General features: G+C 36.6%; 5 protein-coding genes across 5 annotated transcripts; 2 read left to right on the top strand and 3 right to left on the bottom strand.

Annotated features, from left to right (window-relative positions):
- Positions 7,944-8,471, top strand: LOC109222627 (splicing factor, arginine/serine-rich 15-like). The gene has a single exon (XM_019386958.1). It carries the CDS (start codon positions 8,006-8,008, stop codon positions 8,333-8,335), a length of 330 nt encoding a protein of 109 aa, XP_019242503.1. The 5' UTR covers positions 7,944-8,005; the 3' UTR covers positions 8,336-8,471.
- LOC109243672 (cell division cycle and apoptosis regulator protein 1) lies at positions 11,774-26,651 on the bottom strand. Its single transcript, XM_019410645.1, has 21 exons — positions 26,340-26,651; positions 24,763-24,963; positions 23,630-23,935; positions 22,938-23,038; positions 21,992-22,690; positions 21,850-21,889; positions 21,176-21,268; positions 21,048-21,103; positions 20,624-20,741; positions 19,530-19,741; positions 19,393-19,456; positions 17,123-17,296; positions 15,473-15,500; positions 14,272-15,365; positions 14,096-14,170; positions 13,855-13,929; positions 13,416-13,763; positions 12,537-12,716; positions 12,415-12,456; positions 12,208-12,270; positions 11,774-12,129 (listed from the first exon to the last, which is right to left on the bottom strand). Exons 1-21 carry the CDS (start codon positions 26,409-26,411, stop codon positions 12,043-12,045), a joined length of 4,128 nt encoding a protein of 1,375 aa, XP_019266190.1. The 5' UTR covers positions 26,412-26,651; the 3' UTR covers positions 11,774-12,042.
- Positions 49,183-49,978, bottom strand: LOC109216109. Its single transcript, XM_019380243.1, has 2 exons — positions 49,642-49,978; positions 49,183-49,310 (listed from the first exon to the last, which is right to left on the bottom strand). Exons 1-2 carry the CDS (start codon positions 49,976-49,978, stop codon positions 49,183-49,185), a joined length of 465 nt encoding a protein of 154 aa, XP_019235788.1.
- LOC109243683 lies at positions 56,829-60,279 on the top strand. Its single transcript, XM_019410655.1, has 4 exons — positions 56,829-56,979; positions 58,341-59,218; positions 59,339-59,398; positions 59,664-60,279. The coding sequence occupies exons 2-4, from the start codon at positions 58,553-58,555 to the stop codon at positions 60,066-60,068; spliced, it is 1,131 nt and encodes a 376-aa protein (XP_019266200.1). The 5' UTR covers positions 56,829-56,979; positions 58,341-58,552; the 3' UTR covers positions 60,069-60,279.
- LOC109222635 (gibberellin 2-beta-dioxygenase 8-like) lies at positions 63,244-66,930 on the bottom strand. Its single transcript, XM_019386967.1, has 3 exons — positions 66,409-66,930; positions 65,042-65,363; positions 63,244-63,585 (listed from the first exon to the last, which is right to left on the bottom strand). Exons 1-3 carry the CDS (start codon positions 66,861-66,863, stop codon positions 63,355-63,357), a joined length of 1,008 nt encoding a protein of 335 aa, XP_019242512.1. The 5' UTR covers positions 66,864-66,930; the 3' UTR covers positions 63,244-63,354.

Below are 72,089 nucleotides of genomic sequence, written 5' to 3' on the forward strand. Positions count from 1 at the left end.
AGAACTTCCAATTTCCATTTTTGATCAAAAACCCAACCAAACCACGTCCGAATGACATGAAATTTTGCAGACAAGTCCAAAATGACATAACGAAGCTACAGCAACTCTCGGAATTCCATTCCGACCCTCGGATCAAAATCTCACTTATCAACCGGAATTCGCCAAAATACTAACTTCGCCAATTCAAGCCTAATTCTACACCGGACCTCCAAAATCAATTTCGATCACACTCCTAAGTCAAAAATCACCTCCCGAATCACCGGAAATCACCTCCGAGCCCTCTAACTCATAAGTCAACGTCCGGTTGACTTTTTCCAACTTAAGCCTTCCTTAAAGAGACTAAGTGTCTCATTTCTTATCAAAACCAATCCAAATCAACTCTAACACACCAAATACGATAACGAAACATGAAGAAGCATAAAATGGGGGAAACGGAGCGGTAACTCATGAGACGACGGGTCGGGTTGTCACAATGTATCTACTTGAGAGAGAGTGCATATTTAGGTGATTGTATGAACAACATCACTCCCGGAGTATAGACTAGAGTCATAACCGAGGGTTTAGAGGTTGGATTAGAGATAACGATACCTCGGGTGCGATCTAAGTGAACTGTAATGTGAATCTAGCTAGCGTAGCTTGAGAGAGTGCGTCTAGTAAATTATCATAATTGCTTGAGAGAGATTTATGGTAGATGGAGAGTTCATGATTGATAGAGGCAGCTAAGTCACAGCTATAAGAAATATACAACCAAGGAAATCAACAACGGGGGAAACCATTACCTTAGACCTATTCCAGTTGTTTACAAATCAAGCATAGTTAGTTTCAGCTGTTTATTTATTTTCAATCTTGTCTTCTTGGTGATATGAAACAGATACAGTTAAGCCTTAGTTCTCTGTGGGATTCGACTCCGGCTTTTAGACCGGATTATATTTACAGCGACCGCTTATCCTTTTTAGGACTAGAGTTGGGCGTGATCAAATTTTGGCGCCGTTGCTGGGGAATAACAGTGTAGTTGTAGCTGTATATATTACTAGGGTTCAAGTTTGAACTTATTTTTTTTTGTATTTTTTTTGTAACTGTTGATTTGAGAAACATGGCATCTTGGAATTATGGGAATTTAGGTGTAGATAATTCTAGTATTGATCTCCATACATATTGTGAAGGAAACCACCCGTGGCAAAATTTTCAAAACGTTCCTAAGAGCGAGTTATGTGCACCAAATCAATCTTATTTGTGGAATGTGTGTGATGTGTGTGGTGGTAAAAATGGTCACCTTCATGGTTGTGCTTATATTTCTTATTTTCCCCCAACCCCTTACGATGATGGTTCTACCTTTTCTTGTGAAGTTAATAGGAACAAAGAACCTGGGAATGCGGACCTAAAGGAGATCAAGGATATGCTAAAGTGCCTTCTGGAACAAAACAATGAGAAACAATTGCACATAGAAAGGCAAGAGGCAACTATTGGCAAGTTGGAAGCTCAATTGAGTCAAGTGGTTGGAGCTTTTAATGCTCAACAAGCCAATATTGAGGATAGTAGCCAAGAAGAGCATGAGTTTGAGGTGTTAATTGGGGAGGTCAGAGTAAAACATCAACAACCTAGCCAACTAGAATTTGAGGATGTCAATGTTGAAGAAGTAATACTAGAGTCAACCAAGGACTTTGAGGATATAAATTTTGTTGACTCTAGTATCATTGATGTTGAGGATGTTGAAAATCCTGAAGTTCATGTGTTTGAGCGCATTGGTCCACACTCCAAGCATTTTTCCACATTATGTTTGGATGATTATATGGAAATAGAGTCATCTGAACCAATCGAAGAGTCAAGGAATGAGGAACGAGGTGCATATATTCTGGAATTCTTTAGAAAGTCAGGATTACATACCTCATACAAAGGCCAAGGACTGCAGAATACTACATTATTTCCTTGGGCCAGTTAGATTCGTTCCACCGCTCCATGACCATAATCATAAGCTTGAATCAAAACTTGGGGTTCAATTCATTAGCTCGAGGTGGAGGCAAAAAAGTGATTCGCGTCGTGCCGCGATGTTAAATCAAGCGCTTGTTGGGAGGCAACCCAGCTTTATTGCTTTCTTTTATTTATTTTTTATTGTTTTTTAATTGTATTATTTTTGTGGTGTCAATTTTTTTATTTTTTTAGGAGCATGGAAAGCAAAGGTATTGGAAGCATGCAACAACAAATCAAATGGTTGGAACTAAGTGTGAGGTACCCGCACGAAGGACCAAGCCTGGGAGAAGTCTGAGTACCCCATGAACTGCTAGTGCTTCGGCCTTTGGCCTATCAGGGAGTCTCTTTTACCCTTTTATTAGTTATGGTGTGCATTGGGGACAATGCACAATTTTAAGTGTGGGGTGATGAGATTGTCTGGGTGACTTTTCATGCTACTTTAGCTGTATTAGTTTAATTAAATAGTTTTTTAAAAGATTAGACTTTTCCCGACGATGAATCTATTAGACAATTTTCTTGAGGGAAGTAAGTCTAAAGAAAATACTAAAAAGTTTTTTTGTTTTGTTTTAGGTAGTGTAGTAATTCCCCCTTAGTTTTTTTTTTACCACGGTTGTTTTCCAAGGGCTTTTCTTGAACCGGGTTAGGTAGATTTTTCTTTGATATTTTTAGGACCCTGAGGACTCTCTTGGACTAAGATGGGTAAGGGCAGGAATGCAACCTGTAATGTACACACCTGCTAATAACTAAACGAACTTGAGGGTGCGACGTCTAGGCTCGTTTGTAGACTCGTAAATTATGCCTTAATTGTGCACACCTTGTATTGCTTGAACGCTCATGTGAGTGTGTTGACAAACTAATTCGGAATGAGTTACATGCCAAGTGTGTGTGAGGTAATACCTGTATTCTGTGCTTGCATGCGATACCTAGAACTTGCCTGGTGTGTTTGCAGAGCGAAATAGAAGTTGTTTGGTCTTAGAGATGATTGAGGCATTTCTTTGTGTAGCCGGTCTAATTATGAATCCACCTGTATGTATCACCATAGTTAACCCCTTTGAGCCTAAAGCCTGTTTCTTTGATAACCTTGCAATAACCTACATCCATGTGTTGAATAGCTTGACTGCTTGACCCTTTGCCTCTTAGAAGCACTAGAATTGTTAAAGATCATGTAAAAGTCAAAGTGTGGGGTGATAAGGGAGTAGAAAAAGGAAATCAAGAAAATACTTGAATGGTGCAATGGTAGTTGAAAAAAAAATTGAAATATAGAAGAAGGACCTTGCAAATAGGTGGTCCTAAAATAGTGAATGGCAAGAAAAGCCAGTTGCACCTACGGAAGTGGGGGTAGCTCATGAAACAAGTGTGGAAGAATGACTGGGCTGAACATGGAAATCGGAATAAAGGAAGAATGTATTAAAAGTGCTTAGGGAGGTTAGTCACTGTATCCAAATATATCCTACCTGTCCCTTAGCCTACATTACAACCAAATAAAGACCTCTTGATCTTAAACTAAAACAACTCGATTAGTAGAGTATTACACTAAGGGCAAGCTTATGGTGTATCTGTGTGGCATGTGAATGTTCTTGCTGAGAGTGAGTGAATTCTTTCTATCTATAGTTCCTTGTGCTTGATTTTATATGTGTGGAACTTCTCTCAAGAATGGGATGTGAGGGCATGTGACTCAGGAAGAAAAAGCAAGTTTTCACCTCTGTTAGAGTAACTAGAGTAAGCACGAGTGTGGCATGGCGTGAGCGTCTTCATCTGAGGTGTGGTTGTTGCACTGCTTAGGTTGTTCTTCATAATGGCGGGTGTGACATAAAACTGGGTAATGCATCGAACGATTAGGCCTAGAAGTGTGGTTCAACTTGCTCGAGGACGAGCAAAGATTTAAGTGTGGGGTGTTGATAATAGGTGAATTGAACAATAATTAAGCCCTAAAGAACCACTTTCTTGTATAGTTTTTATGGTAAAAGTGATAACAAAATGCTCTGATTAGTGCTTTTCATGCTTTGCAGGTTACATACAATAAAAGAAGGCTATAGAGTACTTTTGGGATCAATTATGGAGGAAAAGAGGCCAATCGCACAATATCCGCCAAGTGCACCATGCGAAATGCACAAAACCAGAACTGGAGATGGACTACCGCGGTCCCGACGTAACCGCGGTCGGACCGCGGCAGGAAGGTGTTGCGGATTCTGAGAGGTGATTTGGCCGCGGTCCTGGCGTAACCGCGGTGGGACCGCAGCAGGACGCGTAAATTTCAGGGACTCAAGTGCAAAATACGGGATTTTAAGCCCTAAACCCTATATTAAACGAGGGAGGCCGGCCAAGAGCGAGAGAGAATGATTTTTGGAAGTGAAAAACATCATAAGGAAGGGCAAGAAGCAAGGAGGATCATTAGGCATCAATCTTTAATCTTCTTCTTTGTTCTTTTACCTTTGAATATGAATTCTTTTGTGATTTTTGTTATTTTCATGAGTAGCTAACTTTTCTAATCTAAGGTTTTGGTGAAACCCGTTGGGGATGGATTGGTTGATATAAGTAATATAGATTTGAATTAGTTTAATCTCTATTTATTCAACTATGTTTTGATTGTGGTTAATTGAAAGGATCCTCAATTAGCCGTTCCTATTTATTATGTATCTGCTTGAGAGAGAGTGCATATTTAGGTAGTTGTTTGAAAGTATAGGCGAGAGTCATAACCGAGGGTTTAGAGGTTGGATTAGAGATAACGATACCTCGGGTGCGATCTAAGTGAACTGTAATGCGAATCTAGCTAGCGTAGCTTGAGAGAGTGCGTCTAGTAAATTATCATAATTGCTTGAGAGAGATTTATGATAGCTGGAGAGTTCATGATTGATAGAGGCAACTAAGTCAACGCTGTAAGAAACATACAACCAAGGAAATCAACAACGGGGAAAACCATTACCTTAGACCTTTATTCTAATTGTTTACAATTCAAGCATAGTTAGTTTTCAGCTGTTTATTTATTTTCAATCTTGTCTTCTTGGTGATATTAAACAGATACAGCTAAGTCTTAGTTCTCTGTGGGATTCGACTCCGGACTTTTAGACCGGATTATATTTGCAGCGACCGCTTATCCTTTTTAGGACTAGAGTTGGGCGTGATCAAGCTTTGACCTCGATCATTTCTCTGATCATTCCGAGGAGCATTACGACCCGACCCGTTATTTCTCTGATCGACATACGGCTGATATCGTTCCTTGTTTGGCCTCGATTCCCTGTCTGTATCCTTCGGGGTCTTGGTTGCCAATCTATTTGGATGAACCGAACCCGAGGGGCTCCCAACTGGTCGTCCTCGACCCTGATCTTTGACTGATAACGATTATGCATGTCCGACCACGTCACAGCTGGATACTCGATCAGATTCTGCTTTAGTTGTCGAGACGCAATCGGACTCCTCTCATTCAAACCCTGCATAAAAGCTTGTTCTGCCCAGTCATCCGAGACCGGTGGTAACTCCATTCGCTCCATCTGAAACCTAGACACGAACTCCCTCAACATCTCGTCATTCCTCTGTTTTATCTTAAAGACATCTGATTTCCTCGTTGCCACCTTTATGGCCCCGGCATGTGCTTTTACGAAGGCGTCTGCTAACATGGCAAACGAATCAATAGAGTTAGGAGGCAAGTTGTGATACCAAATCATGGCTCCTTTTGACAAAGTTTCCCCAATTTTTTCAACAACAGTGACTCGATCTCATCATCATTCAGGTCATTTCCTTTAACCCCGCAAGTATATGAGGTAATATGCTCATTAGGATCGGTTGTCCCGTTATATTTGGGTATATCGGGCATGCGGAACTTTTTAGGTATGGGCATCGGAGCCGCGCTCTGAAGGAATGGTTTTTGTATGAACTTTTTGGCATCTAAACCTTTCAAAACCGGAGGTGCCCCCGGTATTTGGTCAACACGGGAGTTATAAGTCTCCATCTTTTTATCATTGTCCTCAATCTTCTTTTCCCCAGACTCGATCCTCTTGGTGAGCTCTTCGAGCATTCTCATAATGGTGGGGTCGAGCCATTTTCGTTCAACCTCTCTGGCGCCGGTTCAGCACGCCGAGTGTTTTCTTGTTCGGCTATACTCGGAGTTTTATTCTGACTCTGAAGTTGAGCGATGGCGATCTGCTGAGCTTGCAGCATCTCGAATATCACTTGGAGGCTGACTCCCCCATCTTTTATGCCTGGTGTTCCTTGGCCCCCAGATCAGGCTTCCCTGCGTATACTCCTTCCAGGGTCTGCGCCTAAATCTGCATTCAAAGCATTGAGTGAACTAACATCAACTGGTACCACATTTGTCACTTCTCCTGGGTTTATCGGTGGTACACCGACCCCTACATTATTGTTTTCCCCATGAAATCCAAGACCTTCGTTGCCATGAATAGGTGCATTTTGCGAATTTGACATGTTTAATCCTGGGAATCAAAAATTCTTGACAAGAAAAAGTGTAAAAATAATGTGTGTTATGAGAATCAGTAATGAAACAATCACTATTATCTTTAGCCCCACGGTGAGCGCCAAACTGTTTACCTAGAAAAGACGAGTAACAATTAAATTTGATTTGAGATTTTAAAGATATGTGATTTAGTTCAATACCAATTAATAATCAAGAAGTATTAAGTATGAATGAAAGAAATAAGTGAATCAAACCAGTGTTACTTAAGCAGTATCGACCACGAGCTCAGTGACCTCGAGATGAATTAAGAACAATAAAGCAAGAACAATAAAATTGAAGGACGGTTCTGATGAACAATGAGCGAAAAGTAGAGAGTATATTCTTTGTCAATGATTAGATTATGTCTACAAATGATTGGGGTCCCCTTTATATAATAGGGGTGCCCTAAATAAGGTACTTTTCCATTTATAGTAAGGAATCTTAGTGGGACAACTGTCTAACCGCCTAGTACGGAATCGTACAATTCTATTCCGGGATTTGCGCCATGATTTCAGGGACGTGGCAGGAATCTCGCTCATTCTTCTGCAAATCTATAACGGCATTATTTCGGGGTCGAGCATACTCGACTTCGATATCCATCGCACTTCAATCTTCGGGCATTGCACTCTGTCTTCGAGCTCGAGTCTGGTCCATCAAGCTCGAACTCGACCCTACCTGAACTCGGGCCTAAGCCGATCCCTCGAGCCTGGGAGATTGAGCATACCTGATCTCGACCGTATACAAATAGATAGCAAAGTTGTGTTCAGAAATTCCTCAACTTGTACGACAAACTGCCTTTCGTTTTTTGTACAAATTATCCTCTGGTTTCTGTCTTTTTTGTTGGGTTTGTCTTTGTCTGTTAAATTGTGAGCTGTGTTTATCCTTTTCCCTTGCCCCTTCAATTATACAGGTCATGAGCTGTATATGGATGAAAAACAAAGACCATAAAAATATTCTTGATAATAATTCTATTTCATACTCCCTCTGTCCCAATTTGTATAGCACTATTTCTTTTCTAATCAGTCCAAAAAGAATGCCATGTTTTATTTGGAAGCAATTTATCATTGGAATTCCCATTTATCCTTAATGAATTGATTTATTGCCACCTATATTGTGCAGACTGTCCAAAATACTGTCGCACCCATGTCGGATCCTCCAAAATATAGTACTATTTTTGGACGATCTGATACGTACCCGGTGATATTTTCGGAGAGTCAGAGCAACATAAATAGCCACAGAAATATCTATAGTTTGTCTTGGACCATAAGTTTTAAAAGTCTTTCTTTCTTTCTTAAACTCTATACTCAATCAATCACGGTTATATAAATTGGGTCGGAGAAAGTATACAGGTCATGAGATGTACATAGATGAAAAACAAAGACCATAAAATTTTTCTTCAAGATAATACTATTTCATAGTAAAATAAATACTTGTGGTGTAGAAGGTAAACAACCACAATTCTATTCCTCACCACACAAATCAATTGTAGTTACCATTCTCCAAAAACTGCTGTCTATATAAACTCTCATCAACTCTCAGTCTTCATTCACCAAAACACAATATCACTTGTGCAACTGTTCTAAATCAACAATGGCTAATCACTCCCTTTACCTTCTCTTCCTCGTCGCCATAGCATCAATCAGTAGCCTTGCAGTTCAAGCAGAGGCTCGTCGTCTTTTGGATGCACCTTTGCCTGATCTCCCCGTTGGCCTCCCGAAACCCGAGCTACCAACATTGCCACAGCCTGGATTGCCTGGATTGCCTGGATTGCCTGGATTGCCTACATTGCCTACATTACCTATGCCAAAGCTGCCACTGCCACAACTTCCAATGCCTCAGCTGCCAACTTTGCCAGTACCTGTGCCAAAGCTGCCACTCCCAGAGTTGCCAGTGCCATTGCCACCTCTGCCTAGCCCTTAAGTGCTTATCCAGAATGACTCATTTGTATTGATTGTTATTGCTTGTATTTGTTAACTACTTGTTATTTTAATGTCGTTTAAACTTTTGTTTGTAATTCTCCAGTTGGTCGATTATTTGTGGCACTTAACATTCTAAATTCCTTCCCTTAACGATTGCTCAACGACAACAACAACAACTATTCAGTAAAATCCCACCAGGTGGGGTCTGGGGAGGGTAACGATTGCTCAACACCATACTATTATTTCTTTCTGGCGGGCACCATGGCCGCTGATTGTTGGTGTTAATATATATAATTTATTACTAACTGATTGCCCCATCAGCTGCTAGCACGACGGTAAAGTTGCTTTTTCACTTTTGGGCCGTGCCAGAAACTATTTACATTCGGTAGCCGAAAGAGTACGTAAAATTTGTATAATTTTTGTATATAACATACATAATGTATGTACATACAAAAAAATTATACATTTTTTCGTCTATTATTTTGAGAGCGGCTATACAGTATCATTTTCCCTGAAGTTAGAAGTAAAAGAAGTTTTTTACCAACGACAAGGGAATTTCCCTGTGGCGTGACAAATTTATTGGAAACTCTATATATAAGTGATTTTTATATAGTTGCTCCTAACTTGTGTGAACTTGAAGCATGGTTGTTTTCTAACTCGATTCATAGGGAGAGAGATAAAACGGGGAGAAATTCAAAAATAGCCAGATTTACCACTGGTCGTTGAAAAATAGCCAAGTTTTAAAAGTCATTGAAATTTAGCCACTTTAAATCTGAGCGAAAACACTGTTCAAAATCCAGAAAAATACGCCTGCAAATTTTACGGGAGTTCCAGGATAACTATGCTGGAACTCCAAAATTTTACGGGAGTTCAAGCATAATTATGCTGGAACTCCCGCAAATTTTACGGGAGTTGCAGCAAGTATAATTGTCCAGTATATATACTGGAGTTTGGAGCACTGGTGCTCCAGTCTCCCGCAAATTTTACAGGAGTTAGCAAAGTATACCGGTCCAGCATAATATGCTGGAGTTCGTACACAAATGCACCAGAACTCCCGTATATTATACTGGACCGGTCCCTGTTGCAGCAAAATAGTGGCTATTTTTCATTGACTTGATAAACGCTGGCTATTTTTCATTGACCAGTGTGAAAACTGGCTATACCATGATATTTTAACGATAAAACGTCCTACGAATTTGTCGACAGAGAATAGCTAATGACCATAACTTTTTTTTTTGTTTTTTTTGTAGCCTCTAGAGACACCTGGATCTGGGTGTCAATATTTCGATTCGACCGGTTATTTTATAAATTTGTACTATAATAATTTTTTGGTTATTCCATTTTGTATAATCAAAATTAGACTTTTCAAAATCGTCTCAATCATCTCGGTTTCTCTTCGGTATCGGTATGGTTCAGTTAATTTTTCAGTAATTTTTTAAAATGTCATGCAAGAGTCTCTAGTCGAAGTTAGAATGCAATAAATGTGCATTTGCATATGACTTTGACAAAACTCTCTAGACATTTTTACTAATTTAAAATTGATGAGCAAAGAACATGAAAGATGTCCAGAATATAGATTCATCTCACTATTCTATGGTAGCATAAAACAAATTAAGCAATGACTAGAGAAATATAAATCATACGAGTGGAAAGAGACTAATCCAGTTGGGACTCAAAAACAGAGCTTATTTAAAGATTAGTATTCAATAAGAGAAATCAAAATCATATGAAAGGAAAGATATCTAATATATTGTGGCTTGCTACGGAAGACCATTGAAATACCTAGTGGCTTGCTACTCAAGATGTTAGAACTAATTTCATTTTTCTACGAGTAGTAGAATAGATTTGGAAGTTGAGACTTTAGGTATTAGTTATTTGGTCAGTTGTACCCGTTTCATAATCCAAGAGCCAAGAAAAAAAACTAATGCTTTGTTAGTTTTAACCTTAGTATATAAAATAATTCTTTAATATATAAATTTATTGGGTACGGTTCGGTATTTTTCAATTTATTTTTAAAATTAAAAACCTATCCTATTATTCGGTGCGGTTATAAGTTTATATAAAAACCCGTAATTTTGTTTTCAAAAAAAAAATAATAGTCGGTTCGGTACGATTCCGTTCGGTCGATTTAGTCAATTTTTAAAGATCCATCAGACAAGTGAGACTTGCTTAGTTGGTAAAGCACCTCCATCTACTACCGTTAGGTCCTGAGTTCGAATCACGCTGAAGAAAAACTGTGAAAACACTATAAATCCTTCGATTGCTTGAAGATAGGCGCACGATACGATTAACATGTGGTGTATGGGTATCGCTTCAAAGTTACTGCTACTATCAACAGTAGTGCTGCTATATCACATCACCTATCCCATCAACTTGCAGTGGCAAAATGAATAAAAAAATTAGTTATCCATTTCACTAAAAAAATAGATTGGACAATTTATTTTTTAAATATGAGTTAGATATAAATAAGATCCATATTATCCCCTAAAAAAAGGATAATCAATGAATGTCCAATGGTATTAACTTTTACATAATCAAAGGTTCAAATTGAGGGTTCCTTAAATTGAAAGGCTAAAAATTCTCTCTAATGTAATTAGTTATCCATTTCACTAAAAAAATGGATTGGACAATTTATTTTTTAAATATGAGTTAGATATAAATAAGATCCATATTATCCCCTAAAAAAAGGATAATCAATGAATGTCCAATGGTATTAACTTTTACATAAGCAAAGGTTCAAATTGAGGGTTCCTTAAATTGAAAGGCTAAAAATTCTCTCTAATGTAATCATATTCAAGAAGCAATGAATAATATTATTATTCATATTATTCACCGTCCATTTTTTATCCATATTAAATATAATTCGAGTTAAATAATTCATCCGTTTTTGCATTACCATTGTCAGCCGACCTGTTTACAACCCGTAGCATCAACCAAATGTATAATCTATCTCAACCTAGTAAGGATTAGGGCCAAACAAGCATAGTAAGCACCAGTTTTAGCTCTGTACGACTTAAAGGACATTGACTCCTTCATTGAGAAGCAACAACTTTGAAGTCATACTTGCACACACTGTTCCTGCGCTTAGGCTCCTCTACTGCATGATTGGAACCTGGAACTTTTTGGGATTTGAATGCCTCATTCACATTTTAGGTGTTCCCATTTGTCCTAAACTTCGATCATGAAAGGAAAGAGTTCAACGCTTTCACCAACTATGTGCCTGCGTAAACCCTCGTAGAACCAAAAAATCATTTCGAAGACCAAGAGAATGACCCCTCGGAATAGGGAAAGACGAGTGATGTCCTCGTGGAGGAATACTGTCGCATACAGATTCTACTGCTACTATCTGCCTTGTGCAGCAACTGATGGCTGCACCCCTTTTGGCAAGAACCGGTGACCTGTAAATACTTAAACCTTGAGAATAACATAGCACATTGTCTGGCGTACACTACCAGATACGTAGTTGTCATATCGAGAGTCAAATCGTCACACTAATTGAGGACCATAGGCCCCTAAGAAAAATAGTCCCACAAGTTTTAAATATCTCATAACTGGTCTGCTTCCAAAAAATTTAACTCAACATCCACTGCGCTTAATGCAAGTCTATATTAAGGCAGAGTTTGTTCACCATTAAAGAATTCATTTAAAAGGCAGACTAAATATCACAAATGAAGGATAATAACCCACTAGCTAATCCTGCTATAAACTTCACAAGTCCATGTTGATCAACTTGGGGTAGAGAATACGGTCATCTCTCCCAGTGTTGCTCTCCAAAAGTGCACTTTGCACGAGTTCCTGGGCAACATGTGTTATTGTCAGCAAATGTGCAAAGTAACCAGGTAAAGGTACTATGAATATACAAAATAAACCAACCTTGACATCCCTGTGAGAAAGGAATTTCCCCAAGTTGTGGATGATTAATCTCAGATCTTCAACCTGAGAAAGACATACTTGATTGAGTTTCCTACGCAAAGAGAGAGAGAGAGAGAGAGAGAGAGAGAGAGAGAGAGAGAGAGAGAGAGAGAGAGAGAGAGAGGCCGGGGGAGAGAGCAGGGGGCAAGGACAAGCTTGTTGGCTTACCCTAACATATCCTGCCCGGTTACGGTCAAAAAACCTGAAAGCCTGTTCCAGAGCATGAAAACATCATACATAGAACATAAAAACAGTGAAAAGAAATTACAAGAAAGTAACCAGCAACTTACTTGCAACAGTTCTTTGTTAACCTCACCCTGAGTAGTTTTAGTATTTTTCTCTTCTTTTGTTGTCTCTTCTTTGCTGCCTGATTTAAGATTTGGCTTTTTCTCAGAAGCTCCTTCATCCTTGCCACTTCCAGGCAGTTTATCTCCGGTATCAGCATCACTTCGCATTTCCTCAGCATTTTCCTACAATCAGAAACATCCAAGATTACAGTAATGTACATGACATTTAGTCTCTTCATCTGCACACGTGCTGCAAACCCAACTTCCCAATCCATCAGTTCAAAATTTCAAATTATTGTCATCCACCTCGAAACAATCCCCAAGTGAACAAACATATTGTTGCCTATTGACAAATTTGGCACTACAATTTCAAATAACATAATCGATGTTCACCAATAAGCTTACTACAAAAAGTTAATGTTCACCAAAGATCAACAGTATTCCATGTCCAAACAGTGACACTCTGTCCCAATAAGTGGATATTTAACACTTACGTGAGAATGATCAGCGTGAGAACTTGGAATCTATTTGCTTGTTCAAGCATTGATTTCAAATGTCACTCCAAATACATATCTTATGTTGGCAAAAAAACTCCTACATAAATTACACTACCCCAATCCTCTGTTAAGTCTTAGTCGTACCAGAAGATCCAAATTTAGTTGAAAATAGATGCAGGGCAGTGTTTCTTGGTATTTTCAATGTAGTCAATGATATGAGATTTTAATTGAAATATACAAGAAACTAAAATACCTACTGCAACTGTTATTTACTGAAAATGTTCCCACTAAATGAGATCAACAGACAGCAGATTCTATGCATATCAAGTACACAGAGAACAAAACATTAAAGAAATTGTGAAGTGGTAGCAAGTAAAGACAGAACCTTTGCCTCCTCAACCTGGCCATCCTGAGGGCTTGTGTCTGGCAATTCTGATTCTTCCTCTGGATCTTCCTCTGGATCTTCATCCATCTCAGAGCCATCATTCGCTTCTTCACCTGAAATCATCGTCTCTTCGGCATTGTTTAGGGAGGTCGCCTCTTCCTTGACAAGTGATTTCTCATCCTCTTGATCATGTTTGGCATGTGATTCACTTTTAGTAGACTTGGCATCCTCCATGGACTCATCTATCTTTGCACGCTTGGCTGATTTTTCCTCACTTTTCTTCTTGGATGATTCTTCTCTCCGTCTTTTCTGCTGGTTTCGCTTGATCAAAAACTTAGAGCGCAATTTCTATCATAAAAGTAACATAAAGGATAAGGGTTAGATAACAACCTAGCAATAGGTCTCAGGGCAATAACTGAATTATATGACTGGCACAAACCTGAAGAAAGGGTAAGAGACGAGAAGCCATTTCATAATAAAACATTTCATACAAGGATTCCGCGACGAGTGAAAGCTGCAAAAGGAATCAGCAAAGGTGAACGCGATGACATCCAATTGAACCAAAAGTACAGTAATCAATTCATGGATGATAATTTAGTATTCACCAAATCATATGACAAGTTTGTGATTTCCAGCAAAAAGTACAGACATGGTCGCTTTATACGCTAAGAAGGGTATACCTCAAATCTTGACTCTGCAATATCCTTATCACTATAATCCAACAAAGAATCCAACGAAAGAGACAGCGATCGCAACTGTAGCCAATGATACACAACAATATAGTTATTTCCATACAAACAATAGGATAAAGCGTTTCTTCTAACAGGAAGAGTTAAGTGATTCTGATTCAACCTACCTTCATATCCTTGCTCCCTTTTGTTTGAAGAAAAAATCCAGGGTGCCGAGGAGGATCTTCACTGCTCTTTTCTTTGATCTCTTTTGTCGATTTGCTCTTCGAAAGGTTTTTTCCATCCTGATCCTTCTTTTCTGTTCGTTCTTTGGAGTCTACCTTTCCTTTTAGCTTTGGATGGTCATCATTCTGAGCACTTTTATTCTTGTCTGCTTCCGATTCTTTCTTGGACCCAGCAAGATTTAACTCCTCAGTCCTTTTTTCTCCTTTTGTTTCTTGCTTCACCTCAGCTACTTTTGATTTTGTTTTAGGGCTAACCTTCTGTTCTTGTTTGACCACATTCACATTCTCTGTATTTTCTACATTATTATCGCCCACATTTTGCACCTCACTTTCAGCTTGAACTGACTTCTCCTCTTTCACATCATCTTTGATACTATCAACACCACTGACCCCATTGTCGGACTCTTTAGACGCTGCTTTTCGTTTGGGAACCCTCTTAATTATTTTCCTCTTAACTGTTTTCTTCACAACAGCATCCTGCTTGACAGCACTACTATTACCATCAGTTTTATTATTCCCCTTATCTTCGGAAGATTCTGCCTCCTTGACAGTTTTCACATCGGGAGGGTTCGATCCATCATCTTTTGGAGTTTTCCCCACGGGAACCTTCTTAATAATTCTCTTCCTTATAAAAGTTTTAACTGGAGGATTAGCAGATGCTCCAACCTGGGTAGAAGCAATCTCTACGCTCGAACTTCCATCCCCAGTTTCTTTACCATCCACCTTATCATTCACTTTCTCTGTGGTCTCCAAGACATCTTTCTTACTGGAGGTCTTCTGTTTAACAATTCTTTTTATAACTTTCTTCTTAACTGACTTTGCACTACCATCAGTCTGAGTAGCGGCGCTTACTGCTGTAAGTTCAGGAATATCATTCCCCTCCTTTTCAAGAGCTTGTTTACTCTCTCCACTTTTTTTCTTAGACCCATCTTTATCAGCTGTATTCTCTTTTAGTTTGCCATCATTCTCCTCCTTGATTGCTTCTGCAGACTGTCCGGATGCACAGTTTTTTCCCGACTTGGGACCCCGCTTAGCATCTGCAAAATGCCGAGACTCATCAGTTGTTGAGTTCCAAAAAGGATAAATGAACCAGAATAGATTCTCAGGTAAAAAAATTGATGCACCAAAAGTTCAGATATCTTACCTTTCTGGCTTTCCTTCTCTCCAGATTTCTAGATCAAACAAATAATTTAACCAGTCAGCAAGCAAAACTATCAATGTACCGCCTGTGTCTAAAGTAAATGAAAAGGAACAAAAAGATAAAAGTAAACTAGAAACTGAAATGCTACACTCTGTCGCAAAAGAATTGGTTATTGCTATATTAGGAATCAAACAATTTTTCTTTACATTATGATTGTATCAGCACATATATATGTGTGCGTGTTCTGTTTTCTAATTTTTTTTGCCCCCATGGGCTAGCTCAATTGGCAAAGGTAGAGGGACTTGTGTCTTAGGTCACAGGTTCGAGCCCAGGACCAAGCGAACTAACTCTGGTATTTAGGTGGACAAGGTATAGTGGTGGGCCCATCATCCCCAAGTTTTGAAGGCTATGTGGAGACACGTAACAAAAATCGACTGGCATTCAGGAATATAAACCTCCAGCATGCTCTTATAGTGTGGGAAACTGGAAGAAGCATATAAGAACCCCATGGAGCATGTACTCTAAATATATCAGCATCGGCACTTGGAGAGGCAGAACAACACTTTTTGGCAGGACACTTGACTGGGACATAAACCTCTGAGAGATACGTTCCCCAGATTACATATTTCTTCTGGCAATCAAAATCTAGTTGTGGCTGATAGCTGGAATCACTTTTTTATAAGGTAAACATTTTATTAACGTTGGGGGAAACATGTAGAGCAGTATACCAAAAAGTTAAGAGACCCTACACCAAAATATGGTTCTCTACAAAAGCAACCCAATCATCTATACAGTGATTGCTGGAATCACAAGGCTGCAATCCCCTATTAAGAAGCCACAATGACTGGTAGTTGGAAAATATTAGTAATGTCCTACAGCTGCTATATACATAACCAAAGGCTACAACCACAACAAGACACTATAATAGGGAAAGCTCAGAGCAAGTATGTGTTTACTGTGAGGTCTTATACGGCTTTAGCTGGGAGCAGCAGACTGAAGACCGTTGCATCGGAAGCGGACTTGAGAACATAAAGCATCTCAATAAGTGCAATGTTTGGTCAATGGCACAAAAAGTGTATCACTACGCACAGATGCCATAAATAGTCATCTCTCTCTAATTCTTTGTTTTTTCTAAATTTAAAAGGAATATGCTAGACATCTCTTCATCCTCTGCAAAGTCCCCCTCCAGTTATTGCGCGCGTACTTAAACCTATGGGTGATGGGCAGTGCATACCAGAAACTACAAAAAATTTACTCTTCCACTGGCACAGAGGACTCAACAAAGAGCCCTCTGGTATACCATTCTGCAGCAATTTGGTGGGTGGTTTCAAAGTAGAGAAACCAAAGGATCTTTGAAGGAAGGAAGGAGTGTAATGAGGATCAAGCTATTTAATGTCTAGTTTATGGTGTAAGTTATTGGATGCAAATGACAGAGATAACTGATAGATCTTCTCAATTCGTTACATGTGCAGTAAAAGAACTAACTTCTTCCTTTTTGTAAGGCAAACACGACTGCACCAGCTTGGTGTCAGTTTATAAAGCAATAACTTACCTTCTTAATAAGAGAAAAAAGATCGAAGAGATTTGTCAAACATAAAAAGGAGAGAAATTTTGTTGAAGATACAAGAGATGTACTAGTCTAAGAAAGCAGACCTCTTTCCTCAAAGCAAGTTCCTTCTCTCTCTCAGCAATAGCCTTTTTTTGAGTAAACCAGAGCTCACGCCATGATTCTAATGAAGGGAGGCATTCAGATAAGTCTGGAACGAAGTAAACAGTGACTTCTTTATGACTGAACAACCCATCCTTTCCAACTCTTTCATAGTGTATCTGCCAAACATCATAAAATAAATTATCTTCAAAATCATGTAAATATTATTCTGAACAGTTTCTAAGATTCTGTGATGGTCCAGATCATAAAACTATTTATTGGATTGAGTTCACTAACTATGATTTTTTGGCAAAGAAGCTAACGAGCCTTTTGAACATTTTTTATAATATGATCCATCTCAGTAGCATGGACTGCAGAAGGGGGAAAGGGATGCTGATTAACAAAAAATAAAACAAAACTTAAAGTTAACAAGTAGCTGAAAAAGACTTTCAGGCCTTGGACATCCTTGAAAAAATACCCAGAATTACTGTAGCTTTCATTAGAAAACAGCATTTCCTTGTCAGCAGGGATGGTGAGCAAATATCTTTAAGTAAATAGATACATGTTTGAGGACATGTGCTTCATTCAACTCCAAGGAAAATGACAACCCTCGCTCTCATTTTTATTCTGCAAATGAAACCACTTCAACTAGCTAAAAAGCTCCCGACAAGTTAACATGAATGCTGCCAATGGGAGCCATTCATTGTATTACCGTCGTCGAGGGATACATCTTTAACATGATGAATAATTTGAGGTCCCAAAAATGTAAATCTATTCAGGAACGTGGCCACATGCGCTAACAGACTTTCAAGGAGTTCAAGTAATGAGATCCAGATTAGATTCAGTCCCGCAGGCCAATTTTGTAAGTGTCATTGAAAGGATAGGGGGTGACTGTTATGGACAAACTGGACATGAAACAATTGGTTATTTTCAGTTGTCTTTTTTGACTATCTGGAAGCCAGGTATCCTAGAATCTCCTGGAGGTTATTGGCAAGGCATCTCTACAAGAATTTTGCTAGGAAGGAGTTCTTGAAGCCCCCTCATCCAAGAGGACCAAAACAATTTCCAAATAAAACGAAAGGGCTCAGCAAGTTGGTGATACATGAAGGAAAGGAGGAGCAATATGCCAACCATCTGTTCATAACACTTAAAGCATTAAGCGGATGATCTATTTACTCTTGCACTATTCAGAGTTCATGTGATAGACATTAATGAAGTTCATATTTAAGAGAAAACTGTGAGAATGCACGAGGGAAAAATCTATTTATTAACAATGATACAATGAGCCTTATATATATTACATATTCTACTCCTACTACATGTGGGACTAGGACCTATTCTACTCCTACTACATATAGGACTAGGACTATTTACACATGACTATCTAACACTCCCTACCTCAAGCCAGTGCATACAAATCATATGTACCGAGCTCGCTACATATGTAACTAATACGAGGACCAGTGAGAGACTTGGTGAAAATATCTGCAAGCTGATCATACAAGGCCACTAGACTCCCCCTGAGCAACAAAATAAGGTGGTTGCTGATAAACATAAGTTGGCCAAAAAGTCGCCAAAAATTTGAAAATAGTGAGACTAAGGCGAATCCACACTACAAAATAGGTTCTAAAACACCACTAGAAATCAAAAACATTCCTGGAAATCGCTGTTCACTCGAAAATCACTGTTCACACCGGAAAAATATAAAATAGAAGTTTGTCAGAATTTGATGTAATTTATATGGGTAGGCTCGGAATCACTGGACAAGTAAGTTGACCTGAAGAAGCATTGTCAAAAAGTGGCATGAATGACTCACGCGCCGGAAAAGTTACTGTAGCTCATCGAAAAATTTCAAAATTCTCGAAATCCGTAGGAAATTGTACTGGTGGACTCAGAATCACTACATGAACCAATTGTCCTAAAGAAACTTTTGAAAATTCTGGCTGGAAAGTGCTCCACGCACCGGCGCGTCAGAAAACGCACAGCGATAATTTTCACACTGAAGATATGATACCATGTGAGAATGTAAGAGAGAAAAATCTATTTATTAACAATGATACAATGAACCCTATATATAATACCTATTCTACTCCTACTACATATGGGACTAGAACAATTCAACTCCTACTACATATGGGACTAGGACATATTCAACTCCTACAACATAAGGGACTAGGATTATTTACACATAACTATCTAACAAAAACAAAAGGAGAATCTGCTTTAGACATAAAGTAGAATAAACAGAGGACAGAGAGACACAGGCGGATATTACCTCAAGGAAACGGTTCCACTGCTGGCAGTTCTTCAAATCAAGATGAGTTATGTCCTTTGCATGTCTAATAGCAAGAGCTATATCAGTAAGGTTCAAAATAAACTGTAAAACAATATTAGAGGAATGTAATTACAAACCTAAGAGCTGTCTGAATCAAAGAGGAGTCATCAAGTGATGGATCCCCACCATCAACACTATCCCACTGGCCCCCTATAGCCATTAAATTGTTTTCCAGTTTAAGAATGGCAAACCTAAGCATGTTGCAAATATGAGGTATCCGGTCATCATAGTTCCGATCGGATGACAACTCTTCCAGAGAATTTTTGCTGAGCCCACTCATCAAAATCATCTATATATCAGAAAACAAAAATGGCAATTATCAGAAATGTATTAGCACATCAACATAGTGTAGAGAGAGTGAATTGGGATAACAAGGTACATGTCATTAACAGGACAAATGACACCGTTGCATAAATACTTTGCTTCCTCAACAACAACAACAACCACCCAGTATAATCCCACAAGTGGGGCTGGGAGAGGGTAGTGCGTACGCAGCCTTACCCCAATCATGAAGGTAGAGATGCTGTTTCCGATAAATCCAAATACTGTGCTTCATCTATAACACTGAAAATTATATAACTAGCTAGCTTGTCATCTTTGAACATATAGCATATAGAACATAGAAGGCAGCAGTAGAGTAGAAAATCAGGGCAGAGGTTTCTGTTGGTGAGGTCTATTGCTTTTCAATCTAGTCAAGTTGAACAAAGCTGGTACAGATGCATCAATATTGGCAACAAAAAGGAGCAAGTATGTAACTAGTGCAATCATCACCCATATAAAAAGAAGTATAAGGACCTCAAGCAATTATCACATTTTCCCCCAATTAAAATCCATCATTAAGCCTCCAATTTACACTCAAAGATGCCACAAAACTAAGGAGTACAGACAGCTAATTGATATATAATCATCATGAACTAGAAATGATCACCACTTCATCATGATTCTCATCAGCAAAGTTCTAAAATGAATGCAAGAAAAAGAGAGCACATCTGCTTTGACGACAAACTTTTGAAACACCAAAAGAATTCCGCACCATTATTCTACTCGTTTTTATATCTGACTACCACTTAAAATATCATGATAACATCTCGAGCAAATGCTAACTTAAGAATTCTCAGAGCACAGTTAGACAGGTAAGGTTCTAAAACGATTTATATTCCTTCAAAGAAACCTTTGCATTCCATATAGTCCTCCCATGTTCTGATTTTTCAGGTTCACCAGCAAACGGTTTCGATGACAGCCGCTTCAGCGCAGTTGCAGCATCTCCTTCAACAAAATCATGCTCAAAACTGTTCCATCATGAAAAGGATGATAGTGTCATACCAGCCATCAACTTACAGATTTCAAAGAACAAAAACTACACATCAACCTAAAAATTAAGTACACTAGATTGAGCGTGTGGGGATTTGGGGGTAGAGAAAACATCTGTTAGAGCTGCGGCTAATAAGGAAAGATCATTTCAAAAACCATTGAGAGACTTCGTAAATGTTTGCAAACCGGGTATTCCACTGCCGAATGGAAGTCTATCGTGCAAAATAATAGAAATGAAATATAAAAAATGAACATCAAAAAGGAAGGGTATCATGACTAATCACCTGACAGGAGTATGCAGAGAAAGCTTAAGATTCCCTTTTGGCCAATTCACAACCACCTACAACAAAAGAAAATGCAATGTTACATAAGATATCTCACATAAATTAGCGGAATGAAAGAAAAGGCAAACCTTTGAGCATTCTGGAGATATGAAAAGCCTTGGATACCTCCTATCCAGTGACAGATAATCCCTCTCAATTTCAACCAAATTGGTTGAATAAACCTGCAAAAACAACAATAAATGCGTAAGAATTGACATCATTAGATACGCTTGCTGAATAATTGAAGCATTCTTTCAAGTCCACAAACATCAAGAATTCAAATGAAGGCAGCAAACTTATCAAAAGGCGAGACCACTATCCTCCCGAAAAAGATACCCATCAAAAGTTCTGATGATACAGAAAAGGAAGAGCAAACAAACGAAGGAACAGAAAGAGTGCCACATTCCTTGTAGAAACTACATGTCTTGAGCATCACGAACAGCAACATCCAGAGGGAAAGATGAAAGAGAGCATAGGGGACTGGCAAGAAGACAAAGGAAAAGGAGGGACAAATTTATCTGACACTGGCAATGGTTCAAAAGAAAAGCATATTGCAAGACAAGATAATTGAGAAAGCCAATAGTGTTAGGCAGGGAATAAGGATGAGTGTAGAAATGAGTAGCTTGATAAGTCTCTGTTCGTGAAATAAGGTGATCAAGAAGTTTAAAGTACTTAGAGGTCCTCATTACACTTCATTCCCAAATGCAAAGCAGAACCACTTAAGGAGGATAATAATGATTCAAGCGCTAAGCTCTTGTTTTACCTTGCAGAAATACTCTCTCCTTTTAATCGGTGAATGACGCCTTCAGCATGATAGAACACCAGGTTAGTTATGAATGCTGCAATATATAGCAGCTGCTAAACACACACAACCATAGAAGGACAAAACCAAATAAAAAATCCACCTATGCAAAGCTTCAGGACGGGGAGATTCTCGTCGTGAAGATCTACTTTCCTTGGCCAATGAGGGTCCTCGTCGATCCCTAGAAGTCCTGGGAGGAGTTCGGTCATGCTTTATTTCAGCTCCACGTTTGCGCTCATGATCTTTTTCCTTCTCCTTGCGTTCCAAAGCACGTTCACGATCACGCTCTCTTTGTCGTTGCCGTTCTCGTTCCCGCTCTCGATCTCGTTCCCTCTCTCGATCTCGTTCGCGTTCTCTTTCTCGATCTTTCGCCCTTTCTCTATCTTTCTCTCGCTCACGCGAAGAGTGTCGATCTTTCTGTCTTCGCTCAAGCTCCCGAGAGTAGACAATCCTGTCATCCTTATAATCATCTAACGTTGAGAGGCCAGAACGTGCCAACGTGCTGCCAGGATAGTCAGACTCGATGGAAGTTGCATGCAGCCCCTTCCCTATCCCATAGTCTCTACCTGGAGGCAAGCTCACCCCATAACCAGGATTTGTAGAACTCTGAACATACATGACATCCTCAGCAGCTCTTTGTGGTGCCGCCCCTAGGATTGAAGGAGCATGTTGCCCAGGAAGTAATGATCCAGGTAACGTTGAAAAAGTGTGAGGATCTGAGTCCATTCTGCCACTATAAGATATAGGATCTTGGGCTGCATGACGAACAGCAGCACTCCTTGCTGCAAGATATTCGACTTGTCTGCCAGAAAGTTGTTGCTACTCAGTTCAATAGAACATATAGCTCCATGAAAGAAGCTAACAGGATGTGCGCAGATATATGCCATCACTCACAAGATGTATCACACTCCTATATACATGTTAGAGCAACGTATAGACACTGATAACGTAAGGGAAAATGCAAGTGCAATTAAACAAAAGCATCAGATGGTTCAAAAGAGCAATTTGCAACTGTCACACAATTTTTGAGAAAGAACTAGTGTACATACCTAGATCCTCCATCAATTGAAGCAGATTGCAATGCCTGAGACTTCAGTATTTGCTCTTGTCTTATTATAGATGCTTGATCCATGTGCTCGTATCTTTCAGCCTAACAGTGGGGAGAAAAATAGAAGACATAAAAGAAAGTAAAGAAGATTACAAAAAGTAATAAATTATGTAACTGGGACACGGACAGGTGCATGTGCCTAAACAATGACAACAAGCAATAGTACTCGCAAGTTTTCCTTCTGACCTCCCCAAAAAATCAACCTCGTTTACAAAAAAGGGAAGTTTTACTGAAAGATTGAAACCAACCCAATTTTATTACATTCTACTACTACTCCTACATTTACCATCCTTAAAATAAACTACCCACTTTTATACGTTCCAATTACTACACATTTCTACCCTCAAACCCTTTTTTATTCTAGGCTAAAGAGGATTATCTTGTGCAGGATTGACTATAAACTTCTATCTGATCCAGCTCCTTCGTATTCTGTTTTAGTCAATCTCTAAGGAAATGCAGTAATAAGAGTTTGGGTAACTCAAAATTTCCAACTCCCATTCAAAAGTTTCACAATCATAATTACTACCATCATGAGCGTTGAGCTCTCATGTGCAGGTGCGCATGTGTCCAGTGTGGTGGTAATGGTCCAAAAAATTCCTAAAACATATACTAGGCATAGTCCAAATACAGCACCTGATGCTTATGAGCAAAAGAAATTGAATCAGGATATCGACCGGCTTGCTCGCTTGTCAGATCTCTCCCAGCATAAGAGCTATGTCGTTCAGCATATTGGTGTCTATCAAGGGCTGGATAATCAGAAACTCTATTGGAATATTGTTGTTCAGCTTTATGACCATATTGTTGTTCAGCCTTATGACCATATCCATGGCTGGATAATGAAACGTAGTCACCTGCCGTAAACTTAGGTGAATCCACAGTAAAGCCGCTGCGACTTTCCAAAGCTGATGATCCAGAAACTTTTCCACCAACTGTGGACATCTGCACATGAAAGATTTGGAGATAGTTAAGTTTTTATATCCATGTCAGAAAATTATACAACTGACAATACAAAAGGCTAATTGAAACACTCAAAAAAGACACACACAAAACATAGAACGCAAAGCCGTAACAAATGACAAATCAGACAACGGTGGAAGCATTATAAACCTACAATCCTTAAAATTGGTGGAAAAGGAAGAAAGCTAACTCTACAAAATCTTGTCAATATTATCCCACTTGTGAAATAAGTCCATGAGACAGTCAAGTCTATGAACTTTGCAGCTAAGGCTATGCCAAAAGCAATATGTGCATGCACCAAAGGTGACAGTATTTGCAACAGGGCAATAATGTAGAGCGAAAAATCTCATTTTTTGGCATGATAACCAACTGATATATCTATACAACAAAATCCAATTTTGTGAAAAGGACAGAAAATTAAGCTACTTTACCACTACTGCATGCTGTGCCAATATACCATCTATGCAATTACATTATCGGAAGTTAAAACAGCAGCAACCGACATATTATGCCTGCTCAAACAATTTAACAAGAAACTAGATAAAATTAACAATTGAAGGCAGGTTAGAGTTGTATAAATACAATACACAAGAACACGTCTTTCTTCTCTCGTGATGATACAAGAATTAGTCTCACACCAAGTCCACATCACAGGAAACAAAATGTTGCCAGCACTTAAATATAACACCTGGAGCGTTATTTAGTATTTGCACCGCTTATGGAAATATTTCATTCTTCAGACGTCTTAGGCAAAAAATAACATACAACTGACATGCAAAGAGAATATATACAATGAGAGATCTGCTGACCTGCTGAGCAGTGGAACCATACACAGAGCTATATTGCCCACCATAATTAGGCACTGTTGATGAATGATGACTGTGATCTCTGTAAGCACTCATTTCTGCATCTTGAGGGGTTCCTAACATTGAAGAATGTCGTGAACCTGTGGGTAGTTGAGAGGACCTCTCAGGCCCTCCAGCAGAACTCCCGGAGTAACCATGTCCCAACTAGGTGAACAGAGAAAATGAACAATTATATAAGCATGAATGTAGTACAGAAAAGTATAGAATTGAATAGTTTTGACAATCATAAATGTATCGTCGGAGCTACTTTACAATAAATTTATGCACCATTGGTTTATGGAAAAAGTTGCCCGTGAATATAAGCTGGTTCATGGCACAATATGCTACAGCTGACAATCTTTATAATTGCCTGCAACCTGTGTTTGCAAGTCGTTACATTGCCTAACTACAATGTGACTCACATTCGGTATTTGCATGCTTAATACTACTTCGTCTAACTCATTTTATAAGACACAATTATTATTTCAAGAGTCAAAGAGTTTTTACTGTTAGAATCTCATCTAAAACACAATCACTGAGCAGCCCTTTTTACTTCTTTTGCATTGGTGCCTCAGAGTTTGTCCAATGCGATGAACAGCTGCTCCATTACAGAATAGTCAAGAGCGAAAAGCGCATAAAAAGTGCCAAAATCAGTTGTAGATTTTGTGCAATTACAAATTAGGCTTAGCAAAGATAAGTGCCAATAAAGGGAAACAAATAAAAATGTAATGCAAGAAAATGTAACTATAACACAAAAAATAATTTTTTGGACACAAGAGCAATAAAAGTATAATTAAGCTATATGTATATTGTTGCGCCCTTGACATAACCTATTGGTGAAGGCGCACACGCCTTAGCACCTTGACGCCTACACTAGAGGTGAAGCACATGACTTGGACTTCACCGAGCTTCCGGGCCTAAGCAGTTTAGGCGAGCTTTTAACAACACCGCTCCAGCATTCGTGTTTCACAAGTACAATCTCAATGTTGATATAGCTAAGACATAGCACAACAAAATGAAAGGATCCATATTGGCGACAACAACTAGCTGGGATTAAGGTATAATTATTGTTGTTACACTCACATTAAGATTATGCGGCAAGTCCTTTTTTAGTCCTTTAGGGACTTGTATGGTATGGGGACAAGTGTGACATTTAGACAACATATACTATCTTTATTTTTTTTATTTTTTTTTTGATTGGTAATATATCAAGAATGGTTAATTCAGATAGCATAGTATATACTAGGAGTTTAACAAATATGTCAGGTCATCTTTACCTTTTGTAACAGGTAACTTGCCTCATTTAAAAGATTACATATCTCACTTTTTATGGAGGGTTAGCTGTAGATATCTTTAATTCGGTTTGGTGTAAACACCGCGCGTACCTACAAACTTATATTTAATTTAGAAAAACTCCAATTGGCCTTTTAATTTAAAGTACAGTTGGAATAAGCTGCATAACGGATTGATTGAATAACTTTCAATTACATTTTTAAAAAAAAGTACCAAATAACAAAACAAAGAGAAAGGCAGATACTCACACTTTGGCCGTAGCTTGATTGCGAAGAGTACGTTTGTTGGCCATAGGCATTAGCTCCTCGAGAAGGATACATCTTTGGACTAATACACACACCAAAACCCTAACAACAAAATGAAACGAACTAAAACAACTACTGAACGACTCCAAACATTATATAACTGGGCTATTTTTTAAAAGAGAACGCCGCGGCGTTGCGGCGGAGATACGGCGGAGATTGGTGGAATTTGAAGGTTTCTTTACTGTGAAAAGCTTGGGGAAGAGAGAATTATAGGAGCCACGGCAAGCAAAGCCCTAATGCTATTTATTTTTGGGAAGAAAATTTAGAAGATAATATTTTGCAATTTGCTGCTCGGCTGTGTCGGGAAAAATTTGTATCGGCATGATTTTGACCGTAGATGATATTGACCTCACATGCCCTTACATGATCCAACGGTTTTTTTAATCTTAGAATCTATCTATAAAAATTATTTTATTAATCTATCCATATTTATATCTATATCTATCTATATACTATACTAATATTAGTTCTAACGCCTTTTTTACCCTTCAAAATATATTTCACGTTGAATAAAATTATAATTTAATAATTTTTTTAATATTTAGAACATAGAAATCAACTACAATTATGATTATTAAGTCATTCCTTATTTGAAACATGTAAAATATTCTACTAACATTTAAGACTTCCAAGGAAGCAAAATAGGTGTTGATGAGTTAGGAAAATAATGGTATTGCGAGTATTGCTAAAGCCCTTAATTTGCTCATGCGAAGCATTTCTTAAGACTAATAATAGTATTGATTTAAAATTGAAGTCCTTATAAAGATTTTAAAGTATGTCCAACTATTTCTATTCGAAAACTAAATTTATTTATTTTCTATATATCTTGAATATTATGAAAACACAAGATTTTTATTTAGTTGGGCGACGTGTTTATAGTTTGTAACTTGTGTTTTTTAGTGCCGTTTGTTATTCAATTTAGCTGATTTATTTTAGTAATTGAAATTAGGTTAATTGATATATTTATTCAGAATGGATTGTATATTTGCAAGATTTAGTGCGACATGTACCAAATTAATAGATTCGTCTAATGAGTGAATGTATTACTAAATTTAGTTTGATTGCATACAGCTATCATATTTCATATTATAATTGAATTGAAATTTGTCGGACCAAAGCGAGTTGCACATACCATATCGTTAAGGAGATATTTAACAAGTTAAAAATGAAGTCCAGAACAACAACATGAATGTATGTATGTAGCTCCACTATTATTTTATGTGTTAAGTTGTTTATAGTTAAGTATATCATCTTTCTCTCACGTTACATCTAGTATTTATTTTTTCAAGCATAAAATTATTTTGACTCTATTGCATGTTGCAGTTATATAACTACGAAGGATTAAACTTAAAAAAGTAGTCTTTGTAAATTAGAAGTTTAATATTCAAGAGCATTTCTATTGTTAAGCTTGAAAGAAGTTATCACTTTGAGTACAAAGAATTGAGAATTGAATTCCCTAACACAATTGGGATTTTATGAGTGAAGAGCTTAGTAATTATCTTCCTTTTAGCTATAAAATGATGCTTTGTGTTAGTTAGAAATTCATTATTGTAGTGTTCAACCTTGCTCGGAAAAGGAACCTTCACAATAGCAACAAGGGTTATGAGTACCTAATATAGCCTATGTGAATACTCGAGTTAATTATTTTATCCTCACTAAATGTTAAATATTTGAATAAATATTATGTATTTCAATTGTTAAAAGTCTAAGTGTTTACACTTTTAACCAACATAAAATTATCTCTTGAAATTTGTTTATAATTCTACATCGAAATCTCATTGAATTTGTCACTACCATTCCTAATTATAAAGAAATAAAAGACTCTAATTTCATTAAAAAAATATGTCAATTCGTTCAAAATTAATATGTTTGTGATATGCAATGATGTAATCACAGTGTCTAATCTCAAAGTTGAACAATATTTTTTGCAATATGATTTTTTTACATGAACAATTATGTATTGCACTTTTAAGAAGAATATTAATATCGACAACAAAATATTTAATCATGACAAGCAGTCAAAGCGATAGAAGAAAACATACACCAATATATTTTTATTATTTATAAAAAGGTGTTAGGTGAGATACAACACAATATACTTGTATCTTATTTAATAAATATTAACTGACATATTGACGCAGTACACACGTGCAACACATGCACACTAAAGCTAATATCTATAATAGTATCTAAAATAAGACGGGACATTAATCAAAAGTCTAGGATAATGGAGAAATATCCTATAGGTAACACTTACTCATAGAATGCGAATTTAATTTAGTCGGAGTAGTGAGTTTCGAATATCAGTTGATTATTTCGAGAAAAATACTTAATAAATATATTATATGGAAAAAGGCCAAATATAACCCTATGCTCTCATAAAAGGTTTAAATGTACCTCTCGGTATGCTTTGAGTCCAAATATGCCCCTATCATTATACTCGTGGTTCAAATATGTCCAAAGTGGAAATCCAATCCTACGTAGCACTAACATTTGATGAGGTTGATGCCACATGGCTTGCCACTTTAGCGCCCCTAACCCATTTTACCCATCCCTTCTATTTTTTTTCAGCACTAAAATTTTCTTCCCCTCCACGACTATTGCCATCATTTCCATACCATGAAAAATATTATATTCCAAATTTTAATCTTTCATATATGGATTAAGGGCGCTGAGGTTGTATGCCATGTGACATCCACCTCATCAAATGTCAGTGCCAATAGTATTGCGGCATGGGTATATTTGGATAAAAAATATACTGAAAGGTGTATTTAAACCTTTTCTCTTAATACAGAGATATATTTGGCCCCTTGCCGTAGATTGTATCCCAATCAAGTAATCAAATACATATTATTTCTTTTCGAAAAGCCTTTTATGCGTCAAATGCTTATCCAAGCGTATCTAATAGTACACTACTTTCGTACTTGATCACTTCTTTCGAATATGGTATAAATGCACCAATGAAAGTATGACACATATTATCAACATTTTAAATTAACAGTTAAATGAATGGATAAAAAAGCTAATAGGCAAGAAAGTGCACTACCTTGACATTTCACCGAGATCCCAATTCAATTTTCCCTGCCATTGAAATCACGGGAGCGAACCTGCTCCGGTAAGGGAAGCTCCAGTATTTCTCAATAGTTTATTGGATTAAAATCATGTGGCATATAACAAGTTTTAGTGGTCAGATTTAGCACAAGCCTAAGAATGTCTTCACCTCTTTCTCCCCCAAGTCCCCCTCTCTACCAACAAAGCGCTCATTCTTTTTATTCTTCAAGACATCAACAAATTCACTAACATATACGTGTATGTGTATAACCATGTTTTTGTCAAGAATCTAATATACATAATATATTTGATTAATAGAAAGAAGATGTGTGAAACTAGTGTCTATTGTTGGGAGTGTATGAACAGAGTCCCATATGGAAAGCAGAAAAGAAAAATAAGCTACTTATAAGGAGTTGAATACTCTTAATGGTGTGAGGCATTTTGAAAAAATCGTGCGGGCTTGGCTCAAAGAGGACAATATCATACCATATTAAAGTATTTTTGGACAATTTTAGTCTAATAACTGGTATCAAAGCCAATAGTTTGGCAGGACGATGGATACGGCGGAATGTGGAGTAGGGGCTCGGCTTAGTGCGTTTGCCCGCCTACAAGGTTTACTACCTTTACCCATAGTTCAAAGACGCATACACAACCTCTCCTTGGGCTTCGGTGATTGTAAATACTTTGATCGTGTTGGTGACACACAATTAATCTCTAAATGAGCCCATAAACGATGATAGGGCATGTGGATCTTTGTTTGGGAGAGGGGGATTATTGGGACCGTGTGAACAAAGTCCCGAATGGAAAGTAGAAAAGAAAAAAAAAACTACTTATAAGAAGTTGGATACTCTTAATGATGTGGGGCCTTTTGGAAAAACCTTGCGGACTTGGACCAAAGCGGACAATATCATACCATGTTAAGAGTATCTTTGGGCCGTTTTAGTCCAACTGGTATCATAGCCAATGATTTTGCGGGACAATTATGAAGATGGAAAAGTGATTGTACGGAGTGGTGCACACACAAGGATAAGCTAGTTGCGGGCTTTGGTTGCTATAATACTCTAACAATGTGCGTGGCACACAGTAAATCTCGAAAATTGATCCGTGGATCGTGGCAGTGGGCCGCATAGAACTTAGTTCAAGGGGTAGACCCGCGAGTCGTGATAGTAAGTCACATGAAACTTAGCTCGAGGAGGAGATTATTGTGTGTGTGAACAAAGTCCCACATTGATAGCTGAAAAGTTTGGGAGCTAACTTATAAGGAGTTAGATACTCTTAATAGTGTAAAACCTTTTGGGAAAAATCGTACGGGCTTGACCCAAAGCGAACAATATCACATTATGTTAAGAGTATCTTTTGGTCGTTTTAGCCCAACAACTGGTATCAGAGCCAATAGTTTGGCAAGACGAGTATGAGGATGGTGAAGTGATGGCGTAAGACCCATCTTAGTGCCTTTTCCAATCTCTGGGCAGGTTCAATACCTTTACACACAGCTTCAAAGACGCATACATAGCCTCTCATTGGGCATCGGTGATCGAAAATACTCGAATCATGTGGGAGACACGCAGTTATTCTCCAAATTAACCCATAAATAGTAATGTGTCATGTGGAACATAGTTCAAGGGGGAGATTGTTGGGAGTGTGTGCACAAAGTCCCACATGGAAAGTAGAAAAGAAAAATAAGCTACTTATAACGAGTTGAATACTCTTAATAGTGCGAGGCCTTTTGGAAAAAATTGTACGGGCTTGGCCCAAAGCGGACAATATCACACTATGTTACGAGTCTATATGGAGAACTTCTGCTCGAAGTAATTAATTTTAAATTTCTAGCGAATGTAGAATATTTGAGGCAACGACATCCCTATTATTTAGTTTTAAATCTTATAGAATTCCTCAGCCCGTTGAGAAAACCACAATTTTAGAGTTTGTGTTTATTATTTAGAAAGGTTTCAACAGAAAAAAATACATATATGACTCATATATACCAATCTCTAAGATGAAGTCGAACGAAAAGTAATCAAACATTTACACAAACCGTAAATTAATAGACTTTCTTAAAACCCACTCCAACAAAAGAAAGGAGAACTGAGAGTTTCAATTCACAAAATGGCATCAAAGACAAATGGATCATGACCATTAAACTTGTTATATGCCACGTGGCTTTAATCCAATAAACTGTTGAAAAATACTGGAGCTTCCCTTACTAGAACAGATCCATTCCTTTGAAATCACTTTTGTTGTCCTTCAATGCATCGTCCCTTAGAATAGTGATCCAAATTCTACTATAAAATCATCATTCATTTTCAGTCGTTAAGTACCACTATTTACCTCAAAATAATCTGCATACTTATATACGTTTCAATCGAGGGGCCTTGCCTCCCAACAAGATTAGTATTCTTCCACCTATAACGGGCCGACCCCACAATCCATAAATTAAAATGGGTCTTGTGCAACATAATTCTTTTGTAACCCTAAATTTGCTGATCTTGATATAGTTAAAAAAATAAATTTTGTATTTTTTCTTAGAATTCGACAATTTTTTAAGATAATCACAATTGATTAATTAATTTGTTCAAAATGGTGGATAATAGATAATAGATTATTCAACTCATTTTGCACAAGAATTGAATAAAAGTTAAATTTGGATATCAATATGTGATAATATAATCTTAAATCTTTAAAATTCAATTGCTCATAAATAGTAAGAAAAAAAATTATGAGTTGAACATGAAATAATGCAATAGAAATACGGAATTACACATTAAAAGCAACCTCACGAACTCAAATATATAATTTACTCTCAATTTCATGTCCAAAATCGTGGTCAAAATCCAAGAATACTAAATTTCTAGGGTTTCCTCAAAATCCCAATTTTCTACTAATTTCCATGTAAAAACATATACATAATCGATGTATTTAACTCAAATCGGTATAAACCACTTACCTCATGCTTGGTGGTGAAAATGGCACCTCAAAGTTGCTCCAAAATCGGCTCCCATGGATGAAATGGGGTTGAAATGAGCCAAACCCCCGATTTAAAGAACCTCACTGCCTCCAGCATTTTCGCACCTGCGGTTCCGCAGGTGCGACCCACAATCCGCTTCTGCGGTCCTCCTCTAGCCCCTCAACTTCCGCATCTGCGCCTTTCCTTCTGCATGTGCGGTCCCGCTTCTGCGGCAAGATAACCGCATCTGCAGTCCCAGCGTAGCCTAGCCATTTCCGCTTCTACGGCACCAAGGCCGCTTCTGCGGCTCTGCACCTACGGCCCAAGCCTCGCAGGTGCGGTTACACCAGAAGACAGCTGCTTCCTTACTTCTTCAAATTCCAAGTTTGATCCGTCAACCATCCGGAATTCACCCGAGGCTCCCAGGACCTCGACCAATCATATCAACCAGTCCCAAACCATAATGTAGACCTGCTCGAGGCCTAAAATCACATCAAACAACGTCGAAATCACGAATCACACTCCGATTTGAGCTTTATGAACTTTTGAACTTCAAACTTCTTCATTCGATGCCGAAACCTATCAAATCACGTCCAATTGACCTTAAATTTTGCACACAAGTCATATTTGACATTACCAACCTACTCCAACTTTCGGAATCGGAATTCGACCCCGATATCAAAAAGTCCACCTCCGGTCAAACTTCTCAAAAACCTTAAAATTTCTAACTTTAGCCAAATGACTCCAAAATGACCTACGGACCTCCAAATCCACTTCCGATCGTGCTCCCAATACCAGAATCACCATACGGAAGTATTCCCAGACGCGGAATCCCAAACAGACATCGATAACACTGAAATGCACTTCAACCCAAACTTATGAAATTCTTCCAAAAATGCTAACTTACACAATAGGCGCCGAAACGCTCTCGGGTCATTAAAACCCCGATCCAGACATACGTCCAAGTCCAAAATCATCATACGAACCTGCTGGAACCTTTAAATCATGATTCCAAGATCGTTTACGCGAAAATTCAATCTTAGTCAATTTATCCAACTTAAAGCTTTCAAAATGAAAATCTTCTTTCCAAATCAACTCCAAACTTCCCGAAATTCAATTCCGACCATGCGTACAAGTCATAATACCTGGAGTGAATTTGCTCATGGCCTCAAACTACTGAACGATGCGCTGGAGCTCAAAACGACCGGTTGGGTCGTTACAGAAGGTTCCAGCACGTTCGTATGATGATTTCAAACTTGGGCGTATGTTCGGATCGGGTTTTGGATAATCTGGGAGCGTTTCGGTGCCATTTGTGGAAGTTAGCATATTGGAAGAATTTCATAATTTTGGGTTGAAGTGCATTTCAAGGTTATCGATGTCTGTTTGGGATTCCGAGTCTGGGAATAGCTCCGTATGATGATTCTGATATTGGGAGCGCGTTCGGATGTGGATTTGGTGGTTCATATGTCATTTCGGAGTCGTTTCTCGAAAGTTAGAAACTTGAAGGTTTTTGAGAAGTTTGACCGGGAGTGAATTTCTTGATATCGGGGTCGGATTTCGATTTCGGAAGTTGGAGTAGGTCCATAATGTCGAATTGACTTGTGTGCAAAATTTGAGGTCAATCGGGCGTGATTTGATAGGTTTCGGCATCGAATGTGAAATTCTAAAGTTCATTAAGCTTGGAATGAGGTGTAATCCATGAATTCTACGTGGTTTGATGTGATTTAAAGGCTCGACTAAGTTCGTAATGTATTTTGGGACGTGTTGGTATAATTGGTTTAAGGTCCCCGGGGCCTCGGGTGTGTTTCGGACCATTTGGAGCTGTTTGGGAACTGTTGTTGCTGGTGTCTGGTGTCCTTCTTCGCTAACGCGGAGGAAGTCCCGCGTACGCGAAGAGGAAATTGTGGGGCTGTTGAGATTGGCCTTTGCGAACGCGAAGCGTGAGATGCGAACGCGTAGAAGGAAATGAGGACTGGGCCTGAGGTCGTTTGGCCTACACGAACGCGAGGCTGGGTATGCGAACGCGAAGCAGTGAGGGCGGAAAGCTTCGCAACCGCGTCGTGAGGAACGCGAATGCGAAGAAGGCTTTCTGGGCCTGGGTTGGCTGAGCTTCGCGAACGCGAAGGGATTGCCGCGTTCACGAAGAAGGGCATTGCTGGGCAGTGAGTTGTTTTAAAAACGGGTTTTGGCTCATTTTATCTCAAATTTTTAACGGGAGCCGAGATTAGGGCGATTTTGGAGGAGCTTCTTCGTTACCCATCACTAGGTAAGTGATTTCTTTCCATTTGTGAGTTAAATACATTAATTATACATAGATTGGGACATGGAATTAGTAGAAATTGTGGATTTTTGGTAAAAGACCTAAAAATTGGTATTTTTGGATTTTGACCACGAAATTGGACATGGGATTTGGAATAAATCATATATTTGAGTTCATGGGGTTATGGGTAAAGTTTAGCTTCGAAAATTTTCGGAATCCGGGCACGTGGGCCCGAGGGTGATTTTTATCGACTTTTCGATCGGGGGTTAGAAATTGTTGCAAATAAGATTAAAATGAGTAATTGAGTATATATTAATGGGTTAGCCTAACTATTGACTGGTTATGGAGCGTTGGGCATCGATTTGAGTTGCTCGAATGGCTTGGGAGCCGGTTATGGAACTTCGGAGTAAGGTAAGTCTCCTTTCTAACCTTGTAAGAGGGAATTAACCCCATAGGTGAAATAATCAAACATGTGCTCCTATTTGTGGGGGCTATGTACGCACGAAGTTACAGGAGTCCCTGCGTAGCTACTATTATGCTTAAGTCCGGGTAGTCTAGGACCTAAAAGCATGCTTTACTGTAATATTTGCAACCTTATTGTCAATTTAAAATGCTTAAATCATATCGAACTTGTTAAATAAATTTCTAAATGGCTAAATATCATTTTCTTGACTTTAAAGGAGAAATTGCTTTTTCTTGGATAATTGCTCCTTGTTGAATTCTTGATTGACTGATTAAATGTGTTTATCTTTTGTGTAACGGGGCGAACGCCCCTATAGATTAAATATATACATTTATGGTTCGAGCCATTCGACCCTCTGGCAGTGCACAGTTTAAATAATATATTGGATTGGGCCGTACGACCTCAGCATGATTTGCGCATGCTTGTGGTTCTTGCCTTGAATTTATAATTAATGATATCGCTTCCCTGGTCCGAGATAAATTGATAAATGATGAAAATGAATTTGTAAATCCCTTGTTATCAAAAGGATTGTTTACTTGCTTCATGATTTCCTTAAGTTTACTGTTGTTTTTAATAAAATTCACGTCTAATTATATTATTAGCATATTACTATTGGACCACTAGTAAGTGTCGGAGTCGACCTCTCGTCACTATTTCTTCGAGATTAGACGGGATACTTATTGGGTACGTGTTATTTGCGTACTCATACTACACTTGTTGTACATTTTGCTGTACAGGCACATGTATGTCTAGTGGCCTTGTGGGCGCAACGGCATGGTTGATATGGGGACTTAGGTGAGCTGCATCTTATGCTACGATACGCAACCACCAGAGTCTCCTTCAGAGTATTTACATTTTTCTTTCCTGTCCAAACTTGTATTCCGGACAAATGTTGTATTTTATTTATTTTTCCTAGTTGATGCTCATGCACTTGTGACACCGAATTCTGGGATGAGTATGGATTATTCATTGATGACATAGTTAAAATATTGTTATTTATTCTGAAATCTCATCTTTTACCATTAAATTGAAGAAAAATTATGGTTTCAAAAATGCTAAAACGAGAGCTAAATAAAGTATTTATGGTTGACTTGCCTGACAGTGGTGTCCAGCACCATCACGACCTTTATTGTATTTTGGATCGTGACAGCTACCATCTTCTAATATGCATATAGTTACTCTCTTTGCAAACTTTGTCGGTCGTATCTTGATAAAAAATGAGCGAACCCCAAAAAATTGTAATATTCTAACACTAAATTTATCACATGGTGCTGGAAATACCTTGATGGTTGTTTTTTTCTAATATCTCTTAGGCATTAATCTTTAACAACCCAATATTTTGTTTAATATACTTATTAAGTGTGGGATTGAAGAATAATTTCTTTTGTATAGTTATTAGGCCTAAACTAGTAGATTTTTTTTATTATAATATATAAATTAGTGTATTAAATAAGTGATTAGTGGGCCTATTTTATAATTATGCATGTTAATTAGCAAGGCAGAATCAGTAGTCTTTGATCAGCCGCAAATATATTATTTTGCAAAAAGCTAAAATTATTTAATAAGTGATTTGTGGTGTGGTGTGGCGTGATGTGACATAGCCTCATGCTATGGTGTTGGGGCATAAAAAATTTTTTCGCTGCCATAATATATTTGGGGCATTATGTATGCCGCCGTGGTAGATTTGGGGCACTGTGTATGCTGTTGCGGACTCGTTGGGGTATTCGGTTAATTTTCTGCACTGCCGTTTATGACAAGTCCTTAGTGTAGATCGTGCTAAGATATTTAGTGTTGTAGAATAATTGTTTGGACCTTACCTGCATGTCCATGCAGATATTGTTGCTGAGGACGAGGCTAGCGACTAACGAGTTCGTTGAGTGGATTCTATTGTTGAGGCGAGCCGTCGCATTATTCGTGGAGATCGTTGTTTCAGCTCTACCAATATTATGTCACTATTTCTTTCGGGTTTGCATGCCCGTCAACTAACCTTATATTTGAGACGACCCCCAGTGAGCGCCGTCGACGATAAATGGATCGGGCTGCACGCCGCAGCGATATGTGGATCGGGCTGCACGCCGCAGCGGTACCGGTACTGTTTGATGTGTTTACCTTATTTCGTTTGTCTGCCATTATATATTGTTTGTGCTTCTTCTTGCAATATTTACCTGTTGTTCTGGTATTATCTTATAACTGAGTGTTGTGCCCGAGGGGCGGAATTCTGTGCTTATCTGCACTATTTGTTTTGCATCCACTTGCGTAACTGCCAAAAAAGTCATTTTCAAAAGAGGTTTAAACTGAGCTAAGATGTTTCTCTAAAGATTTCATAGCTTCACTGTTTTCTAAAAAGAGTTTACACTGCTTCTATACAGCATGATGATTTGTCATACATGATTTCTTACCGCTCAGTTGTTATTTACCTTTATTACTCACTGAGTTGGAGTACTCACTTTACTCCCTGCACCCCGTGTGCAGATGCAGGTATTTATTCACCCGGTAGCGGGTTTGGCTGATCAGAGTCAGAGATATAGGAGTTTAACGAGGTGACTGCCAGCGTTCGCAGCATCGTTTTTCTCCCTCGTTCACTATTCTTGATTCGTGTACTTTTAGACTATGTGGTTGTACTTACACTCTAATAGATGCTCGTGACTTGTGACACCCCGATTGGGGCTGTATTTTCGCTAATTAATATTATTAAGTCATATTTAAACTGCTTATGAACTGTTTTAACTGTTTTAAAAAGATGAATTGAGTTTAGTTGGCTGACCTTGTCCCCACGAGAGGCGCCATCACGACCGGGTCCGGGTTTGGGTCGTGACAATATTACTCCGTTTCATGTTCCATGGTCTTAGTATGGAATTTGGTTAGAGATTTATTATTTGAGTGTTTGTTAGATTTTATAAATAGATTATGGTTTTAGTTGGATAATAAATTCCTATATAGTAATTTTTAGTACGTTTGGACTTGTACGTAATTCTCTTAGTGATTATATAAAATGTTAAGAGTAAAAGAATTGGTTCACATGGCCGGTGATGTTCGTTGGGTGCCAATCACGTCTAGGAATAATTGGGACGTGACATAATCCTTTTGATATATAATTGTGATATGCTCCTGAAGATGCTAGTGATACTATTTGTAATATAAATATATTAGCTATAGTTGTTTTTATGGGTACATTCCATTTATGATATTTCATTATAAAGATAGCATATTCCTTCGAATATTTTTTTGACTCTTATATCTTTGAGCTTTTACTTATTTTTAATTATTTTATTTCATTTAATATAATAAAATAGCAAATAACTAGATAATATAATAAGAGAAGCTTGACTGAAACGGATGAGTTTTATATAGAGAATAATGTAATATAATATTTTTTAGGAAATATACCAGAAAAATAAGTTTCACACTTAATCTTTACGGGCGTCATATTACCTCCCTATATTTGTTCAAAGTGAATTTAATACCAACCCAAAAGCTGATATGGTAAAAATAAATAAATTAAAAAGCGCGTATTATTGGAATTAAAGTTTTTTTTTTTTTCAAGATCAGGCTTTCTTAGACCCCTCCTTCTTTTAATCTTTTTCATCTAAACACTCACTCCATTCTTCGATTTCACATCCTTCTCTCCTAAAAACCAGTTTTCTTGTCTTTCTCTTTCTTTCTTCATCTTCAAGCGCCAACCCTTTTTCCTCATCACCATTTCTTTTAATTTTGTTATATAATAATTGATTTCTCGAATACAATTTCCTTCAAGCCAATTAATGTCCACCATTGGAAACACCAGGGTTTAAATTTTGAACCGATAAACTTAAAATTAGGCGTAAGATTCTATGTTTAGATGGTTGGGTGCATGAATTGATGAGAGATTTTCTTTAAATTTTAGTTGGAACCAATTTGAAGGACGTAAATTTTAGGTGTAATGGAAGTTTGGTAACGTGGATGGAATAAAAAGAAAATAAAATCGTGTAAATGAAAAGAAAGAAGAAAAAATAGTAATTTTTTTAATCATATTTATGACTTGATGTTGACATGGCGTTGACGTGACTCACGCATGTGGAGCATCTCACACCATGAAAGTGGTATTATGCTTCACATGGTGGTATTAAATTCACTTTGGACAAGTATATGAATGTAATGGGAGGCTCGTAAAAGGTTAAGCGTGAAACTGATTTTTCTGGACAAGAACAAAGTGTATCTTATGTATTTTCTCTTCCTTTTAATGATGATACATGATAGGTTCATGATCGCATATGTATAGTGATCACGCACAACTATGCGTCATAAACAGGACAAGCGGTCATTGTAAATATTATCCGAGTATTTAGCCCAGAGTCGAATTCCACAGGGAATTAACCTACCAGTTACTTTTGTCAAACTCACTGAATTCTTCATAATCAACTTCCCAGATATTTTGAATAACAATTGGTGATATTTTTACTAACTATAACTGAATAAAATTAAGTAAAGTAAAAGCTAACTATGACTGAGTTGTAAACAATTAAGAGAGGGATCTAAGGTTGTGATTTCCCCTATTGATGGAATCCCTTCCTGTTATGTTTCGCATAGAATTGCCTAATCGTCTCTATCGATTATGAGCACTTACTGCCGTAAATCTCTCCCGAGTAATTACGATAATTTACTAGACGCACTCTCCCGAGTTACGCTAGCTGGCTTTTATTACAGCTCACTTTAGATCACACACAAGGTTTCGTTATCCCTAATCCCACATTTAAACCCTCGGTTATTGATTCCTCATATACTTTGGGAGTGGTGTTGTTCAACAACTACCTAAATATGCACTCTCTCCCGAGTAATATATACTAAATAGACACAGCTAATTGAGGATCCTATCAATTAACTACAACAAGAATGTAGTTGAACAAATAGAGATTAAACCGGGCAAACTATATTAACACAACATAAAGTTCATCCTCAACAGGTTCCATCAAAACCCTAGACTAAATAATTAGCTACTCATAATCGGGTTCATACTAACAACAGCGAAATTCATCATAAATGATAAATACAAAAGGAAGAAAGGTAGAACTCGATGTCGAATTATCCTCCTTGCCTCTTGCCTCTTCTTGCCTTCACAAAATCTATAAAAACCTTGATAACTCTTTTTGGGCGAGCTGGACCTCTTATAGGTTAAGTGGAATTACCCCCGGACTTCCAAATTTACCCCTGAAATTTCAGCGCTCCAGCTTGACTGGCGCGGCCGCGCTCGAACCGCGCTAGTGGCCGCGCATATCGCATAGTGTACTGTCCCGTTTTCCTACTCTAGCGCGGTCGTGCTTGGCCCGCGCTAGAGTGGGTCAGCATTTTCTCTCTTATTTTCTTCCTTCTTCCACACGTACTCAGCTCCGAGGGGTTTCCCTTGCTTTAATTTAGCTCCAAACACTGTCCTAGGTCCTCATAATCACAACCTGCTCCTGCAAAATATGGAATTCACAATTAGAGCCATTTTATCGTTATTTAACCTTCCTAGAACGGTGAAGCATAATCAAGTTGGGGCATAAACATCGCCAAACTACATGAATCTAGCCTATTATCATATAGGTGTGTAAGGCGTCACAAATCATGCCAAGTGTAGTTTTGTGCAACGTACTTAGATATGAAATTTTCAATCTAAATAAAACTTGGCTAAAGAAGCTCAAGATATATCCATGGTTTTTGACATTGCTAGACACTCGTAATTGGCTTGCCCCTTCACCATTGGAATTTACATAAACATCCATATACATACTTAGTCTCTTTTAGGCCATCTCCAACTCACCTCCATTTTTACCTCCAAACTCTATTTTGGAGTCAAACAATGAAGGAATTTGGCTCCAACCTAGCTGCAATTTTGTCTCAATTTTGGTGGGTGAAAGTGACACTATTCATCCGCTCCATCATTATTCGTATTATTTTATTATAATTTTATGATTAACCCTTTCAATTTATCATATTATATATATTATGTTTATGTAATATATTTATAATATTAATTATACATATTAATTTTAGCGTAAAATTTTGATAAATTAATATTCGTGCATATATTATTTTTATGTAAAATTGTAAATTAATTTTATTATAAGTTATAATTGTATAAAAAAAATTATATAACCATCACAAAAATGAAAGGTGCAAATATAAAATACAAGATATTGCTAAAATTGAAAATATATTAAATTAAAAATACATTAAAATTGAAACTACATTAAATAACATAATAATTTAGTAAAAAGAAAGAAATATGAATTATATGTGAAGAATATATAAAAAAAGGAAAAAAGATAGGATTTGTTTATGTAATGACCCAAAAGGTCATCCTATGTTATAGAACTTGATTCCGTGTTCCGAGGCCTTCAAAACCTTATTTTATTCCTCCTCAATTTGCGTGCGCAGTCCGGGCGGGTTTCCGGAAAGCTTTTATGTGGAAAGTTGATGAAATAATAATTTTTGACCTAAAAAGTTGATTTTAGTTGACTTCGGTCAATATTTTCAGTAAACGGACCCGGACTCGTATTTTGACGGTCCCGGAGGATCCGTAGTAAAATACGGGACCTGGGCGTAGGGGTGTTCATGGTTCGGTTTGGATCAGTTTTTCCCTAAAAAGAAACCAAACCAAGTAAGTCGGTTTTTCAAATATTAGAACCAAACCAAACCAATTAAGTCGGTTTTTGCTCGATTCGGTTTATGTTGGATTTTGTTGGTTTTTCGGTTTTTTCGGTTATTTGTCGGTTTTTTTTTAAACATAAGACATACACAACCAAACACATATTCCGGCGACCACATTTTCAACGCAACACTATCAAATCAATTGCCCTTTGAGAAATCTATTATTTACCAAGATATATTGATGATAATTGAATCAAATAGTGATGAATAATAAGGACTCAATTAAAAATATATTATTTTTAACACGAAATGGATTCTTACACTTAACAAAAGAAAACTACCAATCAAACTTGAATGTAAAGGTAAAGAACGATACTAAAAGTGCAAACTATTAGCATTTACCATAAAAGTTTTGAAACTTTGTATAAAAATATACATATATATAGGTGTAATAATAAACTTGAAATAGCTATTCTATAGTCGGTTTGGTTCGGGTTTTTTTCGATTTTTTCCGGATTAAAACCAAAACCAAACCAAATTTGATCGGTTTTTAAAATTCCAAACCAAAACCAAACCAAACCAAAAAGTATCGGCTTTTTTGGTCGGTTTGGTTTGGTTTTCTGTTTGGTTCAGTTTTTCGGGTTTTTATGAACACCCCTACCTGGGCGTATGTCTGGAATCGAATTCGGAGGTCCCTAGCCCGAGTAATGAATTTTTGATGAAAATTGTAAGACTGAAAATCTAAAGATTTAAAGAAATTGATTAATGTTTGATCTCGTTGGTATCGGGCCCGTATTTTGGTTCGAGAGCCCGATACAGGTTTAATATAATATTTAAGTCATGTCTGTGAAATTTGGTAAAAAAACGGAGTTTATTTGACGTGATTCGGGCATCCGCTATAGAAAAGAGAAATTTCAAGTGTTCTTAAGAATTTCATGTGACTTGGTGCTAAATCCGTAATTTTAGGTGTTATTTTGGCGATTTGATCTCACGAGCAAGTTTCTAGGATGTTTTAAGACTTGTGAGCATGTTTAGTTTGGAGCTCCGAGGCCTCGGGTGAGTTTCGGATAGGCTACAGGGTGTTTTGAACTTAGGGAAAATTTGCTGGTATAACTGAACTTGTTGCAGGCCTATGATTTTGCGAGATCAGGCATCGCAATTGCGAACCCTGCAGTTTCTGCATTTCGATGCTTTCATCGCAATTGCGATTAGAAGCCGGGCCATACAGTCTTCACAATTGCGAAGATTTCTTCGCATTTGCGAAGTAAAGTTGGGAGGGGCAGTGATCGCAAATGCGATCATTTTGTCGCATTTGCGGAGGTTCATGTTCGCAATTGCGAACTTACCTTCGCAATTGCGAAGGCATCAGAGATGTGAAGGACCTCGCATTTGCGATGGTCCCTTCGCATTTGCGAGCTTCGCAATTGCGACATCTGCATCTGTGTAAAATGGACTTAGACGGGATTTTTGATTCATTTCCCAAATTTACAAAACCTAAACCTCAAGGGGCGATTTTCCAAAGGCAATTTCTTCCCCAAATCGTAGGCAAGTGATTCTTAACTCATTTCTTTCAATCTTTCACTTCTTTTAACAAGATTTCAACCTAGAATCTAGGAATTTCATGGTGGAATTGGGGATTTTTTTGGTAGAAACTAGGGATTTCGAAATTTGGGGATTTAGACCTCAAATTGAGGTCGGATTCCAAAACCAATTGTATATCCACGCTCGGGGGTGAATGGGTAATCGGGTTTTGATCGGAATATTGGGTTTGGACCAAGCGGGCCCAGGTGTTGACTTTTGTTGACTTTTTAAAAAATGGCCTAAATTGAATTCCTTGACATCATGGGTAGTTCCTAAGGCTTACATTGAATTGTTTGGTTGATAATTTGCTAGATTCTATTGGTCCGAAGGCTTGTGTGAAGGGAAAAGCTGTGATTGAGCCTTGAGTTTGGCCGAAGGAGCGAGGTATTGTGGCTAACCTTATCTTGAGGGATTAAGTGTTATTTGCTTATTTGCTACGTGGTCGGATATTAAGTACAACGTATAGGTGAAGTGACGAGTATCTATACGTTGTTGTCGAGTCATAACATGTGAGTGAGTTTTATTCTTGGAAATGCTATTTTTTTGATCATATTGTTCATGTGTAGACTAGTTAATCGATGTGTTGAGAAGTTTCTTATCATGTTTTATGAAATTTGGTATTGATGGGTCTTTTACCTAAAGTTGAGATTAGTATTGTGGAACTAAGTGCTGAAGTAAGACTTGTTGTTGCCATTTCTATCTCTCTATTGTAGTTGTCTCTGTTTGGTTGAGGTAGAGTGATAAAGCACGAAAGGTGATGCCGTGCATATTTCTATTATTTATGTGGTGAGGATGAGTGATAAAGCACGAATGGTGGTGCCGTGCACATTTCTATTATTCACATGGTGAGGTTGAGTGGTAAAGCACGAAGGGTGATGACGTGCATGTTTCTATTATTGATTATCTTGTGAGGTTGAGAGCAAAAGCACGAAGGGTGATGTCGTGCATTTTCCGTTTGCTGTGTTTACTTGTTATTACCGGTTCAAAGTGTATTAGCTGTTTAAATTCCTCTAATGTTGTGATTCTTTATTTTGGTACCCCTTAGCATGTCTTCCCCTCCCGTTATATATGTTTATCTTCTGTTAATTGTTATTTCTATTAGCATATTGAGGCTATAATTGTGTATTTTAGTCGCTTATTACACTCAAATTTACTGCACTTTAATTGAGTTTGAGCTTTAATCGCTAGTGTCTTGCACTAATTGTGTGTTTTATGCCTTGTAGGAGTGATTCCGAGCTATGTAGATGTTACAGAATGAATTCAAGTGATTTGGAGCTTTGAAGTCTGAGTAAAAGCTCAAGGAATTAAGCCGGGATCGTGTTCGGGGGTCAACGGATGATAGTTAGACCAAACGAAGAATCGAGTAGGCATATTGCGCACTATCTAGTAAAATGCACATAACTTTTTGCTCAGTACTCCATTTGGGTTTCACAATATATGATTGGAAATCTAACTCAAAGGGCTACAACTTTCATGTTTTACGTTTTTCCAAATTCCAAAAGGAACAGGGTAAAAAATGCGGTCGAAACCGCGATCGCGGACCCGGTCGCGGATTGAGGCAGTGCACTTGTTAATATGCGCGGCCACTAGCACGCCCGCGCTAGTCCAGGCCTGGAAACTTGTCATTTTTCACATTGGAGAAGGTATAATTGTCTGGGCCCAACCCTACTTGGTATATATACATGGAAAAATGATATTTTGAGAGAGTTGGACATACTTTTGACACAGATTCGACCTAAGGAGGCAGAGACACAATACGAGCAAGGCGGGGAATTCTTCTACGAGTTTTTCCTTCCTCTTCCTATTTTTCATTGTTGGTTATAACTTTTAGTATTGTAGTTTTACATACTATTATGAATAGCTAATTTGTTATCTGGAGTTTTGATAGAACCTTTTGTAGGATAAATTCTTGTTATGTTTTTATATAATTGAGCCGTAGCTTTTCTCTATTTGTTCAACTACGTTTATATTGTGGTTGGTTGAAGAGCTCTCAATTGACTGTGCGTATTTAATGTGTATTACTCGGGAGAGAGTGCATATTTAGGTAGTTGTTGAACAACATCACTCCCGACGTATGTGAGGAATCAATAACCAAGGGTTTAAAGGTCGGATTGGGGATAACGAAACCTTGGGTGCGATCTAAGTGAGCTGTAATTAAAGCCAGCTAGCGTAACTCGGGAGAGTATGTCTAGTAAATTATCGTAATTACTCGGGAGAGAATTACTACACGCAGAGTGCTCATGATCGGTAGAGAATACTTAGGCGAAATTATAGAAGACATAGCGGGAAGGATTCCGACAATTGGAAAAATCATAACTCTAGACCTCCTTCATCTTTTCTCCAACCTGTAGTATCTTTAGAGTTAATTTATTATTTTAATTTGTTAGTTAGCTAGTTAAACACAAGAATCTTAATATCTATAAGTTGTGAATTGTTCAAGCTTGTATTCTTGGTGATAGTGAACAACTATTGCTAAGCCTTAGTTCTCTATGAGATTCGACTCCGGACTTGTAAACCGGATTATATTTGCAACGACTGCTTAGTCCTTTTTATAAGGCATAGTTGGGCGTGATCAAATTTTGTTTAACTGCACAGGTTTATGTATGTGTCTTGTCTTAGTCTCGTCACTACTTCGCCGAGGTTAGGCTCGGCACTTACCAGTACATGGGGTCGGTTGTACTGATACTGCACTCTGCACTTTCTGTGCAGATTTCGGTGCCGGCCCGTGTTGACTCGAGTTGAGCTACTGCCTTCAGTCCAACAGGAGACCCAAGGTAGATTTGCCGGCGTTCGCAGACCCTGAGTCCCCTTCTAGTTATCCTATTTCCCATTTTCTTTTAATTCGAGAACAGTTGTATTTTCTTTCAACCAGTATTTGTAGTGACTCTTAGATGTTCGTGAATTGTGACACCAATTTCTGGGTAGTTGTGTATAAGTACTTGGATTATTATAAAATTCCGCACTCCTTTAATCTGTTTTGGTTTAATTGCTGTTATTTACTGAATTCTTTAGTGGTTAACGTATTAAATCTCTATCTGTTGACTTGCCTAGCAGTCTGAAAAGTTAGGTGCCATCACGATCCCGACGGTGGGAAATCCGGGTCGTGACTGTTTAATGGAAATAAAGAAATAAAATTTTAATGAAAGATAATATTAATAATATATAAGAGAGAGAAAAATATAAAAATAAATATTTTTTTTTGGAGTAAAAAATGGAGTAATGGTTGGAGTTAGTTTACTCCACATCTTGGAGTAAAAATTTGGAGTGAAGGGTTGGAGATGACCTTAAAAGCCTATTCGTTAGTGAAATTCGCTATAAGTTATTGATTTTTTATTTATTTCTGCTTACAGGTCATGTATAGTTATTTATGATTTTATTCAAACTTTTTTAATACTCTTTCCATGCTAAATGATTCTAGAAAATAAGAATAATGTGAAATTAAATAACTTGATGGTATCAAAGCCAACAAGTAAATAGATCAATTTATGATAACTTAACATTTTAACATGCTAGCTTAGAGCAAATTTCCTGGATGGTCACCCAAGTTATAAGGATATACTAACAAAATTACATTTATTTTATTTAGAACAACAAAATCACCCAACAATTACTTTTTGACTCAAAAAATAAAAACACATATCTAATATACCATATCATATAAAATTTTATTTTTTAATTATAAACTCAATTTAATTCGTGGCTCAAGTACCCATCTAACCCACCCAATAAATAAATGGGTCTACCTTAAAAGTTCCTAGTCTATTCACATTCCCTCATATTCCATCAAGAAATCACATGAGATAAAACATGGAATTCAAGGGTCCTAAAGTAGCGTCCAAATATAAACTTTTCAAAGAAAAGAATGTACTTCTTCAATTTTTCAAGAAGTAATTTAATAGATTTGTAGAGAGAATTGTCTCTTCAGACGCTATATACCATTGATGTCGACCAAATATACCACCACGAGGTAAAATCCATAGGTCTTTTTTTATTTTTTTTTTTTTTTTGTCTTTTAAGTGTAGAAGATAAAATAATTTCAAATACCCAACGAGATATTGAAGTAATTTTCTTAAAAGTTATGTTTTTTATGGTTTGAATCAGTTTTTCTATTTGTGTGTATGATTTATGTAATTGTGGAGATAATTTAATCTCGTTGTGCGTGTATGTATTTTCTGCATATTTTCTTCTATTTAGTATGCCAATCAAAGGTTTCGTTGTGGTAGCTCTTTTATTCAAAGAATTTCAGTACAAATTGCAAGGGGAAAAACTCTTTGGAATACGTTTTAAAATTTTTTGGATCACAAATTATGAGAAATTGAGCAAACATACTGAAACAACCCGATTAGCAAAATTGAAAATCAAAATACTATACCGAAAAAGTAGAAACTAAGCAAATTGAATAAAACTAGCTAATGCCGACCCAAAATATTGTACCGAAATACTTAAAAATTGAACTAATCTAACCAATGCAACATTTCTTCCGTTACCACTTCCCTCGTTTTCTATTTCTTTTTTATTTTATTTACTCCCAACAGAGCAAAAATTGTCTTATCGGCCAGTACATTGTAGTACATTTGGCGGGACTACGGAGATGGCGGAGCGTGGCGTGGGCCCGACTTAGTGCCTTCTCGTCTACTTGGTTTGCGACCTTTACCCATAGCTTTGAAGACGCATACACAACCTCTGGGCTTTGATAATACTCAAAATAATGTAGGTGACACACATTTAATCTCCAAATTAGCCCGTAAATGATGATGGGTCATGGTGATAGGATATCCCTATAACTTGGGTGACCATCCAATGAATTTACTCGCTAGTTTAGGATGGACCACAAAAAACCTCCCCACATTTCAAGTTCACTCTTTCAATAATCGAGCCATCGTCTTCAGAAAATAATCATATAACTTACTTACATTCAAGGGAAATAGAGGCAGACACGGTGGATATTTGTTCTTGAAGATATAATGTATTTAATAAGAATGAGGAATGGTAAAAAAAAAATACGTATTATGCCTTAAAATATGCGATCACTCCAAACACTGAGGATGATTTGTAAAAACAGAATAAATAAAAGAACAAAATCACTCTACACGAACTGTGGGGATTAATTTGTAACAAGGTAACTCTAATATTTTAAAAGGTGTATTACAATTGAAATTCTCAAAGAAGTTTACTAAGTACCTCAATAATATGACTCTATTATATATACTCTTCCGTCTTCATGTATTTTAAAATAAAATATTTATAATTTTCTTATTATAAAAATCTTACAAAAATATTAATATAATGCTATATTCATTTTACTAGGATGTTAAGTATTTAGTTTAGAAAAACTATAAAGTATACAATATAATTATAAAAAGTAAATTTTAAAATAATTTAAAATTTTTATGTATTTAATTTTATGAATTTAAGAGGATAACAATTTTTTTGGAAATATTTAGCTATCCTTCTAATTAAAAACAATAAACTTTTTTTTTTGAAACATGTACTCTTCAAATCTCTCTCTCAAAAAAAGACATCGTATTATTTATATTATTTTATTAGTAATAAATCTCATACATTTTAACGTGTAAGTTATTTGCATTTTGTTTTGAATAATAATATTTTATTATACAAAATTTCTTTTTCTGTTTAGTTCAGTTATTTGTTTTTTCACTTTAAATTATCTTATATTTAATTAGCTAAATAAAATTTTCGTGTAAAGGATTTCTATTATGTAAGGGGGGTCAAATTCATTTAGAAAAAAAAGGATAACATAAATTCTATATAGGATGTAAGGGAGGTGTAACAAAATATAAGGATGTATTTGTTTGTAATTGCGCAATATTATACCCCACTAATTTCTTTTCAACATAGTTATACTAATTGATGTCTGCAATTAAACTAGGCCGACGGATCCAGCCTCCGGTGAACCCGTCGGCACTTTCTCCAGTCGAATCAAATCGCCGGAAACTTCAGTGACCTCACAGCACAGGTACGCCTCTTCTTCCGCTCGTTCTGCGGGTACTAAAAATATGGAATTATAGCCAAACATCAGCTTCTCCTCTGTACATGCCCGAACCATCTGAGCCGCGCTTCCCGCAACCAATGGGAGTCAACCCACTTTCTCCCGAATTTCATCATTCCTAACTTATCCATCCTAGTGTGCCCACACATCCACCTCAACATCCTCATTTCTGCTATTTTCATCTTCTGGATATGTGAGTTCTTAACAGGTCAACACTCAGCCCCATACATCATGGCTGGTCTAACTACCGCTCTATAAAACTTACCTTTGAGTATCGCTGGCATTCTCTTGTCACACAGGACTCTAGATGCTAACCTCCAATTTATCTACCCCATCCCAATACGGTGTGCGACATCCTTGTCTGTCTCCCCACTCCCCGGATAACCGACCCAAGGTACTTAAAACTGCCTCTAGTAGGGATGACCTGTGATTCAAGCCTCACTTCCACACTCGCTTTTCTCGGCTTGGCACTGAACTTGCACTCCAGGTATTCCGTCTTAGTCCTGCTCAGCTTGGAATCCTTAGACTCAAGGGCATGTCTCCAAACCTCCATCCTCTCTTTAATACCGTCTCGCGTCTCATCAATCAGAATTATGTCGTCAGTGAATAACATACACCATGACCACGGTATCTCCCCTTGAATATGGTGTGTTAATGCGTCCACCATAAGGGCAAATAAGAACGGGCTGAGCGCAGAACCTTGGTGTAACCCCATAATAACCGGGAGAAACTAGAAAAATTAAAGGATTATTTGATATCTTTTGTTAGTTATGTGCAACACTTCTTAAGGCATATTATTTGTGTCTTTCTTTTGCTAAAAACTTGTGTTCGTATTATTGTTTGAAATGAGTTGCAGATAAATGTACAATTTTAATTATTGAGCAAAACTTGTAAGCTTATGTAATCATGTTGGTAATAAAATTTAAAGTGGTTATTTACCGGTTACAACTGGGTTGAGGTGCACAATCAGATTTATCTTTTTCAGTTAGGAATATTATGCATCCTAACAACAAAGAGAATGTAATGACCTAACTGGTCGTTTTGAATATCTGCACTTCACTTGGTACTTTGAGGGCTCGAGTATCTCCGTATGATGTATTATGACTTGCGTAAATCATCGGTATTGGTTTTCAAGTTATCTGGAATCAGTTTGGAAGAATGAACTTCAGGATTTAAGTTCTAAGTTGGAAGAATTGACCAAGTTTGATTTTTTTAGCATTTGACCTCGAAATGGAGTTTCGTCAGTTCCGTTGGCTCCGTTGGGTGATTTTGGACTTAGGAGCGCGTCCGGATTGTTATTTAGGGGTCCGTAGTTGAATTAGTCTTGAAATGGCGAAAGTTAGATTTTTTGAGAAGTTTGAGCGGGAGTGGACTTTTTGATATCGGGGCCGGATTCTGATTCTGGAAGTTGGAATAGGTCCGTAATGGCAATCGGAAGTGATTTGATATGGTTCAGACGCTCGGTTGTGATTCTAGAAGTTCTTGAAGTTTAGTTTGATTTTCATGCGTTTTGGCGTCTGATTCGTGATTTTAGAAGTTATTTTGACGATTTGAGCACGCGAGCGAGTTCGTGTCGTGTTTTTAGACTTGTGTGCATATTTGGTTTGGAGCCCCGAGGGCTCGGGTTAGTTTCGGATTGATTTCGGAATGATTTTTCATAATATTTGAGTGCTGGTGCTAGTGTCATCGCATTTGCGATGTATTGGTCACAAATGCGAAGAAGTCATCGCATTTGCGAAAAATTGGACTGCTGGGCGGATTCGCATTTGCGAGGTTTGGTTGCTCGCTTTTGCAATGACCCTAACGCTTTTGCGAGGCTATGGGCTTCGCATTTGCGAAGTTTTGGTCGCAAATGCAACCTTAACAGAAATCCTCCAGGTTCGCAATCGCGATAAGTTTTTCGCATTTGCGGGGTTCGCAAATCACAAATGCGCCATCTTCAACCTGTTAAGTGCTGAGAATTCCGAGTTTTTGCTTCATTTTCATATTTTTGAACCCTAGCTTCGAGGAGAGGCGGTTTTGTGAAGGAATTTTCATACCAAATAATTGGGTAAGTATCTTTAATTAATTTCCAACTATATTTCATGACTTTATACAAGATTTAACTTCAAATTCATGGGAAATCTATGGAAAAATTTGGGAATTTTGTCAAAGTTTTAAAAAATGAAAATTTGAGATTTGAGAGTCGAATAAGACTCGGATTTGAAAACAAAATACATATTTGGACTCGTGAGGCTATGGGTGGTCAAGACCTACCCTCGGGCCCGGGTTTTGACCGGGCCGGCCCGGGGTTTGACTTTTGTCGACTTTTTAGAAATTGAATAAAAATCACAGCTTTATTAATTGAAATTATTTCCTGTTGCATTATGTGATGTATTCAAGTCGTCTTTGTCTAGATTGAGCTGAGCGGAGGTGAATTTGTAGAGGAAAAGGCTAAGTTGAGTGTTGGGTTAGCCGAATCGAGGTAAGTGTTTTGCCTAACTTTGTTGAGAGAATTTTTCCTCTTATTTGACATTGTTTGCTACATGCGGGGGTGATACATATATGAGGTGACGAGCGTGTATGTATATGCCAAGGTTAATCATGCTCGGGTGGTGGATTATGTTACATGTATGTTTGTAGAATTTCGTGACTAATCACGCACAACTATGCCTTATAAAAGGACACGCGGACGTTGCAAATATAACCTGAGTATTTAAGCCTAGAATCGAATCCACAGAGAATTAACCTATCAATTACTTTTGTTGGACTTACTAAATTCTTTATAATCAACTTTCCCAAACGTTGTAAACAATAGTTGATGGTATTTCTAATAACTAAGACTGAAAGTAAATAAACAGCTGTAAACTAAATATGCTTGGGTTGTAAACAATAATGAGAAGGTTCTAAGGTAGTGATTTCCCCTATTGATGGAATCCCTTCCGGTTATGTTTCATATAGATTCACCAAACCATCTCTATCAATCATGAGCATTCTTTTTACCGTAAATCTCTCCCGAGTAATCGCAATAATTTACTAGACGCACTCTCCCGAGTTACGCTAGCTGACTTAATTTATTACAGCTCACTTTAGATTGCACCCAAGGCTTCGTTATCCCTAATCCCGCCTTTAAACCCGCAGTTATAGATCCCTCTTATACTTTGGGAGTGGTGTTGTTCAAGAATTACCTAAATATGCACTCTCTTCCGAGTTATGCACACTAAATAGGCACAGCTAATTGAGGATCCTGTCAATTAACTACAACAAACACGTAGTTGAACAAATAGAGATTAACTGGCAAACTATATTAACATAATCAAGAAGTTCAGCCTTCTATAGGTTCCATCAAAACCTTAGACTAAAGTATTTAGCTACTCATAACAACGTAAGGATAAACTACGAAAATATTCATAATTGAAAAATAACAAGAAAAAGAAGAGATAAAGAACTATGATGTTTTTGGGTGATCTCTCACACTTGTGTATCTTGCAAAAGTATTCTCCAAAACAAGTCTACCCTAATGTGGCCGAATTTCTACATCTTATAAGGGTTTTACACCAAGTTTTTCCGACTTGACACTTTGGTTCCTGAATCTGCAACAATGTTCTGCCGCAGTCCTATCGCGGTTACGCCCGGACAGCGGCAGGCCAGCTTTAGTTCTGGTTTTGTCCCTTCGCTTGGTGCACTTTGTGGGTATTGTATGATTGGCCTCCTTTTCTCCGTAATTGATCCCAAAAGTACTCCACAGACTTCTTTTATTGGATATACCTGCAAAGCATGAAAAGCACTAATCAGAGCATTTGGTTATCATTTTTTTAACCAAAAAGCTATACAAAAATGTGGTTCTTTAGGGCCTAATTATAGTCTAATTCACCTATTATCAGTGACCTCTTGTCTCATGCCTCACTTGACTTCTAGATATTAAGAACCTAGTATTAAATGTTAGAATCGAGACTTAGCCTAATAAACCTGATCAATTTGATGGAATTCTAAGAATACATTGATGTGCCTAATTCGGTCATCTCTATGCATAATCATTAATACATTGCTATGGCCGATATTTTGAGATGCTAGATTCCATACTTGTGTCGTTGAAAATTGTAGGATTTGTGGAGGTACTTGAATTATGTGGCCCTTGAGGGCTTATTGAATCATTGTCGGCTTAGAAATGCCGTGATTGAGAATCAGTTGGAATATTCGTTTGAACACTCTCCTTGATATTATTTATGCTTCCTGCCTTGTCATTTTATTAATATCGTATGCTTCGTAAGGAAGAGTGTAAAGCACGAAGGGTGATGCCGTGCCATTTCATATACATTATCATGCGAGGAAGAGTGTAAAGCACGAAGGGTGATGCCGTGCCATTTCATATACATTATCATGTGAGGAAAGAGTGTAAAACACGAAGGGTGATGCTGTGCCATATCATGTGAGAGTAAAAGCATGAAGGGTGATACCATGCCATTTCATTTATATTGTAAGGATTTTAATATGGCGAGGTCATGGCACGAAGGGTGTGTCTGTGCGGGTGAGGATGAGGGACATGCATTATGATGTGATATATGTTTTTCGTGTATACATTTATGCCTTTATCTTGAGCTGTCGCTGTCGTAATTATATATTTTGTGTGACTTGTTGTTATTGTTCCGTACTTGACCTCCATCTCAGTTGTGTTGTGTTGTCCATGTATTTTACTTGCTTAACTTGCATATGCCATTCCTATTTTCTGCTTTTAAAATTATACTCATGCCATACCTATACTCTTGCACTCTAGTTTAAACATTCCAGCATGCCAGTCATTCATGCCCTTACTTGTTAACTTGAAAAAGATCATGTGTTTCTTTCTTACTTGTCATAATTGTACTTAGGCCTCCAATATGCTAGTTAGTTGACGTTGATATTCCTTGCTTTCTAATTGTTGTTATTACTCACGTGCTTTCTGTTTAGTCCTTTACTGTTGCCCACATGTATATCCTTGTCCATTGTTGTTACTTGCGTATTTCCTACTTTGCAATTCCTGTTATCGTGTTTCTGTCATCTGGTTGATTCCCTTATACGTACATTTGGAAGGATGTGTTGAACGCACGAAGGGTGTTGCCGTGCTAATTGATTTGTCACATAAATTTATTTATATATGGTGAGGATGAGATAGAAGCACGAAGGGTGTTACCGTGCAATTTGACTTGATATCTTGGATACACTTCTCCTACCAGGAAAAACTGTAAATCTTCTACTGTGGTTCCTTCTAGTAATTGTTGACTGTCTCGTAGAGTTGTATACGGTACTTCTATCTGTTATGTTCTTAACTGCCTATACTGTTAGTCTAATGTACAGGTTATAACAATAAGCATCTTTTAACTAAAAGCCTCGTCACTTCTTCGACGAGGTTAGACAAAATACTTACCAGTACATGGGGTCGGTTGTACTGATACTGCACTTCTGCACATTGCGTGCAGATTTTGGAGCGGAGCTGCTGGTGACGTCGGGTGCTGATTCGGAAGGTGTTCGTGCATTTGGATATAGCTGCCACTTGTCCTTGGTAGCTTAGGTTATTGCTAATCTGTTTATGTAACCTTCAAACATAACATGTATTTATTTGTATCAGTTCTGAAATTCCAAATCTTAGAAGCTCGTGATTCGTACTACCAGGTCTTGGGTAAATTTGTAAATGCTCAGTTATCTATTCTCTTTTATCTTATAATCTCAGTTGAGTTGTGTTTTCTGTTTGTTGGCTTACCTGACGGGTTGAGTTAGGTATCATCACGACTTGTAGTTTTTGGGTCGTGACAAAGAATATATGCTTTCTTGGAAGGGTTAATAGTTGCTAATGAAGCAGGAGAGTTATGTTTCTACCACGAAATTGGTCCTGCATGATGTAGATGAAGAGGAGAAGGCACACATGCTCAATTATCATAGTGAAAATTAGCTGTTGCCGTTGCACAATGTACCATATGGGACTAATCATGTGATAAAATATTTAAGGATTTATGAGATTATCATGCTTTAATCAAACTCATATCACAGACAAGAAATAGTAATTTGTCTTTGATTAATATATTGACGTCTTAACATAGACCATTGCCCAAATGATAAAAAAATAGTAATAATCTTTCTTAATATTAACATGAATAAACAGTAAATGTGTTAGATTTGCATGTAGATTAAAAAAATTATTTTTAACAATAATATATTGATAGTAAACCCATTTACTTGTTGGGTAGGTTAGATGGGTATTTGGGTCATGGGTTAAATAGATTTTATTATTAAAAAATAAATTTTTAATATGGCATGGTATAATATATTGATAGTAAACCCATTTACTTGTTGAGTAGGTTAGATGAGTACTTGGGTCATGGGTCAAATAAATTTTATTATTAAAAAATAAAATTTTAATATGACATCGTATATTAAATATGCACTTTTATTTTTTGAGTCAAAGGTAATTGGTGGGTGATTTTATTGTCCTAAATAAAATGAAAGTAACTTTGGTAGGATATCCCTGTAACTTGGGTGACCATCCAAGGAATTAACTCGCTAGCTTATGATAGACCACAAAAAACCTCCCCATATTTGAAGTTCTCTCTTTAAATAATCGAGCCATCGTCTTAAGAAAATTTTTTTATAACTTACTTACATCCAAAAGAAATAGAGGCCGATCCGATGGGTATTTTTGTCGTTGATAAATTTATGTATTTAATAAAAATTAAGAATAATAGAAAATATGTATTAAGCCTTATAGTATATGATAATTCCAAACACTAAGTGGATGATTTGTAAAAAGAGAATAAAAGAAAAGAACAAAATCATTCTACACAAACTATGTGGATTGATTTGTAAAAAAGTAACTCTAATATTTTAAAAGATGTATCACAATTGAAATTCTCAAAAGAAGTTTACTAACTACCCCAATAATATGACTCTATTATATACACTCTTCCTTCTTCATGTATTTTAAAATAAAATATTTATAGTTTTCATATTATAAAAATCTTACAAAAATATTAATATAATACTATATTCATTTTACTGGGATGTTAAGTATTTAGTTTAGAAAAATTATAAAGTATACAATATAATTATAAAAAATAAATTTTAAAATAATTTAAACTTTTTATGTATTTAATTTTACGAACTTAAGAGGATAACTATTTTTTTGGAAATATTTAGCTATCCTTTTAATTAAAAAAAAAAAACTTTTTTGGAAACATTTACTCTTCAAATCTCTTAAATAAGACATGACATCGTATTATTTATATTATTTTATTAGCAATAAATCTCATACATTTAAACACGTAAGTTATTTGCATTTTGTTTTGAATAATAATATTTGCTATATAAAATTTCTTATTTTTATTTAGTTTATTTTGTATTTTCACTTTAAATTATCTTAAGTTTAGTTAGTTAAATAAAATTTTCGTGCATAGGATTTCTATTATGTATGGGGGTTCAAAGTCATTTAGAAAAATAAGGATAACATAAATTCTATTCTATAGTATTGGAGGCGTAACAAAATATAAGGCTGTATTTGTAATTGCGCAATATTATACCCCACTAATTTCTTTTCAACATCCTTATACTAATTGACGTCTGCAATTAAACTAGGCCGACGGATCCAGCCTCCGGTGAACCCGCCGGCACTTTCTCCCGTCGAATCCAATCGCCGGCAACTTCAGTGACCTCACAGCACAGGTACGCTTCTTCTTCCGCTCGTTCTGCGGGTACTATCTATGTTTATCAATCAATTTTTGAGCTCATTCTCCTTCTCCGACAAATAAATTCAAAAATTTGCTCGAATAGAGAATTCGCCAATTAATTGCAATTTTTTAGAATTCCTTTTCTTGTGGATTTTTCTGCAAGTAGAATTACTTTTCAGGATTTTAAGTTAAGTCATGCAGAGTACCACTACACACTATTACTTTGTGATAACAGGTCAATAGTCACCATTTAATGACTACCATAAATATTTGAGTTTATGATGTTCAATTTAAGCAATTTTACACCTCATGTCACCTATGGTAAATACTTACCTGCTCCCGGTATGTGCACCCAGCCAATGAATATAAGACATATGTCTTGCATATACACTTTTTAATACTTAATCATGGTTAAGTGATATGCTTTTTTACTTTAATTTGTTGATTCTTAAAGTTATTATTTAGTTAGGTGTTAACGCCAGGTGTGGCTAAGTATACCTTTGCAGCATGTATCATGTCTTATTTTTATGATTACAAATCTCGCATTTTAAGGAGGCTTACCTGCAGATATCCTTTGAGCAACCTGATGGTGTAAATAATTCTGTACGCAGACGGTGTATATAACTTAAAAAAGTTTCAGTATAGCTAAGAGAGTACAATAAATTACTTACCTGATTGTGTAAAAAAAGTTTACATTCTCAGTGCATAGAAATTGAACGCTGAACATATAATTTCTAAATCGATGTCCAAATACTTAATCAGCCCGTATTTCTTGGCTGGATTTTTATGTAAACGAGTAAATCGTTGAAATTTTGGTGCTATTTTTCTTTATTTTATGGTTATCTTTGTGATTTCTGCTTTCATGTGATTCAGCATAGCTAAGAGGGTACAACAATGTGATTGATTTCATATATATCATCTTATAAAGTTGATAGTTGGTTCTGTTGATTTTTGTGGATTATGAGAGAAGAAAAGAAGTAGGGCAGCTGCAGACAAACTTATTAGTCTTTGGACTCTATTATTATTAGTGAACCAGTTTGGTAGGTACTAGAAGTAATAGTTGTAAGAAAATATTTTCTAGAACGGTTTTGCATTTTCAAGAGTTTGCGCAGATGAAACAACCCTGAAGAAAAATCTTGTAGATTATGTGCGAAGTTACAATCTTGAAAAACTGTTATGCAAAACTTTCGAAAATTTTAACATTTCTATTCAAAGTCATATGTGGTTCTAAGACATCCTTTTGTGCTTACCAATACTATTTCATATGGAATTTTCCTATAATAAAGCCCAAAGTTTGTGATTGAAGCTTCATCATCCGAAAGAGAATTCATTTTCTTCTTTTGTCTATTTTTATAGGGTGCATTTTGAGGAAGGTGAATGCTCAAATCATTCTTTTTAGTGGCAAAATATATCCCGAGCTGATGAAAGTTGTCTCCCTTCGCCACTATGTATAAGCTGGTGCAAGCTGATTGAGTTGTTTTTGATACAGCTTTTAGCTTGAATATTCTAAGCGTCCTCCCTTTTTGTCGACCGAGTAGCTTTAACTTTACAGGAAATTTATTTACTAGATGTATTTCTGCAAAAGAAAAACAAAAGAAATAATGGATGATCGGATTGTTCTTGACAAGGGTCAAAAAAGGCAGTTGCCTCAGTGGATGTTTGCTGCGTCTGCTGCTGATCAAGTAAAGGAAAAAGTCAAAACTGATCATGTAGACAGTAATAATAATACAGAGGGGGAGATTGTCACCCAGAAGCGCAGCAGGTTGAAAAACAGAAAGACTAAGGACAAAAAGGAAGCATTCACCGGGGAATCATCCACACATATTTCAATATGCCAGACAACAAAAAGAAGCAGAAGAAAGTTAAACCTACCAAATGATGATTGTAATGATGAAAGCGGTCTAATGGGGAGTGAATGTGACAGGATGAAGGTAAATGGTAATGGACCGTTGCCTTTGTTGAGGAGACAGAAACAAACAACGACGAATTCCAAGATTGAGGGAGGTGCTAAGATGGAAGAGGCAACAGCAAAAGCAAATGGTAGAAGTGGCTTAAGGAAGAGAAAATGCAGCAGCCTGAAGGAAAATTCTAATGAAGCTGGCCCTAGTTTAAGGAGGCAGAAACAGAAAGTAAAAACTTCCAGGAATGAGAATTGTGCTGATATTAAAGAGTCGACACCAAAAACAGATGATGATGATTTAACTGTAGAAGATCTACTGAGCATAGAGGAAGAGGTGATCTGCTAAGTTCTCTTGAGGTCTCCTAAACAATTCTTCAGTTTTGCCATCTAAAAGTAATGTTCACATTTGGCCAGAATGTGGTATCTCAGATGATTTTACTGTTCATTTTTGCAGTATGCAGGTGATTCTGATGAAGATTTGACTGTTGAAGATTTACTGAGCATTGCTAAGGAGGTGATTGTTGTTACTTAAATCCTATTTGTTTCGGATCATCAGAATTATTTACTAAAGCTTTACTTGCTATTTAAAATTAGAGGAACTACTTCGATTATTATTTAAAACAGGGAACTAGGCTATTAATCTGTGGCATCTCATTGAATGATCTGTAAAAGATATATATAGTCTCAGGGCTCTTGTTGTTTGGTATAAAAAGTAGCTGTTTCAATTCTGTAGTAAATATGAGACCTTGTTTGTTATCTTATTTTTCCTTCCCTGGCAGTATGTGAATGAGAATGAGCAAGCTGCATCAGGCAAAGGAAAAATTGGTCCAGTGGAGGATGCTATTTCCATGTCAATAGGCTCTTTAAGTTGCACTGAAGTCAATAATCAATCTTTGAGAAGAGAAGAAAGAAATTCTGATTGTATTTCAATTCAGACAACAATTGAAGATGCTCCTCCTAAGCTTAACATGTCCGAGAATCCTACCCAAGATATGTTGGATGTGTTTTTGGGCCCGTTGTTGAAGAAAACTCATGAGGAGAGGAGGGTTGAACTAGTTAGAGAAGACATGAGTTTAGCTTACGATCTAAACAAGAAAAAGCAGATCGAACCTTCTGAGGGTCAGCCAGTATTGGTAAAGAAGAAGAGCAGTCTCAAGGACAAGGTAGCTCTGCTTCTTGACTAATAGTTGTGAAGGTAATTAGGTAGAGGATTTGGAAGAATAATATAATTTATCTAATTTCACCCAAGCATTCACTTGTTTGCTTATAAATCCCTCGAGAGAGTATTTGTTTATTTGTAGATTCTTCATAGTAGTATTTTCTTTATCTCGTCGTTGTACAGTAATTATGAGAACTTGATTCCCAGTTATACGAAAAATTGTTTTTCCATGTAAATGAATGGACTCAGAGAAAGAAGCCTCAATAGCTGTGCATTATATTTTTGTCAACTGTACCATAATTTTATGTCAGAGTTGGCTATGGGAGTGAAATCGCATTCTTCATCCTGCTGATGAAGAACATGTGATGATCTTATTGAATACAGAAATTTCTATTTATCAATGTGATCAAACATCACACTGATTCTTTAGACACGTATGTCGTGGCCAGGGGCGGATGTAGTGTATTAACTACCGGTTCAGATTCCATAACTTTTGATGCGGAGTAAGATTTTATATGTAAAAATTCATTAAAATTGCAAAAATATATAGTAGATATGAACTCCATAACTTTAAAATTATGATGGGTTCAATGTTAAAAACTTTAAAAATTGAACTCATAGAGTTTAAATCCTGGATCCGCTTCTGATTGTAATCTGGCAAGTGGTTGTTCTCAAGTTTCATTTATAAGTAGGTGGCCTGCTTGATATTTTAAGATAGCTGAGACAGGACTGTAAAATGCATGAAATAGCAAGTTTTGATGATCTGAAATCAATTGGTCCTTTATGTAAATGAGTGGCTTAATCTACCTTGTGATTGCTTTTAGTTTAATACATCTCTTGGTCGGGCAATTCGGATGGATCTTTACAAAAACAATTATGCCTCGTGCCAAACAAGCTGGAGTTGGTTATATGGTGGTATTAGTACCTTGTTGTGCTCATTCCATTGGGGGGAAGAAGACTAAGAAAGATATGCCATTTTTGGTAATAAAAATTATAAAACATACCCTTGGCCTTGAATATCTCTTCGCAATATTTTTTTGTCTTTAACTTGCAATTATTTATAAGCTATAATATATATACATAACATACAATATATACTACAACAAATTATATAATGGAATATATATACATAACATACAATATATACTACAAGAAAATATATAAGGGAATATATATACATAACATACAATATATAGTACACTATACTAGTATACTATACTAGTATACTATATATATTATATTTACATGAAGAAGTAGTACTATATATACTACAAAACAAGATTTTTCAAAATGAGGGCCCCACCCCCAATGACCACCAACGGTCATATTAATTGCACAAATAGCCGTTTTTTTTTGTAAATTTACGAAAACTAACCTTCTCTAACACTATAAGTACCCCCCTCCCTCTTCTTCATTTCAATACTCAATACTCATTTCTCAATCTAAATTTCTCTCAATCTCTCAATCTCCAATTTTCAAGACTTCAAGTCTCAATCTCAATTTTCAAGTTAAATCATGCCTCGTTCGGAAAGAGTGCGCTTATTTGTGTCGCAATACTATGAAGTGCTTGAAGAAAATGAAGAAGGCCAAATATTAAAGTGCAAGAACTGTGAAAGAGTCTTAAATTTTCGTTCAGGGTGTACCACAGGCATTTTAAGGAGGCATATAAAGTATTGTGTTGAGGGTATGTATCCGCAAATTCGTCTTTAAGATTTTTCAACAATTTGTATTATTTTAAAATTATTAGACGTATTTATGCTTCATGTTGTACTTTGTTATTAATTTATTATGCATGCCAATTTAGTTTTACTATTGATTTGTTATTTTACATTTTCGTCAAACACTTTAATAATTAGATTTCTATATTATATATACCACATATATTTATATAGCCATGCATAAGAGCAATTTATATATATATATACACATATGGTTTACAAGAAATTGCCCTAAATAAAAAAAATTAAAAAAAAAAGCCCGGAAATAAAAAAAGCCTGTTAGGCCCGCTAAGCCCACGAGCCCGACCCATTTAGCCCAGGGCCATATGGGCTTAGGCCCGTCACGGGCTGGTCCTACCCGTTGAGCCCACGAAGCCCGGGACCGCGAAGCCCGGGACCGCCAGAGCCCGGGACCGCTAAGCCCAGGCCCGTTTAGCCCGGCCCGTTTAGCCCATTTAGGCCCGGGCTCGGGACCACATACAGCCTCGTGGCCAGTGGCGGATGTAGTGTATTAACTACCGGTTCAGATTCCATAACTTTTGATGCGGAGTAAGATTTTATATGTAAAAATCCATTAAAATTGCAAAAATATATAGTAGATATGAACTCCATAACTTTAAAATTATGATGGGTTCAATGCTAAAAACTTTAAAAATTAAACTCATAGAGTTTAAATCCTGGATCCGCTTCTAATTGTAATCTGGCAAGTGGTTGTTCTCAAGTTTCATTTATAAGTAGGTGGCCTGCTTGATATTTTATGATAGCTGAGACAGGACTGTAAAATGCATGAAATAGCAAGTTTTGATGATCTGAAATCAATTGGTCCTTTATGTAAATGAGTGGCTTAATCTACCTTGTGATTGCTTTTCGTTTAATACATCTCTTGGTCGGGCAATTCGGATGGATCTTTACAAAAACAACTATGCCTCGTGCCAAACAAGCTGGAGTTGGTTATATGAATCTTTATTGACCATGTTACTGATATATCTTTATTTATGGATCTTGTTTTAGAGCGCCTCAGTGTGAAACAAATTGGAGCCAATCGTATGAATCCTTACTGACCATGTTAATTCGAATATATCTTTATTTATGGATCTTGTTCTAGAGCAGTTCAGTGTCAAGTAAGTTGGTGTCAATTATATGAATCCTCAATGACCATATAGGTTTGGATATATCTTTATTTATGGATCTGGCCTGGCGAAATGTAACAATTTGAAAGTGTCTAAATGATGGAAGTAGAAATTTTAGGAATCTATATAACATAGTGAAAGGTTAAACAATAGGGATGGTTAACGTAACTCTTATATTTATTCATCAAACTTAGAACAATTGCAAACAAGTGAACAACATAGTACAGAAGTAATCTTCATTCTCTCTTTCTAATGTACGCGCCTATGACGTAACGTCTTCATTTACTTTCCTCTACCTTAAATTTTAAAATTATATTGGTGAATCGATCCACATATATATATACGAATGGAATACAACAAAAAACTTTTCTTGTACCAACTTCCTCAAAATTGTGATTTTCTTGTAGGATCTTAGGCCTCAAATATATGTTTTCTTTTTCTTTGCTCTTATATGTGTAAAATGCTATAGACGAAATGTTGAGAGGCCTACTTTGTGTCCAATCAATTTGACATCTTGTTGAATCTGATATCTGTATTCTCCAAAAGTGAATTTCCTATAAATAGAAGGCTCTTTGCAGCTTCCAATTAAAGAATCATAAGAAGGGCAAAGGAAATAAGCTATTGAGAATCTCTCCATCTTTCCATTAGCCATCACTTTGTGTTCCACACTTTTATACACATCGTTGCTCCAAGCCTGCATTTATTAATTATTTTAACATTGTAAATTATCAATGTAATTTGTCTATTAATGAAAAATATATAGTACTAGTATTTTAGTAAAAGAACAAAGATATTCTTAGCAGATTCAGAGGAATATACAAGATTTGAATATTGTGACTTGTGAGTTCGAATTCGGAATTTTAACACAATATATTTGATTAATGCGAGTTGAAAATTTGTAATTTGTAACATTCAAGCCAAAATTATTGAGTGCGGATGAACTTATGTAGGCTGGATCTGTCCTGAACCAATTACAACGACTATTACAACTACAAAAACATCTTAGTTAATGTTTTTTTAACTAAAGTAAAGGACAAAAAGGAAAGATAGAATTTGTGCGACTATTGCAAAAATTATTTTTTAAAAACAATGCGCACTTTAATTATTTTACTAATTAAATGCAAAAATTTGGTGATGATTTGGAGATAGCCACCAATCAAAGAGAAAATAAGTGTTTCCATTTGGGCGAAGTATGGACAAAATACTCGTGTTATTTTTATCGATGAAGAAGGAATTGACTTTGTTGGGTACAATTCTTGGACAAATATAACATGCCAAAATTATTTTATTTTTTATACGTTGCTTTTTATCTGGCTGATGATATATTTTTTTTTTTAATTTTATATAGTGACAAAATGAGACCATAAGCGACTCTGGCAATTGGAGAGAATATTGGTGAAAAAGAAAGTGGATTCTTTGACATTGGTTTCGTCATTTCTTGACCAATAAAAAACATTTATAAAGAAAATGGACTTTTAATTATTTATATAAAAAGGTGATAATGACATTTTCTATTTTTTATTGTAGTTTTCAAATATAAAAGTTTTACTATTTAAGAAAAATCAAATCGGTGTTCAAAAATCAAAATCAATCCAAGAATTAGACAATGTGACCCTGATATATTCAATTCTTTCACCTCTTTGAATAGAGGAGTAATATCTTCTGGAAACAAAAAAACTACTATCATTTGCTTGTACAATTTGTTTTTTTTTTTTTTTTTTGCAATAAATGTTTTTTTAGTGTTAATTAAGTGTGACTTTTAAGGGAGAATAAAGATAGTTTAAACAAATATTTTTCACTTTTGTCACTTGCAAAATACTAAAAAATAAAACTCAAAACAAAACTACCCAAAATACTTTTTATTTTTTATTTTATAAACCAAGCAAGAGATTTCTTTCTTGTAATTATTATTTCCTTCACTTCCTTATAACTTGAGACCATCAATCGATTGAAGGTAAGGTACTATACTAAATTAGGCGTTATCCGAGGTCACACGACTCAGACAGACTCTATACATGTGCGCATGCCTATTTCGCTTTAGGAGATATCATCATGAGATACTCTAAACAAGTCATCCTCACTTGTCATTTTGATCCATTAATTTCCAAAAACAAAAGTGATTAAGAAAAAGAAAAAAAGTTAAAGTGTACCTGAAAAAGATCTCCAATGTTGACAATAAGTGCATTTTGGTTAGGTTTGACAGCTACCCATTTGGAGTCTTTCATTAGTTGAAGTCCACCAACTTGATCTTGATGTAAAATGGTCAAAAAATCACTATCTGTATGTGGTACTAATCCAAATATTTCTGGAGAAATTTGACAAGGTGGATAGTGATTGAGTCTAAGAAAACATGAATTCTCATTGCAAATTTCTCTCATTATATTATCTTTTTGACCTAAGTTTCTTACAAGAACTCCAGCAAGTGATTTGGCTAGGTCTTGCATTGCAGCTGCATATTCCACCATCACTTCCCTATAAACAATTTTTTTGAAGAGACATTATATATTTGACTGGAAAATTTGAGTTCTATGCACTAACAGTACTGATGAGAAGATGCAGAGCAATAGATCGAATTACTATAGAAAGAAGAGTTGTAAATTATGGGACTTCTTGTCTGAGTAGGTGCTTGTGCAGCAGTAACTAGAGAAGTGAAAATTGCAATAAAGTTGTCAACTAAGAAAGACCGGAAGTCCATGCAAGCCGGGCTGATATTAACCAAAAAAATACGTACCCTCCTCGAAAGGGCCTGAAATCAAGGACCCGGTCAGAGATGGAATTGAGAATAACATTAAAATTGAACAACTAATTTTTTTTTATCTAACCAGGTTGAGTTGGTCTGTAATAGTATGTAACTCTTATTTGCATTATTTGATATCATAACCTAAAAGATACAATAATAACCTACTATAACCGATACGGTTAGATGTTACTGAGTGTAAAAATCCTTTACATTGTTAGTATATATAACTCCGATCCGAAAATCCTACTACAAGGCCATATCCTTTTCTACTATTTACTTATGGACAACCTCCCATCACCCCCCCTCCCCCCCCCCCCCCCACCCCCACAAACCCCCCCCAACAAATATTAAGTGAAAGTGTGAAACATACAATGGAAGAAAAGAAAGTGCACATATATAAAAGTTTCCTTTAATTTTTATATAATATTCCTACTATATTCTCTCTTTTTACATAGTATATACATAGTTTGCATGTGCATGTGTACTTTTATGAAGAATATTTCCCATAATAATTAAAATAAGTAATCTATTTCTTGTAAATGTTAGAGGGGGAAAAGAACTAGACAAAGTAGTAAAGAGTGATGAAAAAAATAAAAGGAGAACGAGAATGCCAAACTTGAATGAGACAAGGTGAAACTACCTAAGCTTAACAAGGTTTTGTCTTTGAATCCAGTTTGAAATTATTTATTCTAAATTCTGAGTTCGCCTCTAATTATTTTCTTTTTTTAGAATTGAACTAGAGGCGATAAAATTAATCTCTATCTAATAGATAATTACCTTAAAGTTGTGAACTCTCCATAACAATCAGCTTCTGAAATCTTTGTCAAAGGAATATGAAAAGCCTCTGACCAAGAAAATTGCTTAGGACAAGTAGCTGTTGAATTTCCCCATCTATAAGAATTATTTAAAATCCCACAATTAGCTTTCATTTGAAAAGGTGCCTTAAATAACTTCATTTGTTCTCTCCTCATTTTCCTTAGTAATTCAAGACTCACACCATGGTTCACAACTTGAAAAAAACCCCATTCAGATGAAGCCTTAGCTATGGCGTTTTCGCAACTAATCTTTTGTCTCTCATCCTTACTTTTCAGACCGCTGAGATCTATCAACGGAAGTTCGCACTCTTCCATTATCAGCTTCGCGCTGTGGTTTGTCCCACCATCGTCATGACTGCTTCGTCGCGAAAGCTTAGAGTAGTCATGTAAAAGAGGAGGATTCCAAGACTCTATCATTATAACTTTAGAAATATGTATAACTAAGTTGTGATCAAATTAAACAAGAAAAATAAGGAAGGAATTAGAAGAGTTGGGAGTTGGAACAAAGAGTACACATGGGGTATTTATATGGCTAAGTAGAGGGGAGGAAAAAGGAAGGAAAGTGTGGAAGGTAGTAGGGCCCGTTTTGCCATAAAAAAGATTTTTTTTTTTTCGAAATCAGTGTTTGACTATGAAATTTTTGACTTTCACTTGAAGATGAATTTCGAATTTTTTCAAAAATTTGAATAACTGCAAAAATCTATTTTTCAAAGTATCACTTCAAATCACTCACAAAAATTCAAACAGCCCAAAATTATATTCATGTATAAACACAACTTTAATTTTCAAATATTTCGAAATTTTACAATTCTTATGTCCAAACGGCAACTAAGAGACAAAAACCCACAATGGGGAAAAAAACAAGGGAAACCTCCTAATTCATGACAATTGTCACAATGAAACTGCATTTTCTTGAATTAAGCTCTTTACTTATAAAGGACTAATTCTACACACATTGACTAGAGAAAAAAAGATGGAATATATATATATATATATAAAGAATTAGAGCATTATTGGAGGTTTACCTTATGAGAAATTCCTATAATTAAGATGAATTAGGAAAATGAAGCTTATAATTTATAAAGGCCACTCACATATTTTGCTACTCTTTATTTTTAGACAAACCAAAAATTCTTATTAAATTAATAAAATTTGAGAAAATCTTTTTGTCCAGATTCTTGAGTGCCTAAATATATTCCCTCGAGAGGATTTTATTAGGAGAATCATTTCTTTATGAGGAAAGATGAAAAAGAAAAGTGTCAGATTCAAGAGAATTTTCACCGTAACTAGGGAATATAATAATGCAAATTCCTTATTAGATACTTAGGGAGAATATTGCCTAATTTATCGTTGACTTTAATGTTGAGAAGAAAAGTTTTGAGGCGTTTAGTTTCAAATTTCATAGGAGTTAACTCACGTACAACATAAATTTTGTAGCTGTAATCAGACGTTTCTTTCCTCTCCACATGGATAGTAGTAGATAAACATGAATTAATCGGTCTTCTCAAATTCGCTTTAGGTAAAGTACCTAAAAGAATAAAGATTTTTTTTTTTCTATTTTAAAGCTCGAACTTGAAATTTACTTAAGCGTAATGAATATATCCCAACCATTTTATCAAATCTTTCGATCGTTTTGATGCCAAGTTTTTCACGAACTGCTATTTTGTGCACTTTATGGTTTGTATCCTTTTGGATGTTGGAAACGAAAATTTTAAAGTGTGATGAAAAGTCAGTCACACATACGGCTGAATATTAAAGTAGAAAAACAGTCAATTTCTAGTATGAAAAAAATATTTTTTTATTTTTTACTTATACATAGTTGAGACAAGGAAGTCATCGCAGGATCAGGAAAAATTAAAATTTCTTTGTCGTAATTAAAATGTCTTGTTATCTAAAGTCAAAGTTAAGTTGATCATTGTCTAGTAACATTGTAAGACAAGATAAACAAAAATGTACATCGATCGATTTTTTTGGGGAAAAATAAAATAAAAAAATGGATTGCTGTCGGTCTCTATAAGCTTTTTATTCAGGGAAACTACCGGCTATGTTCTTTTATCAGTAGCTCATTATAAAAATTGTCCAATTCATAAAATATTACTAATATTAGCCAATTAGCTATTTGTAGCAAAAAAAATGTCAATTTTTTGCTTTCTTTTGAGTGGGTGTTATTAGAATAGATTGGGTATATCTTAAAGAGCTTGAATCTCAAATTTGGGATGATTTGGTGAAGTTTTGAGGAAGTTTGAATTGAAAATTCGAAGTAAAAACTGAACATGAAAAAAAATTGTCTATCACATTGTGTATCATATATGTATCATACTTGTATCAATTGTGTATCACATGTATACCTGTTTGTGAGATACATGTGTGATACATGTTTGATACATGTGTCGCAGAAGAATTTTTTGAACTCGATTTAACTACGAATTTTGATACAAAACCAGTTCAAATCACCTCCAATCTTACTCAAATTTTGTATATTGACTTATCTATTTGTTTTCAATGAATTTCAACTATACCATTGAAAAAGTTTCTTTTTTGCTTAGATTTTTGGAATATTGTATTTTTCTTTTGTAATTCATCACCTTATTTGCTACCTCATCCACAAAATTTCCTTTCTGTCTTGCATCTAATGTTGCTAATCATGCTTAAAAACATGGAAGGAGATTTTTGTATGTGATTCTTTGAGAGAAAGAACCTTATTTATTTGGTTTTTCAATTTTTATATGTGTTTGGCTAGTTTTGGTAAGTCTATGACTAATGGCTAGAGGTAGGTAAGTTGAGACTTATTTGGGAAATTTGTGTAACTTTCCCTTTTATTTATGTGCTAGCGCATGAGCCCAATAACTATGTCTACCAAAGTTAGGTAAATAGAAAGAAATCAACAAAAAAAAAACAACTGATTAATGAATTTGTATGCATTATATTGTGATGACCCAAAGGGTCATCTTTTTGTTTTAAAATCTGATTCCGCGTTTCGAGGCCTTAAAAACCTCCATTTATTTTTTCTCAATTAGCGTGCGCAGTCCGGGCGCGTATCCGGTAAGCTTTTATGTGAAAAATTTAAGAGAAGATGATTTTTGGCTTAAAAAGATGATTTTAGTGACTTCGGTCAACATTTTGGGTAAACGAATCCGGACCCGTATTCCAACGGTCCCGGAGGGTCCGTAGTAAAATATTGGACTTGGGTATGCCCGGAATTGGATTCCGAGGTCCCTAGCCCGAAAAATGAGTTTTTGAAGAAAATTGTTAACTGAAAATGTAATGGTTTTTGGAAATTCGATTAATGTTTGATATTGTTGGTATTGGGCCCGTATTTTAGTTCTGGAGCCCGATATAGGTGCATTATAATATTTAAACTTTATCTGTGAAATTTGATGAAAAACGGAAGTGATTTGACGTAATTCAGACCATTGGTTGAGAAAATAGGAAGTTTGAAACTATCTTGAAAATTTCATGAGTTTTGGTGTTGAATTCATAGTTCTAGATGTTATTTTGGCGATTTGATCGCGCAAGCAAGTTCATATGATGTTTTAAGACTTGTGTGCATTTTTGTTTTGGAGCCCCGAAGGCTCGTGTGAGTTTTGGATAGGCTACAAAGTGTTTTGAGCCTTACGGAAATTTTCTCGTATGTTGCAGATCTGCAGACTTCGCATTTGCGAAGTTTCTTCGCATTTGCGATTAAAGGGCTGGGAAGGGGACCTTCGTATTTGCGAAGTTCATTGTCGCAATTGCGACTTGAACAGTGGCCACATTTGCGAATAATTGTTCGCATTTGCGAAGACAGCAGGCCAGGCCAAGCTTCGCATTTGCGAGCTCGCGTTTGCGAACCTGTGACCGCAAATGCAATACCTGCAACTGTTCAAAACATAACTTAGACGGGAATTTCAACCCATTTCTTAAATTTTCATACTCTAAGCTTCAAGAGGCGATTTTCTAAAGAGTAGTTCTTCCCCAAATCATTGGTAAACGATTTCTAACTCATTTCCTTCAATCTATTTAATCTTTTTACAAGATTTCATCACAAAATCCAGGGTTTTTCATGGGGAAATTAGGTGTTTTGGGTAGAATTTAGGAATTTCAAAATTTGGGGATTTGGACCTCAATTTAAGGTCGGATTCCAAAGTCAATTGTATATCCGGGCTAGGGGGTGAATGGGTAATCGGATTTTGGTTCGAACTTCGAGTTTTGTCCAAGCAGGCCCGGGGTCGATTTTTGACTTTTTTGGAAAAATATTGGGAAATCTATAATTATGTATTGGAATTGATTACTTTAGCATTTATTGATGCTATAAAGTTAAATATGGCTAGATAAGAGTGGATTGGTGGTGTAATCGAGAGGTAAAGCGGTGATTGAGCTTTGAAATACCCGTTGGCTTGAGGTAAGTGTTTGGTCTAACCTTGACTTGAGGGATTAGGGACTCCCGACTTGCTTGCTATGTGAAATACCATGTGTGTGGCGTATAGGTGTGGTGACGAGCACCTATGCGTCGCCAAATTACTTGTTTAGCTTGTTCCCTTGGCCCGTTTCCCCATATTTTGCTCTCCTGTTTTACTTGCTACTTGCTTATTGCTGCTTCCATGTCTAATTGCTTCTTGTTTAATGTTGTTTCTCTATTGGCGTTGTTAATTGTTCCTTTGTTCCATTATATTACACTGTTGGTTTATTAGTGCTTCATGGTACACTTAGGTTGTTCTCATTGTGTAGTTTAAATTGGTGAAGTTTCATAATTATAGTGATATTCCAATGTGTTGGTTTGAGGTATAAGTGTTGTGGGGATCGGGTTGCACACCGTAACAGGAGGAATAAGGGTGAATGTGATTGTCTAGTGGGATGGGGTTGCATGCCGCAACAAGGAGTAATAAGGGCGGACATGTGAGATCGGGTTTCACGCTGCAACAGGAGGAATAAGCGTGATATATTGAGGTGTAATAAGGGTGGACTGGTGGGATCGGGTTGCACGCCGCAACAAGGAGTAATAAGGGTGAATGATTATACTGTTATTTATTTTATGGTGGGACCGGGATGCGCGCCGCATCATTTGTTGTTTATGTATTCATATTCTGCTGAGGTTCATTATTGTGGTGTTGAAACTCCCTTAAGGATTGGTTATAGCTGAGTATTGGTAGAACGACCGGTTTCTGTACTTATTTAATGCAAGATACTGCTTTGTTTCATTCTGTATTTCCTTTCTATTTTAATATAAACTGTTGCAGGTTGTATATGTTGTTATGCCTCGCCGTAGCCTCGTCACTTTCGTCGAGGTTAGGCTCGGCACTTACCAGTACATAGGGTCGGTTGTACTGATACTGCACGCTGCACTTTCTGTACAGATTTCGGAGCTAGTGGCTGATCGAGAGGTTGGTTGCTTTCACTGCACTCAGTAGACCCAAGGTACTCCTGCAGGCGTCCGCAGGTCTTGGCGTCCCTTCCTATCTTTATTTTAGTCTATTTTATTTTCTCCAAGACAAGTGTGTATTTTTCTTTTAGACCAATACTTGTAATATTCGATTGTTCGTGAGTTGTCCCCATCTATAAGAATTATTTAAAATCCCACAATTAGCTTTCATTTGAAAAGGTGCCTTAAATAACTTCATTTGTTCTCTCCTCATTTTCCTTAGTAATTCAAGACTCACACCATGG

This window comes from Nicotiana attenuata, chromosome 2 (assembly GCF_001879085.1).
Source record: "Nicotiana attenuata strain UT chromosome 2, NIATTr2, whole genome shotgun sequence".
Classification (NCBI taxonomy): domain Eukaryota; kingdom Viridiplantae; phylum Streptophyta; class Magnoliopsida; order Solanales; family Solanaceae; genus Nicotiana; species Nicotiana attenuata.

Bases quoted from the DNA above. Each gene is read 5' to 3' on its own strand.
- LOC109222627 (XM_019386958.1), top strand. From the start codon at position 8,006: ATGGCTAATCACTCCCTTTACCTTCTCTTCCTCGTCGCCATAGCATCA.
- LOC109243672 (XM_019410645.1), bottom strand. From the start codon at position 26,411: ATGTATCCTTCTCGAGGAGCTAATGCCTATGGCCAACAAACGTACTCT. The intron at 20,742-21,047 runs GTGATTAGTCAT...ATGATGGAACAG, and splicing joins TCTCTGCATACTCCTGTCAG to TTTTGAGCATGATTTTGTTG. The intron at 13,764-13,854 runs GTTTGTGCCAGT...CTTTTATGATAG, and splicing joins GTCTCTTACCCTTTCTTCAG to AAATTGCGCTCTAAGTTTTT.
- LOC109216109 (XM_019380243.1), bottom strand. From the start codon at position 49,978: ATGGTGGACGCATTAACACACCATATTCAAGGGGAGATACCGTGGTCA. The intron at 49,311-49,641 runs GTAGATAAATTG...CCATATTTTTAG, and splicing joins GCACACCGTATTGGGATGGG to TACCCGCAGAACGAGCGGAA.
- LOC109243683 (XM_019410655.1), top strand. From the start codon at position 58,553: ATGTATTTCTGCAAAAGAAAAACAAAAGAAATAATGGATGATCGGATT. The intron at 59,219-59,338 runs GTGATCTGCTAA...TCATTTTTGCAG, and splicing joins TACTGAGCATAGAGGAAGAG to TATGCAGGTGATTCTGATGA. The intron at 59,399-59,663 runs GTGATTGTTGTT...CTTCCCTGGCAG, and splicing joins TACTGAGCATTGCTAAGGAG to TATGTGAATGAGAATGAGCA.
- LOC109222635 (XM_019386967.1), bottom strand. From the start codon at position 66,863: ATGATAGAGTCTTGGAATCCTCCTCTTTTACATGACTACTCTAAGCTT. The intron at 65,364-66,408 runs GTAATTATCTAT...AATTGTTTATAG, and splicing joins GGAGAGTTCACAACTTTAAG to GGAAGTGATGGTGGAATATG. The intron at 63,586-65,041 runs GTACACTTTAAC...TAATAAATGCAG, and splicing joins ACATTGGAGATCTTTTTCAG to GCTTGGAGCAACGATGTGTA.